At 43.7% G+C, this 72089-nt stretch overlaps 1 protein-coding gene across 2 annotated transcripts; it reads left to right on the plus strand.

The window, feature by feature from the left end:
• The first annotated feature begins 916 nt into the window (after positions 1-916).
• RNF125 (ring finger protein 125) lies at positions 917-53312 on the plus strand. Of its 2 annotated transcripts, XM_082259141.1 has the most exons (7): positions 917-935; positions 1004-1143; positions 35455-35608; positions 40490-40584; positions 43371-43470; positions 51897-52001; positions 52993-53312. In XM_082259141.1, the coding sequence occupies exons 2-7, from the start codon at positions 1016-1018 to the stop codon at positions 53077-53079; spliced, it is 669 nt and encodes a 222-aa protein (XP_082115267.1). In that variant the 5' UTR covers positions 917-935; positions 1004-1015; the 3' UTR covers positions 53080-53312. The 2 variants fall into 2 exon arrangements, with proteins under 2 accessions (XP_082115267.1, XP_082115266.1); XM_082259140.1 differs by lacking the exon at positions 917-935 and having other exon boundaries at positions 1002-1143.
• The last annotated feature ends 18777 nt before the right edge of the window (positions 53313-72089 follow it).

A 72089-nucleotide genomic window follows, 5' to 3' on the forward strand; every position in this document is an offset into this window, starting at 1 on the left:
TGAAGGGTGCCATCCTCTGGGGGTGAGGTGAAGGGTGCCATCCTATGGGAGTTGAAGGGGGGGGTTGGGGTGTAGGGTGCCATCCTCTGGGGGTGAGGTGAAGGGTGCCATCCTATGGGAGTTGAAGGGGGGGTTGGGGTGGAGGGTGCCATCCTCTGGGGTGGGGGGTAAGGTGAAGGGTGCCATCCTCTGGGGGTGAGGTGAAGGGTGCCATCCTATGGGAGTTGAAGGGGGGGGGGTTGGGGTGTAGGGTGCCATCCTCTGGGGGTGAGGTGAAGGGTGCCATCCTATGGGAGTTGAAGGGGGGGTTGGGGTGGAGGGTGCCATCCTCTGGGGTGGGGGGTAAGGTGAAGGGTGCCATCCTCTGGGGGTGAGGTGAAGGGTGCCATCCTATGGGAGTTGAAGGGGGGGTTGGGGTGGAGGGTGCCATCCTCTGGGGGTGAGGTGAAGGGTGCCATCCTATGGGAGTTGAAGGGGGGGGTTGGGGTGTAGGGTGCCATCCTCTGGGTGTGAGGTGAAGGATGCCATCCTATGGGAGTTGAAGGGGGGGTTGGGGTGGAGGGTGCCATCCTCTGGGGGTGAGGTGAAGGGTGCCATCCTATGGGAGTTGAAGGGGGGGGTTGGGGTGGAGGGTGCCATCCTCTGGGGGTGAGGTGGATGGTGCCGTACTCTGGGGCTGGAGTGTGCCATTCTCCGGGGGGTGGAGTGTGCCATTCTCCGGGGGGTGGCACCGTCCCGGCTCCTCGTTGTGTTTACTCTGCACTCCGCTGGCACAGAGCACATGCTGCTTCCCAACAATAGCGGCCGCCTCTGATTGGTCCGCTGCGAACTGTAACCCGATCTACTGCCTACAGGCCCTTCACATGTACACTGAGCAGCGATCACAAAGACTCTCCGGACACTTTCCCTGACACTTTCCGTACACTTCTCTCCGTACAATTCTCTCCATACACTTCTCTCTCTCCGTACACTTCTCTCTGTACACTGTCCGTACACTGTCCGAACACCCTCCACCATGGGATCCGTGCTGAGCAGCGAAGGAAGCCGAGAGCACAAAGCCCCGGCTATAGAAGACCCCAACTATGACTGTGCCGTGTGCCTTGAGGTCCTGAACCGGCCGATGAGGACTCGCTGTGGCCATGTGTAAGTGACCTGGGTGGGTGATCGCCCCCCCAAATGGAGTTCTGTGTCCCCTCAAGTCACTGGGACAAGTCGTGTGTTCTCTCCCAGTTTACATCCCCTTCCCTGCCCCTGATGTACTGGTCAGACTGGTGATGAGGAATGTCTTTGTGTGTGATCCCCCATCCTCACCAGCTGGCCTCTTTGTTGTGTGCAGTAGATGGGGGACACCCTCCACACATCTGACCTACATTCCCTGCACACAGGAGGTCCCTTCTTTCTTCTGAGGTCCCAGCAGAACACAATCCAACTGACACCCTTCACATGTCATCAGAATTCAAACTGATTACATCTGTATATATAATACTATATAATATATATATATTGTCATCTTGTTTGATAGCCTTCCATCCCTACTGCTACCTGTCACCTGTCACTTGTGTCCTTTTGTATCCTCAGATAAGGATCTGCAGCTCTCCTCCTGCTATGTGTGGAGCTAGCAGTACTTTGGCTACAAAGGAGGTCAGAGGCAACATTTTCAGGATAAGCCTTTCCTCTGGATGAAAACATTTTCACATTAGTAATATTTTATACACAGTAGTACATGCAACAGGTAGTTATGGTAAACTGAAAAGTTCTGATTTGGTAAAGTACATTTGTAGCAAGTTCTACACCGGCTTTATTTTATGCTGTGTGTGTATTATTGGGGAGATACAATAGAGGAAGTTAAAGGAAATTTCCTAAAGTAATGGGAAAGTCCCCTCTAAGGCCTGTTTTACATGAGCACCACTTGATGGGATGAAGAGCAGGACAGAAGCTTTCCAGAGCCATGTTAGATCGATGGACAACAGCCAGATGTCAGTGGATTTCATTAGTTTACATCAGATCCGACACATTTAGATCCAAAAATACAGAAAAGAACCCAGAACTTTTTCTTTTTTTTTTTTGGATATGTAGATAGACTCAGAGGTAATCAGATTTTCCTTCCAGCCGCACATAGATTAATAGTGATTTTCAATTTACACCGAATTGTGATCATGCTCGATCAAACTGAATCGGTTGGCCAGGACAGAATATTATCAATTGTTTTGTATCAATCTGAAGCACTGAGATACTTTTGTTTATGAATCCAAACATTTCAGTAAAAATATCTGAACAGAACTGGACTTTACTGGTACCAGAAAGGAACGATCGCATAGATTTCTACATCAAATCTTTAAAGTTTATGTGTTAATAGTACGACCCTCCTGATGTACTTTTTGATTGTTTACTAATATGGCCAATTGCACAGGATGTTGGAATCAATGTTTTTACTTGTTTTTTTTAATGTTTTCGAATAAAATACAATTTTTTATACAATCTATGCAATCGTTCCTTTCAGGTACCAGTAAAGTCCAATTGTCTTCAGATCTTTTTACTATATTGTCTCAATGGATGTGGTACCATCCCAAACAGCCGTTTACATTTCTCTTTATGCAAACATAATTCAATCAATGAGATTGTGGGATTGCACGGTGGAAACAGAAGTGCAATCAATAACTTGCAATCTAACATATGATCTTTTCTTACCTATCAATTAAAATCCATTTACCCATGTGTGATATATCAGTCCAAAAGATTGTTGACTATAGATATAGATTCCTATTGGAAGTGACTGTTTAGAAAAAAAAATGATCATTTATCAAAGTATGAACGACCACAAAAGCATGAGACTTTGATCAGGTCCTCTTGAAAAACTGACAGGTGGTTCAGATCAATCTGCCTGTGTAAAAGGAGCCTTATGCCCCATACACACGCTCAGATAATCGGACGACTTATCGTTCGCATTTTGTTGCATAATACTAACATCAAATTCAACAATGCGTACAAACGGTAGGATGGGACAGTAGACCAGATTACCTTACCTTCTTAATATTATATTACTTAACTAAAATAAGACACCATACCATCTGATTTGGGTAAAAATTGAAAAGGTCGCGGCCGTTTGTTGAATCCATAATGTATAAATACTGAAAACAAACAAACCTGATCACCACGATCCAGGCTGTAATAAAGAGATACACTTAACAAAATGTATCCATTGTTTTACTTAAATCACCAAACAAAAATTAAGGCCCCGTTCACATAGGGGCAACGCTACTTCGCACCGCGACCTCGGAGCGGCCGCAACGGACTTCATAACATTGAAGTCTATGGCGGTCGCCTCCTGGTCGCCCCAAAGAAACTCCGGACTCTTTTTCTAAGTCGGAGCGACTTGTGTCGCTCCTATTAGAACGGGTCCGCAGCTTCCCTATGGGAGGCGACCTGTGAGGCGACCAGGTCGCCTCACAGGTCGCCTTAGTGTGAACGGGGACTAAAAACGTCCCCCTTTGCAATAAGCAAAGGTGACCTACGAATAATAAACTTTTGGCCGCGACAGCCAAGGGAGGGGGTGGGGGGGGGCTGGTGAAAGAAATGAAAATCTTCTTTGTTCTTCCTGAGGTGGTCTGAAGAATTAGGCGGCAGTGAAGCCCCTTATAAAGCCCTAGAGCGGCAGTTTAGGCGGTAAATTTGAGCGGGAAGCGGGGTTCAGAGCCCAAATCTCCCCAGATACAAGGGGGATTTGGGCGGGAAGCGCATAGGGAAGACAAAATCTCCCCAGATACCCGAATTTGAGCGGGAAAAGGGGGGAAGCCTCAGGCAGCCAGGTCAAAAGTTCACTGACCTCGCTACCTCAGAGTCCCCTATACCTATCTACCTGATAACTAGGGCATAATACACCTAAACTGCCCAGTCACTATCCCATGAGGAAAATAGGGCATATTCATTCCTCTTTTCCTTTCATTTTTGTCGTATAATTCGGGAAAAGCTTCCTGGTTGCTTAGCTATGTATCAGATGGTGCAAAACAAAAAACAATGGCAGCCAGGCTTTTTCCGTGCTATTTTAGTGTTTCTGATCATGCGCGGTCTTTGTCGATCGATTTTTAGTGGACGCATAGTGTACTGATTAAACGATTGTCGTTCGCTAGGCTATCGTACGACAGAAGTTTTCCTGTTTGTCCCTTCGGATTTTGTTGGACCAACTGTCGTGATCTGCTGTCGAAAGCTGTGTACTAACGATCAGATTATCGTGCGATCAGGTCGAAATCGAGTTTTATCGTACGATTATCGGAGTGTGTGTACGGGGCATTAGGCCCCTTTCACACACGGAGTCCATCAGGCGGGGACTCTGTTTTTCTCAGTGGGGGATCGATCCGCCGATCCCCCTCTGAGCAGGCGGATGACAGCTGTGTCTCCGCTCTGTGTGCGGAGACACAACTGTCAGGTCCCCATGCATCTCTATGGGGGAATCGGATGGGAACGGACTGTCTGTTCGTTCTCATCCGATCCGCCAGACGGATGGAAAATAGGGTTTCCATCCATCCGGTTGTGACGGATCGGATCGAATGTCAGCGGACATGTCTCCGCTGACATCCGATGCCCCATAGAGATGCATAAGGCGTCCGTACAGGCCGCCAAAAAAAATGACAGGCGGATCTGAACGGACTCCCTGTGTGAAAGGGGCCTTAGATAGTTGTCCCAGAGACAAGTGTCCCTATTGGAAGATTTCCTCCTTCCTCTTGTTGCAGGGACAACCTTTAATGCTGGCCATACACTAGCTGAAAAACTGTTTAAACTCGTTTTCGAATAACAAACACTGGGCCATGTTAAAACGATTTTGCCATCATGTAATGACCAAATTTTGATTGATAAATCCTTCAATGGACATAAATGAATCAGTTTTTTGTTCGTTTTTTTCACATCTACGTAGTGCAAACAGTTTGGGCAAGAAACACATTAACCTTTCAATTCATTGTTCGTTTGGCAGAATTTTCCAAACTGTTCCTTTGATTTTTCAGCTCTGAAAAGTTAAAACTGGTTTTCTATTTGTGCCCATTAACTGGAGGAAAAATGAACAAACGGTCTAAATGACAGATTGTCGATTGATTTTTCGGCAAGTGTATGGCCAGCATAAGGCTTTGTTCACATAGGGCCTACTTAAGTGCACACCTGTTATTAACTTCCAGCCTGCCCGCTGCATACTTAACTTCCAGCCTGCCCGCTGCATACTTAGGTCGGTACTTTGACCGCGATTCCTAACCAGTGCAAGTTGCGGGACACCTGAGCGATTCCCATGACTTGCAATGGCACCCCAAACACAGGACACCTGATGCCCAAAAAAAGCTCTTGCACTTCTTTTGGGCGTCTGGCGTCCTGCAATTCTGTTTGCACAATTTTTCCTGCGATTCGTCGGGCGACAATCGTGTCAAAATCGTGCAGCGTTTGGGGTGCCATTGCAATTAACAGGAATCACTCGGGCGTCCGCAACTTGCAATGGTTCGGAATCGTGGGCAGAATCGTGGCAATTCTGCCCGCGATCCGAAACACCTATATGTGAGCGGAGCCTAAGTACTGGTGTTATGGCAGCAGATAGCTGCCATAACCCCGGTATTTGTATACACGACCGGCAGTCCTCTTTCACATAAAAGTGGTCCCAGTGGCTGATTCGCAGCGGGATTAATTTTATGGGCGGCGGGAGAGGTGCCACCCCCTCCCGCCGTTTCCCAGTCATTTTTCCCGCTTATCGGGGCAGTCGGTAGCAGGGAAAACAATCCGGTCTGTTTCAGTCCGAGGCAGGAATTTGAGTGAGGGCAAGATGGCCCCCACTCGACTCTATGGCCTTGGAGGACCGGAGCGAAGTCATACGTCGCTTCCACCCAACGGCCTTAAAGGGCCCATTTTTTGGGCATGCCCAGAAGCTGTTTAGCAGGGAATGACGCACCTGCACCGGAACTGACGAGTGCAGGTGCATTGATTCCTGGGAGCGATGACGTTCAGCTCCCAGGAATCAATGCAAGCAGGAAGTGACGGCGCGGGCCGCAGCCGCAGAGAGAGGAAGTGGAAGAAAGGTAAGTATATTTTCTTCAATATCAAGGTAAGTAATTAAAAAAAAAATCGGGACTATCCATTTGTTTTTTAGGTGACACTGAGCAAGCAGATGGCCCAAAGTGGATTTTGAGGCCGGAACTCCGCTTTAAGCCTTATGCACACAGGGCATCTCTCTTAGAGGCCTTTCCTCCTGGCAGCAGCATTTTGGCAGAAAGAAACGACAGACACTTGAAAACGCTTTAAAAACGGCTGTAAACCGCTGCATGTTTTATTTTTTTTTCTTACCCGTAAGACAAATGCATAATGTGCTAGTATGCATTGCATATTAGCACATTACTGTATGTGAAACTTACCTGAAAACGTCTTCCAGCGATGACAGCTTTCATCTTCACCCATCTTGCTTTCGGGTTTGCCAACTCTGGCTCTGTGATTGGCTGAAGCCGTGATAACATCTCTCCCGCACAGGAGTGCAGGAGCCACCAGTCACGGCACAGGGCTCTGAAGGAACGCCATGAGTGGCCGTAAATATCCCCTGAACGGTGCACGTTTAGGAGATAATTGCACTATCTATAGGTAAGCCTTATTATAGGGCCTTACCTACAGGTCAAATTTAAAGATGGAAGTTTATTTCCTCTTTAAATAAAAATTATTTCAGGACAATAAAATAAATGAATGCTCAGGCACTTGAAGCATCTAGTTTCAATGTGCGTTTACATACGTCAAGCATTTTTTCTCCCAAAACTCTTCTGCTCCTGGACACGCCAGCAAAGTGTGTTTTCTGCATCTAAATGCCTCTGTCTGCATTGACACATAGGCTAACATAGCGGGGTGTTTAGAAGCTGATAAAAAAAATGGCAGACACCCCAGTTTCCAGTGTGCATGACGCCTAATATAGTTTGTACTAATGGAGATTTCTATCAGATTATCCTTACAAGCACACATTCTTTGTTAGTTTATGTACAGTAACTATCTGTGTCCTCAGCTAGCAGGCTGCCCTCCACACAGTGTTAGGCCCCGCAGGGCTCCTCCATCTGATGGGCCCCTGTCTGTATTTGCGGTCACTGAAACAAATGAGGTTTATGAAAAGCGAAGTAAGCTCTCTGATGGGACAGCTGCTGTGTCCATCCTGTTGACATATTTCACAGGTATCATGTTGCAGATGATTTGTGTGAATTTCCTTTCAGCTTGCTCTAAATGAGACGGCTGTTAAAGCAAGGAAATGACATCAGATGAAGAAAAACATGGCCGGTTTCCTGAAGTAAAACAATGGGAGTGGGAGAACAGCGTGACTAAGGGTGATGCCATAGAAATGAATATGAATATTGTGTTATGGGAGGACTGTAACACAAAGAGCCCAGCCACATGGTGCTTTGTTTATTCACATTCATTGCAAAGCGTATGCGTCAGGCCTGCAGCTTGGCCTGGGAGATGGCTGACAAGATCACTGCGTGGTTTGTCTGCTAACAGTATGGAGGGGTAGAGCAGATTGCATGGAGAAATTCCTGTAAACATGACATGACAGGCTTCTGTCTGCCTGTGTTCGGCTGGCAATAGTTGTCTTTGTGTTACAGTGCTAACAGTCATTGCAGGGGAAAATGAGCAGAGAGGTTAGTTCATCAGAGCTGATAAACAATGTAGGCTATGTGGGACTTTAAGTGAGACCCCAGCAGGTATGCCCAGCGTCTCCATCCCTGTATCAGAAAAAACGAAAGTTGAAGGATTAAGAGAGGTGCATGGAAGCCAGCCAGCCCCCAGTCTGATGTACTCACCCTCCAGTCTGCCACCAACCAAGTAGACCTGTCTCATGATATAAAGAACAGGGGTTTAGTTGACACGCATTTTCAAAGGCATGTGTAAGCTGCAGGGCCACTACACGGCACCCTGTTTTACCTGCAGTCCTAACACTTTCTAATTTGAGTGTCTCCACAATGGATGGATGGGGAAGAGGTGGAAGGGAGACAGCCCAAACCTCCCCCAACCCACCCCCATCCATGACTGGTCTACTATATCAAAACTCAAATAGCGAAGTTGTAGCGATGGTACAAACTGGAAAGGACCAGCTGAGAAGCATTACACCTCCATCCCCTTGGTGGATACAGTATAAAACACAGATTGGGACTTTATATGAGGCATTGGCCTGTAAAGCACAGTGCCTCCATCCCTAATTTCATAAAATATTTGGGACTTTACATGAGACAAGCAGGTCATGCTATTGGTCTCCATCCCTGTATATGAAAAAACTGAGGTCAAATCAGACTGCATCCACCAAAAACGCACGAAAATCGCACGGTGGGACTTTAATCATCAGAGCTGAGCCTACTGATTTTTAGACTAATGGTGGTCATACATGGTTGGAAAATCGTTTGAAAAAGCATTTGATACACTCGATCCTTCAACGTCGAAATGTTAGTGGGCTCATTTTGGTTCTCAAAATGCAAAATTTTATGGCAAAGGGTTCAGACTCTTTGGCCATTTGATTGGCTTGGCCACAATGATATCAATCCGGCGTATATGCACGGAAGACACATTGCCTCTGCACGGAGAAGTTCCATTAACATATGCTGAGCTGCATATGTGCGGCTCAGAGTACACAAATGTTGACAGGCAGGGGGAAGGGTTTGACAGAAGATGGCAATAGGATCTCTTCTGTCATAAAAATCCTACCTGTCAGTCTTTTTTAGGTTCCAGTTTAGGACAGCTTGCTCTAAAGGCCAGTCAGGTCATGCCTTCAGGAAGAGAAGTCATCCCAAGCTTATGGGCAGTTTAAAGTATACCAAAGTATCAGGTTCACCCAAAGTGGATGTCCCCACCCTTCATTAAAAAATGCCAATGCAATGCAAAAGTATCTACTGATGACGTTTACACTTTATCTCTAGTGTAATGTTGCATGCGCAAGATGAGGTGCACAAACTCTGCCTCGGGCTGGGTTCACACTAGCTGCTGTGGCGGCTCACAGCAGGAGGTCTGGTGCATCCCTGTTCTCTGTTTCAGATGCAAATCAGGTCTGAATTTTTGCCTGAATTCGGTCCTGAAACAGAGCGGACCGCGGCTGCCCCTGAGCTGTGTGAATTGGCTCCATTGAGTCACATTCTCCTGTCATGTGATGTTGATGGGGAGAAACCTGCATCCAATTCGCATATGTGTGAACGCATCCTCATACTGTTACCACAATACACTTACATTTTAAAATAAGTAAAACCCTGGGATCTCACAGTTTAAAGTGAAAATAAACTCTCTTTGTTGATTTCTACCTATAGGTAAGCCTATATTAAGGCTTACTTATACCTATAGGTACAGTAAATATCTCCTAAATGTTCACCGTTTTGGGGCATTTTCCCTTCAGTTTTGTCTTCAGCAAGTGAAATGCATGCTTAATCGGATTCAGCTCAGGTGATTGACTTGGCCATTGCATAACATTCCCCTTCTTTCCCTTAAAAAAACTCTTTGGTTGCTTTTGCAGTATGCTTCGGGTCATTGTCCATCTGCACTGTGAAGCGCAGTCCAATGAGTTCTGAAGCATTTGGCTGAATATGAGTAGATAATATTGCCCGAAACACTTCAGAATTCATCCTGCTGCTTTTGTCAGCAGTCACATCATCAATAAATACAAGAGAACCAGTTCCATTGGCAGCCATACATGCCCACGTCATGACACTACCACCACCATGCTTCACTGATGAGGTGGTATGCTTTGGATCATGAGCAGTTCCTTTCCTTCTCCATACTCTTCTCTTTCCATCACTCTGGTACAAGTTGATCTTGGTCTCATCTGTCCATAGGATGTTGTTCCAGAACTGTGAAGGCTTTTTTAGATGTTGTTTGGCAAACTCTAATCTGGCCTTCCTGTTTTTGAGGCTCACCAATGGTTTACATCTTGTGGTTAACCCTCTGTATTCACTCTTGAAGTCTTCTCTTGATTGTTGACTTTGACACACATACACCTACCTCCTGGAGAGTGTTCTTGATCTGGCCAACTGTTGTGAAGGGTGTTTTTTTCACCAGGGAAAGAATTCTTCAGTCATCCACCACAGTTGTTTTCCGTGGTCTTCCGGGACTTATGGTGTTGCTGAGCTCACCGGTGTGTTCTTTCTTTTTAAGGATGTTCCAAACAGTTGATTTGGCCACACCTAATGTTTTTGCTATTTTTCTGATGGGTCTGTTTTGTTGTTTCAGCCTAATGATGGCTTGCTTCACTGATAGTGACAGCTCTTTAGATCTCATATTGAGAGTTGACAGCAACAGATTCCAAATGCAAATAGCACACTTGAAATGAACTCTGGACCTTTTATCTGCTCCTTGAAAATGGGATAATGAGGGAATAACACACACCTGGCCATGGATCACCTGAGCAGCCATTTGTCCCATTACTTTTGGTCCCTTAAAAAGTGGGAGGCACATATACGAACTGTTGTAATTCCTACACTGTTCACCTGATTTGGATGTAAATACCCTCAAATTAAAGCTGAAAGTCAGCAGTTAAAGCACATCTTGTTTGTTTCATTTCAAATCCATTGTGGCGGTGTATAGAGCCAAAAATATTAGAATTGTGTCGATGTCCCAATATTTATGGACCTGACTGTAGGTGTGCACAGCCAATTGTATTAGGGTGTGCATCTCAAAGCTCAAGCACAAATGTCTGTGTGCATGTGTATATATATATACTGAAGGTGTCAGTAGAAGAGTGGACCGTGTCAGTAGGGTGGATATTGGTGTCAGTAGGGCAGTGGATGGTGTCATTAGGGTGGAGATTGGTGTCAGTAGGGCGGTGGATGGTGTCAGTAGGGTGGAGATTGGTGTCAGTAGGGCAGTGGACGGTGTCAGTAGGGTGGAGATTGGTGTCATTAGGGTGAGGATTGGTGTCAGTAGGTTGGAGATTGGTGTCAGTAGGGCAGTGGACGGTGTCAGTAGGGTGTAGATTGGTGTCAGTAGGGCAGTGGACGGTGTCAGTAGGGTGGAGATTGGTGTCATTAGGTTAGTGGATGGTGTCATTAGGGTGGAGATTGGTGTCAGTAGGGCGGTGGATGGTGTCAATAGGGTGGAGATTGGTGTCAGTAGGGTAGAGATTGGTGTCAGTAGGGCAGTGGATGGTGTCAGTAGGGTGGAGATTGGTGTCAGTAGGGCAGTGGACGGTGTCAGTAGGGTGGAGATTGGTGTCAGTAGGGCAGTGGACAGTGTCAGTAGGGTGGAGATTGGTGTCAGTAGGGCAGTGGACGGTGTCAGAAGGGTGGAGATTGGTGTCAATAGGGCAGTGGACGGTGTCATTCGGGTGAGGATTGGTGTCAGTAGGGTAGAAATTGGTGTCAGTAGGGCAGTGGACAGTGTCATTAGGGTGGAGATTGGTGTCAGTAGGGTGGAGATTGGTGTCAGTAGGGCAGTGGACGGTGTCATTAGGGTGAAGATTGGTGTCGTTAGGGTGGAGATTGGTGTCAGTAGGGCAGTAGACGGTGTCATTAGGGTAAAGTTTGGTGTCAGTAGGGTGGAGGTCTGTGTGCATGTGTATATATATACTGAAGGTGTCAGTAGAGCAGTGGACCGTGTCAGTAGGGTGGATATTGGTGTCAGTAGGGCAGTGGATGGTGTCATTAGGGTGGAGATTGGTGTCAGTAGGGCGGTGGATGGTGTCAGTAGGGTGGAGATTGGTGTCAGTAGGGCAGTGGACGGTGTCAGTAGGGTGGAGATTGGTGTCATTAGGGTGAGGATTGGTGTCAGTAGGTTGGAGATTGGTGTCAGTAGGGCAGTGGACGGTGTCAGTAGGGTGTAGATTGGTGTCAGTAGGGCAGTGGACGGTGTCAGTAGGGTGGAGATTGGTGTCATTAGGTTAGTGGATGGTGTCATTAGGGTGGAGATTGGTGTCATTAGGGCGGTGGATGGTGTCAATAGGGTGGAGATTGGTGTCAGTAGGGTGGAGATTGGTGTCAGTAGGGCAGTGGACGGTGTCAGTAGGGTGGAGATTGGTGTCAGTAGGGCAGTGGACGGTGTCAGTAGGGTGGAGATTGGTGTCAGTAGGGCAGTGGACAGTGTCAGTAGGGTGGAGATTGGTGTCAGTAGGGCAGTGGACGGTGTCAGTAGGGTGGAGATTGGTGCCAATAGGGCAGTGGACGGTGTCATTCGGGTGAGGATTGGTGTCAGTAGGGTAGAAATTGGTGTCAGTAGGGCAGTGGACAGTGTCATTAGAGTGGAGATTGGTGTCAGTAGGGTGGAGATTGGTGTCAGTAGGGTAGTGGATGGTGTCAGTAGGGTGAAGATTGGTGTCAGTAGGGCAGTGGACGGTGTCATTAGGGTGAAGATTGGTGTCGTTAGGGTAGAGATTGGTGTCAGTAGGGCAGTAGACGGTGTCATTAGGGTAAAGTTTGGTGTCAGTTGGGTGGAGATTGGTGTCAGTAGGGCAGTGGACGGTGTCAGTAGGGCAGTGGACGGTGTCAGTGGGGTGGAGATTGGTGTCAGTAGGGCAGTAGACGGTGTCAGTAGGGTGAAGATTGGTGTCATTAGGGTGGAGATTGGTGTCAGTAGGGCAGTGGATGGTGTCAGTAGGGTGGAGATTGGTGTCAGTAGGGTAGTGGATGGTGTCAGTAGGGCAGTGGACAGTATCATTAGGGTGAAGTTTGGTGTCATTAGGGTGGAGATTGGTGTCAGTAGGGCAGTAGACGGTGTCATTAGGGTGAAGACTGGTGTCATTAGGGTGGAGATTGGTGTCAGTAGGGTGGAGATTGGTGTCAGTAGGGTAGTGGACGGTGTCATTAGGGTGAAGATTGGTGTCATTAGGGTGGAGATTGGTGTCAGTAGGGCAGTAGACGGTGTCATTAGGGTGAAGATTGGTGTCAGTATGGAAGCGGACGGTGTCAGTAGGGTGGAGATTGGTGTCAGTAGGGCAGTGGACGGTTTCAGTAGGGTGGAGATTGGTGTCAGTAGGGCAGTAGACGGTGTCATTAGGGTGAAGATTGGTGTCAGTAGGGCAGTGGACGGTGTCAGTAGGGTGGAGATTGGTGTCAGTAGGGCAGTAGACGGTGTCATTAGGGTGAAGATTGGTGTCAGTAGGGCAGTGGACGGTGTCAGTAGGGTGGAGATTGGTGTCAGTAGGGCAGTGGACGGTGTCATTAGGGTTTGGTGTCAGTAGGGTGGAGATTGGTGTCAGTAGGGCAGTGGACGGTGTCAGTAGGGTGGAGATTGGTGTCAGTAGGGTAGTGGACGGTGTCATTAGGGTATGGTGTCAGTAGGGTGGAGATTGGTGTCAGTAGGGCAGTGGATGGTTTCAGTAGGGTGGGGATTGGAGTCAATAGGGCAGTGGACTGTGTCAGTAGTATTTACTTGTATTATTTATTTTATTTCATTTCTTTTTTATAATTTTATTATGTTTTACAAATTTTTTAGGAGCCCCATTAGGGGGCTATGGTGAAATATCAGGGGTTTAAACAGGGACAATCTGTGCCGCACAGGGTGATTAGGGTGTGCCCACACCCTGTGCGCATGCCTATGCTATCAGTTTAAGAATAAGATCTTCCTGGAAGGTACAGGTGACGTAACCTTCCCAGGGGCTAAGTCACCGGTACATAAAATGAAATCGGAATGGGGATCACACAAAGGTAAGTAAAAGCAAAAACCTTTTTTTTTTATCTTTTTTGTTTTAGGAACTGACATGTACAAAGGACATGCCTCTGTGTGGATTGGAGATAACTTTTTTTTAGTCCTGGAGCTGCCATATCTGAGTAGCCCCAGACAGAATATCCTCATTCATATCTCCTTCACAGCCTCTGGAGTCTATTGAGACTTCACAAACACAGACCAGCATGCAGCAGGACAGAAGACATGGCGGATCACATGACATGAGCTTTGGGTTACTTCATCAGTGCTGTGACCTTTTCCTGTATCGATGTTACAGTGTATCATTGCTAGCTGCAAGGACAACAGGATGTGTGCCCAGTGGTTGACAGAAGTGAAACACTGTATAAACAACCTCAAAACAGATACTTAGGAGTAAAATACAAATCTCTAGATATAAAATTAACCCTTACCAATCTTCACAGTCCTTTTGAAATTGTTTTTTTTTTTTTTATTGCCAAGACTACCCTGTTAGTCTTGGCAATAATTAATAATCTAGTAGGGTGTAAAACCTTTCAACTATCATTGGCACACGTTTAGCTCGACATGCAGTTTTTTTTTTTTTCATTTAGGCTGCAAGCTAATCAACAATAATCTACCAGACTCCATCATCTATGCTTTAATCTCCTGCTGCAACTATAGTATTCTGACAGCTGGCACCAGTGGCTGTCAGAGTACCCAAACAACAGCTGCATCTGATTGGCTATAGCTGCTATAGGCCAATTTTCTATCCGCCTCCTTTGATATTTCAGTTGATGAATATCGGGCAGGGATGTGGTGACAGGGTCACCTAGGAGCAAATTAGCCTGGGTCATCAGGAACCAGCCAAAATTTGCATAGTGTGCGGCCAGCTTTAGTTTAGTTGCAGAATGTTCACAGGTATATGGTGATAGTTGCCAAAATGTGCCATAATTTACCATCATATTAGATTCAAATCCCAACCACAACACTACCTGCCTGAAGTTTGCATGTTCTCCCTGTGCCTGTGTGGGTTTCCTCCGGGTACTCCAGTTTCCTCCCATACTGGTAGAATAAATGGCTTCTGTCTAAATCATGGGTGTCCAACCTTTTGGCTTCTCTGGGCCACATTGAGTGTAGAGAAATGTTCTCGGGCCGCATATAAAATATATACTATAGTTAAGGTATATAAGTAATAAAATGCCCCTGTGCCCTTCCCAAGCCTCCCCCGCACTAATTTAACACAACTAGAGGATGATGAAATGAAATAGAATCAGTATACAGAGGTGTACTCCTTCTGAGAGCTCAGCTATTAAAGGAACACTCTAACCTCCATGACCACTTCATTGATTTGAAGGTGGTGGTAGGAGTCATATGCTACGATATTTGCAGTTATGTGCTAGGGGTGCGCCCCCAGCACATATGACTTAGGCAGCCAGAAAATGTCATGTCCTTATTCATACATATAAGAACAAGGACATGACATATTGTGACAAAACACTAGTAGTTATTAAAAAACATATTGCAACAATTTACACACGCTAATGCACAGACCTTTTCTACTTATTTTGCAGACTGCTGGCGGTTATTGCTGGGGGGTAATGCTGGTCATGCGGGTACTGCTGGTCATGACGTTGGGTACTGCTGAAGGAAGCAGTGGCTGCAGAAGAGGGCAGAGCCGCTGCTTCCTGTATGGTTCCTGTCACAGGCGGACTGCATTTCATATCACTCCACCTGTGACAGAGCCGGAACTATACAGGAAGCAGCGATTCTGTCACTGACTGCAGACATCCTAAGTCTCCCACGGCAGCTGGCAGATCGCACGGCACTTGCAGCCTAGTGCGTGCCCATCCAATGCAGCCTAAACAGTGCCCATCCAATGCAGCTTCACCAGTGTGTGCTCATCCAATGCAGCCTGATCAGTGCCCATCCAATGCAGCCTCACCAGTGCATGTCCATCCAATGCAGCCTGACCAGTGCCCATCCAATGCAGCCTCACCAGTGCATGCCCATCCAATGCAGCCTCACCAGTGCGTGCTCATCGAATGCAGCCTGATCAGTGCCCATCCAATGCAGCCTCCCCAGTGCATGTCCATCCAATGCAGCCTGATCAGTGCCCATCCAATGCAGCCTCACCAGTGCCCATCCAATGCAGCCTCACTAGTGCATGCCCATCCAATGCAGCTTCCCCAGTGCGTGCCCATCCAATGCAGCCTGATTAGTGCCCATCCAATGCAGCCTCACAAGTGCATGCCTATCCAATGCAGCCTCACCAAAGCATGCCCATCCAATGCAGCCGGATCAGTGTCCATCCAATGTAGCCTCACCAGTGCATGCCCATCCAATAAAGCCTCACCAGTGCGCGCCCATCCAATGCAGTCTGCAATGAAGAGAGAGGAGAGCCGCTGGATTACAAAATGGGTATCTCCCGCTTACCCGGCGACCGCTGTCATGCGAAGTCCTGCATCCTGGACCAGCTCCTATGATAGATGTCACCAATGTGCTGTCTATCATAGGGGCCAATCCAGGAGGCGGAGCTTCGTATGAAAGCGGCCGCCGGGTAAGCAGGACATCCCCGCTCTGTTTGTAATCCGGGCGTCACTCACCCCCCCTCCTCCCCTCCCCTCCCCTCCGAGGCAGCCTCTGCCTACAGTTAGTTGGAAGCCACTGTGGCCGTGCTCCCAACTCGACTTCCTTCCTACCCAGCAACAAAAAAGTAGAAAAATATCAGGGGCAGTGGGCCGCATTGCCTGCATTTCCGGGCCGCAGGTTGGACATGCCTGGTCTAAATTGTCCCTAGTATGTGTATGTATGAATGTGAGTTAGGGACATTAGGTTGTAAGCTCCTTGAGGGCAGGGACTGATGCGAGTGTACAATATATATATATATATATATATATATATATATATATATATGTGTGTGTGTGAAGAGCTGTGTAAATTGACAGCGCTATATAACGACCTCTAATTATTAAATAATGATAATATAATAAAAAGTCTAGTTTTACCAAGCTCTGAACACTTGGATCAGATCCAGTGCCTGGGATCTGACCCAAAAACGTACTGGACCCCAAAGAAGTGAAAACAAATAAAACATGCAGAAAAGCATCCGAAACGGATCTGGAGTGCGTTTTTGTGGTGTGAACCAGCCCTTACAGATTGTCCAAAGTTAATCTTTTTGTGTACAGCCTTTAACATCGGACATGGAAGGAGCTTCTCAAAGCTTGCAGTGAAAAACAGAGGTGTGAATACAAATAAGGGCTTGTCACCACATACAGAACTTTGTATCTGTTTATCTGTTACCAACACTGAAGGGGATCTGCAAACATTGGCTCATGGTATTAGAGAGGTTTATTCCAATTTGAACATTATGTTTGGAACATTCAGAAACAATTTGTTCTTTCAGTATGTGCATAATCTGATTATTCCGTTAAAAAATAAGTAATGTAATATGCCTAAATCTATGTGAATGGAAGCAGGCAGCCATAGGGAGTAGGCCAGCCATTAACTATGTATCAAAGTCAGCATTTGGATATCACAACACACCAGGTTGTGGGGGACGCCTGAGGGGGTCTGCTTTGGATTACTGATAATACTTCCAAGAGTTTTCAGTTGGGAACGTAACTAATCAAAACAAGCCTCAACCTCAAAAAACATCCAGCTAGGTTAAAGTGTAACTCCAGCCAAAACATCTGTCAGGCTTCCCATTAGTTAGAACAGACTTTCACTGCAGAGGAATTTATCTGCACAGTCCCAAGCCATGTTTATATTCTCTCTGGATTCCAATATAACACAAATCTTGTACCCAGAATTATAAAATGATGGCTGTCTTCAGCTCTGGCCTGGACCATGTACCTGGGACAGTCGTTACTCTGCTATGGCTGGGCCTACCACTCATGTGGCTGTTTTACAGAAAGCCAATTACTGTAGAGAGCATACACACTGCTTGACCCTATGCAGGGTGCAGAACTGAGAACTTGGTTCATCTACATGTGAGGTCTGTAGTAACATTGGGAAATTTCTTGAGGCTCAAGTTGGGGGTCTAAATGAAAAGCTATTCTTAAGGGCCATACACACGGGCCAAATATCGGGCAGCATTGGCCGGTTCAGTAGACACCAGCCGACATTCAGCCCATTTGTTTGGTAGCCATTCGGGGGGGCATCTGTCGAAGGGGCATGGCTAAAAAAGGTCTGCCAATCAGCACCCGATCAGCGCTCTAAGCCGATGGCTGACCGGAGTGTTCTGGGGGGGGGCACAATTGCTCAGCAGAGATCGCTGTTCTAACATTGGATCTTTAGTACAGCGGCTCTTCAGTTTTTTGTTTTTTAACTGTTAGTGTATACCAGGCTTTAAATTGGTGTCTGACCAGTTTGACCCCATGTGTGTTGAATAGTTGAATATTTGTTGTAGGAATGTTAAATGATTTACTTCTTTGGGACAAGAACTGTTACAAATCTTTATATGTACAATAGACAATGCTGCAAAATACGTTGGCACTATAAATTCAGGAAACAAAAATAGATAGGAGCAAGTAAGGACATTTAGGCTGGATACACACTATACAGTTTTCTTTAGATTTTTTCCTTTACATTTACCAAAGCCATATAATATGAGGTTAAACCTAATCACTTTCAATTTGTATGCAATCAGACAGGCACTTGTATAGTGTGCATCCAGATTTACATACCCACGGCCATACCACCAAATTCAGGAGGCAGCCTTAGGTGGCACACAGTAAAGGGCAGCACTGGGGCTGGAGTGTCCATACCAGACAGACACTCTGTCCTCAGTGCGTGCATGTTTAGCTCTGTGTACGTTCAGCCCCTGGGTGGGGAATTGGTTGTTTTGGTGCAGACGGCTGTGTGGCCCAGCCGTCCGCATCCTTGCGACCAATGACAATGTGCAGTCCCTGCAAATCAGCTTCCTTTTGTAGTTTGGATACAGGTGACCCCTGCTGCAGGATATCCTTTGTTGCTAGGATGCAGGTGGCCCCTTCTGCACAGGGTCTCTTGTTTTTAAGTCACCAATGGACCCTGCTGCACAATGTCATTATTAATATACAGTATTTATATAGCGCCAATTGTTTATGCAGTGCTTTACAATGATGAGGGGGGGGGGGCAGTAGAATTACAATACAGTTCAATACAGAAGGTGTAGGAGAGCCCTGCTCTTCAAGCTTACAATCTAATGGGTCATTGGTTGTTATAGTGCAGGTAGCTGCCGGTTTTATAGCAAACAATGCTGCCGACTTCTCTGGAAAAATTGTACCCTCAGGTGCCATTAGCCCATGGTGCCCCCCTGTGCACACCATAGTTTAGGGATGTAACGATATTGCCGCTATCGCGGTATGGCGGTGGTTAACATGGCCCGATATCGTCCTGGTGGGTGCACGGTTGCAGGCGGCAGAGCGGCCGCTAGAAGAAAAAAAAAATAATTGCCACACACAGACACAGTAAATGTTGCGGCTGGGACTCGTCTCGGAGTATTCATTGACTGGTCTGGCCGCCGTCTCTGTGTCTCGTCGGCTCCTATCTGTCACGGTCACTCACCTCTATGCTGCACTGCTACTGGCCGAGCCGAGGCGAGCTGCTGCCAGTTGGTTTGGAGCAGTGTGGGTGGGCGGGCTTGTGGGGCGGAGGCGGAGCCAGCACACGATAGCGGCGGACTCGGCGGAGCAGCTTCCAGGGCAGGCAGGCACCAGGAAACAGCCCCACTACACTAAGGCAAGAGCAAGACACCGGGCCGCCGGTGAGTGTAATGTCACGTGTAAAGTGAGCTTGTGCAACATTTTAGGAGGAAGTGGCTGTTTATTTCAGCAATATGGTGCTGTGTATGGACCCATAATGGACTAGCAAGGTAAAATGAACTCACAACTGCAGAACTTTATGTAGAAAGAATGTGCTTTCATATGAATCAGCCTTGCACAATATTTTCTTTGTGATTAGACTTGTTTAATGGCAGTTTAAAAAGGCTGATGCAAACGATAATTAGTAAATGTAACAATTAGGCTTTTAATTTCATTACTAGAATCCCTTTTTTGCATTAAATTTAGCTATTTAACAATACCGTGAGCTTTCCCACAATATCGCAATAAATATCGTACCGTGAGGTCAATATCGAAATTGTATCGTACCGTGAGATTTTGATATCGTTACATCCCTACCATAGTTAGGTTGGTTATGGACAAACAACTTACTCATCAGTAATGGCAAGTGATATAAAAATTTCACAACGAAATGATGGGTCCTTTGTCCATAGAGAAAATGGATCAGTCATTTACTTGTCTTAGACATTTCCCAGCATGTTGAAAAATATTGGCATGATCACAAGTACTTTGATGAGCATTAGCCCCCGTTCACACTAAGGCGACCTGGTCGCCTCACAGGTCGCCTCCCATAGGGAAGCTGCGGACCCGTTCTAATAGGAGCGACACAAGTCGCTCCGACTTAGAAAAAGGGTCCGGAGCTTCTTTGGGGCGACCAGGAGGCGACCGCCATAGACTTCAATGTTATGAAGTCCGTGGCGGCCGCTCCGAGGTCGCTGCGCGCTGCTCGCACCGCGACCTCCGAAGTAGCGTCGCCCCTATGTGAACGGGGGCTTAAAGTTTGCTTCCACTTAGTCACAGAGTACTACAGGTCCAGTTTTCACAAATGATCACATTGTGTGCAAATGCTAGGATTCATTAGGCGTGCATGGAGAGTGGCAGCAAAGTCTTCTGACTTGGATTATTGTAGAATCTTTGTACCTATGGGAGATGATATGAAATTACAGAATAAAATGATACCCAATGTATATATACAGGTATATAAAACGTTTTAATTTTCTTCCCCATATATACTGTAATAATCTCAAAAGACAAGTGTCAACGTTCAGTGCATAGTAGGTAATGTTTAGGGTTTTTGGGTTCAAAACCATAAAATGTTGAACACCAGGCAAGGATTAAGTAAAAGCTCAAGAGGCAATAAACACAGATTACCTGGATTTGAAAGGTACATATTTGTGTCAATGTGATCTACTCCTCCCTCGCTTTCGCAGAAAAGTGCATTATACTTTGACAAAGTTCATTAAGATTAATGAAATGTAGTTATACCTGAAAAATACAGGTAAAAGCTTTAGTCTTTCAATGAAGGGCTCAAGCTGGTCACACACTGTTTTTTTTTGCAGGATGAAGGAAAAAAGAAACAAATAAATTCCTCCAGCCATGCTATGCAGTGCAGATGAACAAATATCACAGTTTCGGCTGTTGCATTTTTGACAGCTGGCCCTGAAAATATTCGTACTGCCGCTGCATCTGATCTGAAAAACAGATGCAGCTGCAGTACGTTTGTTTCTGATCTGATCTGAAACATTTCTTTCAGAGTCCTTCGAAAAACGTTGATCGAACAACCGACATTTGTCAAACAGAGCAAGGCCACTTACTGAGGAAATTTGCTAACTGTATGGTCAAACTTAAATGTGGGGCCAGTGCCTCAGTTTAATTTTGTGATCCTTCCAGATAGGAAGATGTAAGGTTTAGGAAAGGACAGGTCAAGTCAGGTCTGCTTGAACAATGATCCTTCCCTTTGTCAGATCGTGTCACTAGTGATGAGGCGTTCAGCCATTTTACTAAGCCCCCATTCACACCTGAGTGACGTATTACATATTTCCTGATGCAGGAGAACACTTAGCATATAGATTCCCATTATATTTAATGAAGCCTGTTCACACTGTGACAGGATGAGACGCTGTCACGGTAAAAATAGCAGCTTAAAGGACACAGAATGTGCACATTGGCTCCATGCAGGATTACAGAGTGTAGCTGTGGAGTGGAGAAAACTGCTTTTGTAGCTTTCTCCAGCTTTTGGTATAACTGGATGGGGCTCTGTAGTTGGGAGATTCCACAGTGTTTTGGGTGGGATGGAATCTCCAACCCTGTGCCTGGGTTTTGTGGAGGACCAGCTCAGGTGTACACAGCCCTTATAATGAAGGTTTAGGAAGACCTCAGGGCTCCCAGTTGTAGACTGCTTCATCCAACAGACAGGAGTTCTGTTTATGGGGAGTCAGGACTCCAATCCTCTCTATGAGTCAGAGACTGTAGGTGGGAGCCAGAGCACATGTGTGTCTGAAGAGACAGGAGATGGCCTGAGGAGTAAGGCCACAGTGAAGCTGTCAGCTTCAGAGAATTCATGTTCTGGAGACCAGAATAAAGAGCAGAGGTACTGCTAATGAAAAGCTGTGTGAGAGCTTAAGAGCCAGATGGGCTAGCATTTTCTGTTTGTCATATATTGACTGGAAAAGAATCCCTGCGTGGGAAACCTATGTTATGAACTTTTTATTTTGTCTTTTAATGAAAATGGGCTACCAGGAACTTAAAAATATAGTTTCTGACTACAGTGAATCACTTGAAGAACGTATCTGCCATAGAGGCTATTTGATGATTGATCGTCTCTCTGATCCTCCTCTTACTTTACTGTATCCAAAAAATAACCTAATATTTACAGAGCCAGGGGGCAGGCTGCACATGCTCAGTTTGGTGTGTATTGCTACAGTGTGTGTGTTTTTTTTTTTTTTTCCTTGGGAGAGTGCATGTGATCAGCACAGGGCCAATCAGCACTGTCCCAGACATGTCCAAACAGAGAATCAGGGGAGAATGGAACTCCTTCTACAAGCTTTACTAGGAACTGATACAAGTCACAAGGCTGCTATATACTGCTGATGAGAAAAGGTATTTATAATTTTATATTTACTAAATTACTAGATATCGCAAGTCTCCCGCGACTTGCGTGAGTCTGTCGCCTTTGGCTGGCGGCTCACGGACACCAGCAAGTGCCATGCAATCTCCCGGCTGCCGCGTGAGACTTAGGATGTCTGCAGTCAGTGACAGAACCGCTGCTTCCTGTATAGTTCCGTCTCTGTCACAGAGTGCCCCTTTTAATGAAATGAGTTTCCCACCTCCCTGAAATGAGTTTTTGCAGGTTGGGATGCCTGAAATAATTACATTTCCATGTTCTGTGTACTGTGGGAGACCGGATATAGTGAATGCAGGGTTCTGGGTTTAGTAACACTTTAACTACATGCTGCTGCTTGATGTGCAAAAATGTACACAAGCTTTTTTTGGACAGAATTAAAGTGTAGATCCACCCTTGTACTAAAATCCCTGCATCTATAGACATCCATGATCTAACACTAACCTATCTAACCCTGTAAAGAAGAATTTAGTATACATACCTTTTTTACCTGCAGAGGACACAGCTGACAACAGGTGTGAAATGAATGGGAAATGACGTAACCCAAAGACATACTGTGGGGCTTCCGTTGTCAGATTTGTCCTCTGCAAACACCTCCACAGTGAAGCCATAGCTGACAGTTCAGATCGGCTTAAAAAAAGGTATATATACTGATTTCTCCTTTACAGGGCTAGATAGGTTAGTGTTAGATTAGATCGTCGATGTCTGTAGATGCAGGGATTTTAGTGTTAGGGTGGACTTCTACTTTAAATTTGATTTTGGCCCATAGACTTTAGTTGGAGAACCCAATAATTCACAAAGCAAGTGTTTTATTATGCCTTTTTCATGTTTTTTCGCCTAACAATTAGGCTCCTCCTCCCAGCAACCCCAGGCCTGTGAACAAAATGGTGGATTCAGAAGTGTCCATGCCTAAAGCGTTTAATAGCATGAAGTACGGTATTTCAAAATCTTCATAGAACAGGGATAGATTGGGGCCTGCTCACAGTCCAGCATGTTCCCTGAGCCATAGCAGATTCATTTGTGATCCCATTTTTGAAGTAAGTGATGCTCCAGATCAGGAGTGTTTATTGCTCTTATCAAACTGTCTATGACCAGCTGTACCGAAATTTGGATGTGTAGATCGTGGCTTAGGTCCAGCTGCTGGATTTCAGGAAGTCAATCTTAGTTTTTCAGTTCAGTAATATAATTTTGGATTATTAATTAATCCTAATTTACTTGCTGACCTCTCATTGTTACTGACAGGTTGAACTTTGATTTGTTTTTGCTGCAGTTTCCTTGTTTAATAACATGATGCTTTCAGGCATGGAGTAGTGTATGCGTTACATTAGTATTAGCCTATCGTGAATTAGAAGTTAATAGACTTAAAGCGGAACTACACTGCATCTGGGCACAACAAAACAGAAACACTATTTAATATGTTTAATTTTCAAAGCAAACTCACCCATCCATGTCTCCATGCTTTATTTTGCGGAGAAATCACTTTGAAAAACAACTTTGAATTGACACCCCCAGCGTATCGCATATGGCAGTGTGAACTGCCTGTGCTGCGGATGCGATGCATGAACATAAGTGGTGTATTTAGGTTTTGTGCTGCCCTAGGCCTGACTAAACTTGTGCACCCGCTAATTTAAATATGACCCACCCCTTCCTGTAAAGGCCACACCCCTTCCTGTTTCTGACCCCTTCTGTCATCTGTAAACCATAGACCACAACCATAGTGTATCAGTGCCCATCAGCGTAGCCTCATCAGTTCCCATAAGTTCAGCCTCATCAGTGCCGCCTCATTACTGTCCATCAGTGCAGCCTCATCAGTGCAGCATATCAGTGCAGCCTCATCAGTGCAGCATATCAGTGTAGCCTCATCAGTGGCCATCAGTACAGCCCCATTAGTGGCCACCAGTGCAGCCTAGCAGTGCCCATTAGTGCAGCCTAAGATATTTGGACTTGTGTTTGCTGCCACTGATTGTAATCATAGGAATATTTCACTTATTTGTATAAATACTAGGACGTCCATAGTCATTATACAAATAAGTGAAATAATCAGTGGCAGCAAACACAAGTCCAAATATCTTATAAGATTGAAGTAATCTTACTAATCCAGTGACATACTGCGATAGGACATATGAGGTGAGCCATCATATACAATTAAAAGTCTTAATTGTATATGATGCAATTCAATATCCTTGCTCAAGGACAAGGATGTTTAAAGAAATGAAATAATATTATTGACATGATGCCTGCCACAACTGGGGGCAGAGGAGGGTAGGCGGTAGGACTGAACGATAGTCGATATGATATCGACTATCGTTCTGTGGCCGTAGGCGATATTCATATCGCAGAGGTCACGATATTTGCATAGGCAGGGGGAGGGACTCGGAGGAGGACAGGAGGACTCGCAGACTTCCGTGTTAGGCAGGGACTCGGAGGAGAACTCACACATCCAATCCACTGCAGGCTGCAGCCCGCCCCACACGTTCAGTGAGTCTCACTTTCCGCCCTAGTTTTTTCAATGGCACATTCAGGCAACCAATCACGCCGTGAGCAGCTGCACAGCTAACCAATCACGCGTGCCTGCACACCTGATTGGTTTTCTGTGCCGCTACTCACGGCGTGATTGGCTCCCTGAATGTGCCATTGAGAAAACTAGGGCGGAGAGTGAGACTCACTGAACGTGTGGGGCGGGCTGCAGCCTGCACGAGTGAGTAATGTAATGTATGCGGCTGTGCTCCTTTCTAATCCACCGCTCCAGCCTCCTACCACCACTGCCAGTAGCAGTATATATGTGAAATACAATAATCTATATTGACATGGTGTGTATACAAAAAGGGAAAAGTAGATGTATGTATGTATATGTAGAGGAAAATAAATTATTAATAATTCAGAGGTGATTTATATATTAATAATTTATTTTCCTCTACATATACATACATACATCTACTTTTCCCTTTTTGTATACACACCATGTCAATATAGATTATTTATTGTATTTCACATATATACTGGCAGCACCAATCACTTCCTCTTCCTTTTTATAATCTATTATATAACCCCTTCCAGGGTTATATTCTGAAGTGGGCTGCAGCCAACCTCCTTTATATTTCTCCATATAAAGGACGGGTCCCACAATATCGCAATATATATCGTTGGAAAAAAAATATCGCAATATATTTTTTTTCCAATATCGTGCAGGCCTAGTAGGCGGAGCATTAGGCTGCAGTGCCACACTTTGCACTACACTAAAAGTGTAGTGCAAGCCGGCGGGGACCCTTTTCATGCAGGAGCAGGGAGGAGGCTGTTTTTTTTTTTTTTTTGTGCGAGGTGCAGCTTTTTTGCTGCCCCCCTGCAAAGTGCCGCCCTAGGCCTGGGCCTTGTTGGCCTAGGCCAAGATACAGCACTGGGGAACATGCTGTATATTCCCAGCGTTCCCGCATCGCATAAATGTGAACCGGCACTGACTTGTGTACCAAATTCTGATTGTTTTAAAATGCGTCAGTTTTACGTTGTGGAGCATTGAATGCGCCAAATTCAAAATAAACCACAGACAGTTTGTATCTTTATGAAAGTGGAGCTAATGAAGACCAACTCTCTATTGGCATACAGAGAGAAACTGGTGCAGACAGATTTTGCTAAATTGTCTGGCACCCAATCTAAAAGTGGCGCAGCGTGAGTCACATTCAAGTACAAGTTCTAGACAGGTACATGAATTTGGAGCATGCTGCACCACTTTTAGAACACATGAGAGAAACTTTGGCAAAATCTGTCTGCACCAATCTTTATGAATTCCAGGGTCTGTGATTTACAGGTCAGGCTAGTATGAACAGAGCCCTAATATTACTTCTGGAAGGGCACCACATATATAGCATAGCTGCTGATGTATGAAATGGTGAAAACTTTCTCCGTACAAACCTAAAGTTTTTTCCTCCTTTAAAACAGTAACTGGTCAGTTCTGCTGCGATATGGTTTTGACCATTCTAGATGTGAAATTAGTAAAGAAACAATGGAGCAGAAAGCAGTGCAGTGGAAAATAAAGGTTTAAAATAGCAACCAGCCAGACAATGACAGCTGAAATCTGGTTGCTGTGGTAAAGTGGCCACTCTCGTTTGTTGTAGATTTTAAAGGCGAGTGTCAGTATCTTGACCCGTGTGATTTATTTCTTTGTGTATTTCTGGTTTCACAGGTTATGCAGATTAAAGGAGTAATAGGGTAATGGACAAAAACTGGGAGTAGTAGTAGTAGTAGCAGTAGCAGTGGTACTCTTAAAGATCCTATGCTACCAATTAAAAAAAGTTGAAGGTACTATGGGGAAGAATTACTAAAACTAGTGCACATACTGTATAATGCGATGCAAGCTGTGCATAGTAACCAATCAGCTTCTAACTTTAGCTTGTTCAATTAGGCTTTGACTATAAAACCTGGAAGCTGATTGGTTACTATGCTGTTGCTGTAAAAATGTTACTGTAAAAATGACACTGGCAGGAAAGGGGTTACCTTTATTAGCGATCCAGGGGTTAAGTATATCCCTAGGGGCGTGCTTCTAACTGTCAAGGGGTGTGGCTTTTGATGTAACCACAGAGACATACGATCCTACATAGCAGGATCGTATGATCTCTGCTGTTACACCAGGGAGAATGACAGGCGGTTTTGTTTACATCAGCCGCCTGCCTTTCTGTAACGCTCCTGCGTTTTTATAGTAAGCTGGATTTGCAGCTGCAGAATCTCCACTCAGTAGTCATGTAGAGATGTGTTGAATTACCAGATCCAACTCTCCAGACTCATCACTGTGGACCCGCCTGCTTCAGCATACAGATATACACACACTCAATAAGATGTTCCTGGAGTGATAGGATGTATATGACAGTATAGAGGTGATGTGCTGAAGGGACAGGGGTGAGCAGTGATAGCAATGATAAGCACTTGATAGTAATGTTCAGGAGAGTAATAGACGGTAATAGGTAGGATGCAGATAGGTTAGTAATCATGTATGGTAATAGGTGGTAAGGACAGCAGATGATATACAGGAGAGACTAACCCAGTGCAAGGATAGATGGTAGTAGACTCAAGAACTAGCAATCTATGTAACAGTGCAGATGATAGAATTAGTAATGCATAGATAGTAACAGTCCTTAATGTGCAGAAGTAGATAGTGTAAGGTTGTTATGGAGGAATCCCCTGTGGGGTACTTATCACTAGTAAGGTTAGTAAGTAGAGTGGTCCGGTAGTGAGGGAGTGATCCGGTAGCGAGATACGGGATCAGTATCGAGGTTCCGGTCTGTTCCAGGTAAAGAGAATAGCTGGAGGCTCCGGCAGCATAAGACAAGGCTTGTAAGCATGCGGTTTGAACGAACAACCTGAGAGAGAAAGCCGGCGATTGAAATAGCCGCTCAGAGCGGCGCTCAGTGATGATGTCATACGGCTTAAAGGTATATGCGTTCCATCTAACTAAAAAGGTGGGACGCAATATGAAAAGGAAAATGGGCAATAAGGGTACCAAAGGTACCAGAATCTTACACTTTCTCCCTCTCGAGCGGGAGATTGCGAGTGATTGGCGGATATCGGAGCCGCCGGTCACTTGCGCGTGGATGCCCGTGAACGAGCGGGATTGGGAGCGCGCCTCCGGTGGCGCACGCTCACCCCCTACAGGCTCCTGGGCGAGCGACGTAGTACTACGTCGCATTGCCCAGGAGGGTCTGACTGTTGCAGTAAATGTACTTGCGGCGGTCGGCAAGTGGTTAAAGAGGAAGTAAACTCTTCCTTTTTTTTCTCTTTGTTTTTCCCTTGTAAAGTAAATGCATACTAGCACATTATGTGACACCTGCAATGAAGCCCGTGATGTCCCCACTGCCGACCGCATCCTTCTTCGCCCGTCTTCCTTCTGGGTCTGCGGACTCCGGCTGTATTACTGGCCGCAGGGAGCCGCAGGTCATGGCACAGGGCTCTGAAGGAATGGCACAGGCGGCCGTTTCGTCAGAGCGCATGCGCCGATGACGTCATCGGCTGCATGAAATGTAAATATCTCCTAAACAGCGCAAGTCTAGGAGATATTTACAGTACCTATAGATAAGCCTTATTATCGGCTTACCTATAGGCAAAATAATGTTTAATTATTTTTCAATGTGCAATTGAACTTGCTAAGTAATTTGACTTTTTTAGGGTGGGTCAATTCTCTAACACAGCCCCACTCTCTCCTTGCACACCCCTCCTAATCAGAGAGTGTCTAATTATTGTCTTTGCTGGCCCAACTACTCTGCCCCTCCCTTCCCTTCCCTACAAAACCTTTTCTGTAACCACCAGGGGAGGTGAGAAGGGGAATTCTATAGAGCAGGGATATGCAAACTATGGCCCTCCAGCTGTTGCAGAACTACAAGTCCCATGAGGCATAGGAAGACTCTGACAGCCACAAGCATGACACCCAGAGGCAGAGGCATGATGGGACTTGTAGTTTTGCAACAGCTGGAGGGCCACTGTTTGCATATCCCTGCTACAGAGTATCACTTAAGTGACAGCTCTGAGTCTGCTGACATCACATCCAAGATGGCGGTGCCCAGCAGAGGTCTCAAGGCTTTAAAATGTTTAAAAAGGAAGGAAAAAAAATACCTAGAATACAGTATGTTTAATGCACATATAATCTTAGGGGAAGATTGTTGTTTAATGGTCTATCAACAGGGTTTCTTTAACCCCTTGCCGCCATTCAATAGCCCTCTAAGAAGCTCTTGGCGCTTGGTGGCAGGGGCCAGATTCCCGATCTTCTGACTTCTGTGATTAGCGGTCACGGGTCACATGATCAGCAGCTACCCTCTGACCCAGAACATCGTGGTCACTGTACTTGGAGCATGCAGTGACCGGACTCTCAGTACAGAAGAGAGGTTCCCCATGGATGCATAAGTGTGGTGGTTCAGCATTAAGGCCTGTTAAGTAAAATCAGAACAAAAAAGTCCAAGTATCTTTCCCTTCTGCCCTAATACTGATACTAGAGGTTGGAAGCCCATAGCATTGTTGTTATGAACTTTGTATTTATTCCCTGTCAATTCTGGCATGTTCCCAGAATGATATCATCCTATTCCTGTATGTCCGTTGGCTTTTTAAGGGCAAATAGGAGAGAACAAAAACATTCTTGTAATTTCAGTGGCCTATCCTGCCCAATGTAGGGATCTTTCATAAGATTGGTCAAATTGTAGGACCACAATTCCAGCTAGAAAATCTGCTCATGGACAAAATAAACTACTAGCAATGTTTGGCCTAAACTCTAAGAAATAAAGTGAAGTGGATGACAATGCAAACAACATGCTGGATGAGAGTGTTGTGCTTGGAAATATTTACCAGGCAGTTGTGAAGCAGAGGTTAGAAATGGCCCGTCGTTTCCCAGACCCCTGAGTCTGAGATGCTGCATTTTTCTGTACATACTATTCGTGTGTGCAGACTTGTATAACATTGGAACCTGACCGCTTTTGTTTTTTATATACTAAAGCATGCGTGTATGTATGGAAGGTTATAATTCGGTTTATCTATGAGATCTAGGTACATTGAACTTCCATTTCCAATGACTGGGATAGGAATGTATCTAACCAACATAAAGACATAACATATGACAATAATTCATAAATAAAATTGAGATCAGGAATGAGCTAACGTAGGCTAATGAACAGAATAATGTAATATTCAGGATCTGATCAGTCCAGCACAGCCAGTGCACCCTTATAAAGAGCCAGAATACAATTAACATTAAATTATAACTGAAGACAACGCTTCAGTTTTAAACAGCCATAAACGGAGCAAATTTCTTTCACGGGTGGCAGGAAAGAAATTTGCTTGGTTCCCCATCAGCACAGAGAGTGTTGACAACTAGAAACCCTCCCACGGAGCTATTGTCTGCTCCTTGGAGGGTGAGCTGTCCCTAATGGGAGAAGACCAGGATTATTGCTAGCGGCTATACCAGCTGCTAGCAATATTCGCATGTAAAGTCTGTCAGGCTGGTTGTACCCAAGTTGATCAATAGATTAGGTACATTCAGCCTGCCCATACATAGATCCAATCAGGAACAGTCTATGGCCAGCCTAATTGAGGGTTCTTTTTGCCACCCATGTCCCATTAAGGAGTTTTATCTTCATTTCCTGCCCCATAGCCAAAATACGAACCAGGCGAGGGAATCTTTTGTTGCCAACCAAACTAGTGTCCCCATTGGAACAGTTCTTCTCTACTCCTGTTCTGATGACAGCCCAAAATTTGGGGGTTTTTTTTCACTCTCACTGTCAGTGAAAATGGTAAACATTATAGAAAGAGCGGGTAAATCTTCCTAATGGGGACACAGACAGCAATAAAAGCCTGATAGGTGTACTAATTATTTTCCACTATATCCAAAACAAAACAAAAAAATGTTGCCTTTAGTTATACTTTATGCTCACCCTTCCATATATGCAGTGGCAGGATGGGTGGACCATAATGCAGAGCCAATGCACATATGTGTTCATGGGTGATTAAATCACGATCAAGTTTTTTCACCCTTTAAGGCCCCTTGCACACTGCAGCTTAAAAATGCTCATTACAGCTTTTTTTTTTTATGAGCTAAAATAGAGCCCATTCATTCTATTGTGCCTTTGCACACAGGCGCGTAAATGAGCGCCGCATATTCTTCAGTAAGAACAAAATTAAAAAATCTGCATTTTTGGACAGTAATTTACGCCTAATGCGTGCATTTGCGCGCAAATACGATCAAATGAACGCACACGATCATACTGTTGATCTGAAAAAAAAATTGCATATTCAGAGGCGCGAATTTACGCAAATTTACGCAAACGCATATGCGTGAAAATACACGCAAATGCGCGCTTTTCAATAAGACAAAAATTACGGCTGAAATAGGAGATGCTCAAACAGGAGTATCGTGTGCAAGAGGCCTTACTCTCCTGATCATCAGTGTCACTGAGAATGAAAGTGAAAATCCAAAATGTTGAGTGACCACCAGAACAGAAATAGCTGGGAAATCTTCAGATTGTCCCTGTCAGAGCTGTCTAAGAGGGGATTTACTTCCATTGGAAAGATATCCTCTCACTTCCTGTTGAGTCTACAGGATAGGAAGTGAGAGGATATCTCCCTATTGAAACATACTGTACTGTAGATGGCAAAAAGAAAAAACCCTCCCCTATACTGTCCAAAAAATTGTAAAAGGTATCTTAATAAATGGACACTTTATTAGAGGAAACTTTAATACCTTACAACTATTAGTCTGCTTTATTGAAAAATACAAGGTGCTCCCTTTTAGTAGTAAGCAGCGGGAATCCTTCAGAATTGATAAGATCATAAAAGGCACTTTTTCATTTCCCACATGCTGTGTATGTTCATTGGATAGTAAAAGTGTAACTTGTGTCTGATAAAGGAACCATTGGAGTCTGATCATCTCAGGGTATACAGTTGGTAATGTATGTACTTAGCTTTCAGGCCAACATATATCTCTAAAGACATTTATATCCAATAATCATAGTGATATGTTAAGCATATGTGATATACGGGTCGGCTGAGGCTGTGAACTGTATATATCCAATAATCATAGCGATATGTTAAGCATATGTGATATACGGGTCGGCTGAGGCTGTGAACTGTATATATCCAATAATCATAGCGATATGTTAAGCATATGTGATATACGGGTCGGCTGAGGCTGTGAACTGTAAAACTAGGTCAGCAGTACTCTCGTGTAATTATTAACTTTTTTCAGAACATTAGGTAAAGCTAATATGGCAGTACAATGGGCAACAGCTGTAGAGTGTCCCTATCTTTTCTATAAAATGACCAATAGGGCATTGTAAGAAAAATAGAATTATCTACCAGCTGTGTGAACAAGATATGGTTTGTAAGCACTTGTGTCTAAAGCCTGGTACACACTAGCAGTTTTTTTTTTTTTTCATTCAACCTAGCGGGCTAAAGAGCTTGAGGAGAGCCGCTGTACAAATAATCTAATGTTAGTACTGCGATCCCCTGCTAAGCTATTGTGTTCTGACAGGGGGAAGCCCCCCCCATGCCACAACACACCAGTCAGTGCTCTCATTGGCTGGATGCTGATTGCGGACCTTTTTTGGCCAGGCCTTTTCGTCAGGAGGCTGCTGTCGGACCAGACATTTGGCCAGCTTCTGTTGGACCGGTTGCCATACACAGGGGTCAAATGTCGGCCAATTTACCACCCCGATATTTGGCCGGTGTGTATGGGGCTTAAGTATTTGTCCTGCTGCCTGTTAATTACTTTCGGACCGCCCACTGTGTATTTACATCAGTATTTTGATGTTATATACCAGGGTTATGACAGCATCTAGCTGCCATAACCCCGGTATTTTTTTACACAGCTGGCATTCCGGAATCTGATTAAAGTGGTTCCTGGCAGCAGATTCGCCATGGGATCACTTTTATGAGCAGCGGGAGAGGTGCCCCCCTCCTCCCACCGCTTCCTGGTCATTTTCCCTGCTTACTGGAGCCATCGGTAGCAGCAAAAAATTGATTATTGGATATATACAGTTCACAGCCTCAGCCGACCCGTATATCACATATGCTTAACATATCACTATGATTATTGGATATAAATCTCCAAGGTATTGTAAGTATAAAAATCCCAAAGGTAATTAAGTGTACCGTAATCTATGAAAGCCCTGGCTGTTTGTGAACTTTTCATCTGCATGTATTCTTTTATAAATCTCTAAGGTATTGCAAGTACTAACTTAAATATTACCGGTTGATGTATCATCTTTCAAGGCGCTGGCTTTGTGGGAATCCTGTACCGGTATACCGTATGTACCGTAGCTTCGGCTACATACAGTATACTGCTCTGAGCCAATCACTGTGAGCAATGTATTCTATTATTGAATGCAAAGCCTGCTTGGATTGGCGGAGTGAGAGAGGGGGATTATGTTACTCTCTCTGACTCTGCCAATCTGAGCTGGCTTTGCATTCAATAATAGAATACATCGCTTACAGTGTTTGGCTCAGCGCGGTATACTATGTAGCCGAAGCTATGGTATAGTATACGGGTACAGGATTCCCGCACAGCCAGCGGGAGAAGATTATACATCTACTAATACTTTTACTTACAATACCTTGGAGAGGTATAAGAGAAGACATTTACGTATAAGACGACCCCCCCCCCCATTTTTGGGGGATTTTTTGAGCTTCAAAAGTCTTATACGCTGGAAAATACAGTAGCTTCTGTGTTCCTCACTTATAGCAGCCTCTTTTCCCATAAGGCAAGCAGGCTCAGTTGCCTCCAGGACTTAAACACAATGCTATAGTGCCTGGTCACCAGTCCAGGGCAGGCGTAGACTAAGCAAAGCATACAGGTACTTGAGGTTGGCAGACAGGCAGAGTGGTTCAATGACAGTGTGTAAGGGTCCAATCCATAGTCAAAAGGCAGGCAAAGTTTAGCAGCAGCAATATTTGATATCCGATTCAAGGTCATAAATGGGATAACACAAACAGCAGAGCAAGACAGAAAGACAGAGAGCTTGAGCCAGTATTACACATGCTATCATAAGCATGAGACTGCAGACTTGGCTGGCCTAGATCAGGTTTGGTCTCCACCGAGAGACTGGCTACATCAAGCACCTTGCAGGTAGACAGACAGACAGGGAGAATGTATCACAGCCAAAACAAGGATGCTGTATGATGGAGCAGGATTGCTACACCCTCCTGACCCCCTGGGCAGGGGAGCCATGAGGGGGAAAGGAAACACTTCTCTCTGACTTGATTCTTATTAAATAGTTGCCCCCTTGAACCAAAGATTCATTAGTCTTGCAGATTTAGGACACTGGGCCTCTCTTGCTTAATGCTCCCTTCCCCTGGCTCACTCACCCAAAGTTACTGCAAATGATTCCCATTCCTATACATGATGGCTACTAATGTCTCAAAATGTAGCTACCTATGTTTATTCCTATAGTTTTTAATATATGTAAAAGCCTAAAAAAGACTATATTAAAACCACTTTAGCTCCGGATGATTTATTCACCAATGGGTCGGGCCGCGGCATCTCTTATAACAAACATGCATACGATCCCCATGCCCCACACTGCACTGACCCAACAATGGGACAATCCTATTCCCTTCCCTTGCAGCCCTCTAGCCCTTTCCATGTGTTTTTTAGAGCCATTTTAGTGCTCAAAAGTTCGGGTCACCATTGACTTCAATGGGGTTCGGGATCAGGGTAAAGTTCGGGTCACGAACCCGGACTTTTTTTTCAAGTTCGGCCAAACCCGCCCAACTCGGACATCCAGGTGTTCGCTCAACTCTAGAAATGACGTGAACATGAGGATCAAAAGAACGTGGTGTCCACTGGTGTACAGGTTACTATAGCAACCTGGATGGGAACTTCAGCTGATGCCACCATAGCTATGGAAACGCGTCAGAAGGAAGTGCTGTGCGGTGGCATTGCTGCACAGGGGTGAGATCGGGAGGTGCATGCTGGGGAGCCAGCTGCACCGAATCCCGGAAATGGATACAAGAGGGCTTCAGATACCCACAGTAGAGATGAACCCTGCCTGCTTCCTAGATCCAGGTAGTTTTATTCATGACATGTCCATTTTGCAATGGGGCACTGCGTTATTTTAACTGACAATTGCATAGTCAAATGAAAATAAAATTGATGTCCTTTTTTCCCCACGAATAGAGCTTTCTTTTGGTGGTATTTGATCACCTCTGCGTTTTTTACTTTTTGCGCTATAAACACAAAAAAGAATGTTCACTACTGTATGTGCCTAAAATGTGCTTGGTTACTGTAGGGAAAGTGCTTGTACTATGGAAAGGCAGAGATTCATATTCCTGCTTTGCAGAAACACAGGATCAATGCCTTCCCTACTGACAGAACGGCAGTGTGCCTTGCTTACACAGGCAGACTGCTGTTCTGCTTGTCGGGATTGGCGGGTCCTGGGATTGGACATGGTAGTTGGTCGCTGGCGGCACGCGTGCACACCCCAGACCCAAAAGTGCAAGATCACGTACTAGGTACGTAATCCTGCGCAGGAGAGCCACCTTGTGGCCGTATATTTACAGTATACGGTCAACAAGTGGTTAACAAACTACTGCTAACATTATATTCTCCAGAACTACTGAAAGACTGACAGGTGTGTTCATTTAGGATCTGCAAAAAATACACTTTTTTTCTTTCCTGTCTTGTAGGTTTTGTCATACCTGTATTAAAGCTAGTCTGAGGAATAATGCGTATGCCTGTCCATATTGCCGCACTCACTTGTCATCTGAAGGAACACTTGCCGTGGACATCATAAAGAAGATGAAGACTGTTTTCCAGAATTGTGAGGAATGTGAGGAAAAGGTAAAATAAAATCATTCAACAGAGTATAGCACATAAAAAGTTGGAAAAGGTAACCTTAGGAAATTGATTTTGTAAGAAAAAGAGATATGAAATATTAGAAATGTTTACCCATTTCCCCACTATTGTTTTCATTATCTATCAAAACAGTTGTGAATGTGGAAGCTGTTTTTAGACAGGTAACAAGTACAGTCAGGTCCATAAATATTGGGACATCAACACAATTCTAATATTTTTGGATCTATACACCACCACAATGCATTTGAAATGAAACAAACAAGATGTGCTATAACTGCTGACTTTCAGCTTTCATTTGAGGGTATTTACATCCAAATCAGGTGAACGGTGTAGGAATTACAACAGTTTGTATATGTGCCTCCCACTTTTTAAGAGACCCAAAGTAATGGGACAGATTAACAATCATGAATCAAGCTTTCACTTTTTAATACTTGGTTGCAAATCCTTTGCAGTCAAATACAGCCTGAAGTCTGGAATGCATAGACATTACCAGACGCTGGGTTTCATCCCTGGTGATGCTCTGCCAGGCCTCTAGTGCAACTGTCTCCAGTTCCTGCTTGTTCTTGGGGCATTTTCCCTTCAGTTTTGTCTTCAGCAAGTGAAATGCAGGCTCAATCGGATTCAGGTCAGGTGATTGACTTGGCCATTGCATAACATTCCACTTCTTTCCCTTAAAATAATCTTTGGTTGCTTTTGCAGTATGCTTCGGGTCATTGTCCATCTGCATTGTGAAGCGCAGTCCAATGAGTTCTGAAGCATTTGGCTGAATATGAGCAGATAATATTGCCCGAAACACTTCAGAATTCATCCTGCTGCTTTTGTCAGCAGTCACATCATCAATAAATACAAGAGAACCAGTTCCATTGGCAGCCATACATGCCCACGCCATGACACTACCACCACCATGCTTCACTGATGAGGTGGTATGCTTTGGATCATGAGCAGTTCCTTTCCTTCTCCATACTCTTCTCTTCCCATCACTCTGGTACAAGTTGATCTTGGTCTCATCTCTCCATAGGATGTTGTTCCAGAACTGTGAAGGCTTTTTTAGATGTTGTTTGGCAAACTCTAATCTGGCCTTCCTGTTCTTGAGGCTCACCAATGGTTTACATGTTGTGGTGAACCCTCTGTATTCACTGGTAAAGTCTTCTCTTGATTGTTGACTTTGACACACATACACCTACCTCCTGGAGAGTGTTCTTGATCTGGCCAACAGTTGTGAAGGGTGTTTTCTTCACCAGGGAAAGAATTCTTCGGTTATCCACCACAGTTGTTTTCCGTGGTCTTCCGGGTCTTTTGGTGTTGCTGAGCTTACCAATGCATTCTTTCTTTTTAAGGATGTCCCAAACAATTGATTTGGCCACACCTAATGTTTTTGCTATCTCTCTAATGGGTTTGTTTTGTTTTTTTCAGCCTAATGATGGCTTGCTTCACTGATAGTGACGGCTCTTTGGATCTCATATTGAGAGTTGACAGCAACATATTCCAAATGCAAATAGCACAGTTCAAATGAACTCTGGACCTTTTATCTGCTCCTTGTAAATGGAATAATGAGGGAAAAACACACACCTGGCCATGGAACAGCTGAGCAGCCAATTGTCCCATTACTTTTTGTCCCTTAAAAAGTGGGAGGCACATATACAAACTGTTGTAATTCCTACACCTTTCACCTGATTTGGATGTAAATATCCTCAAGTTAAAGCACATCTTGTTTGTTTCATTTCAAATCCATTGTGGTGGTGTATAGAGCCAAAAAGATTAGAATTGTGTCGATGTTCCAATATTTATGGACCTGACTGTAAGTCACATGCGTAGCCAGTGTAAAGGAACATACGCCCTCTTCGCGATGTAGTCTATTTTGGACCCTTGGATGCATACTAGTCCGGGCCGTGGTATTATACTGTATTTCTACTTTTGCAGGCAAATTGGGATAACACACTTTATATTTATTACATGCCCCCATTCGCATAGCATAACTTTAAAAAAATAATTTTAAAACTGCAGCCTACCTTTTTGTAAATGGTCTATTCTCCACCCTCTAGCAAGAAAAAATCCTACATAGTTCTCTTTGTTTATGAAAGGGATGGCATCTGTGTTTGCCATAATTAACCCTGTCTGTACTGTGCAGGCAGATCCTCATTGTCAATTGTAATTAAAAGTTAAGTAAAGGTTTGGAGGCTGGGCTTCTTGCATTGTAATGAGGACAGATTTATGACAGACTCACTCCAACATTGTTCAAAAAGCCTTGTAGTCAGCAACACCTTTTCCCATGAAACATCTAACACGTACCAAACATATAGTAGGGTTTCCTTAAAGTGGTTCCAAAGGCTGAAGGTTTTTACCTTCATGCTTTCTTTGCATGAAGATAAAAAACCTTCAGTATGCAGCCCCCCTAATACTTACCTGAGCCCAGTCGCGATCCAGCGATGTGCATGAGAGTAGCTGTTCTACCGGATCTCTGCCTCCTAATTGACTGAGAGACAGCAGCGGCAGCCATTGGCTCCTGCTCCTGTCAATCACAGCTCACAGCCAGGGAGTGGGGGGCAGGGCAAAGCCCTGTTCCGTGTGTCTTACTGACACAGAATAGGGCTTGGGAGTGAGTATGCACGAGTTGCTTGCTATGGGGGCACTCGGAGAAGAGGAGGGGCCAAGAGTGTCAGCAGGGGACCCAAGAAGAGGAGCATCGTGGCTGCTCTGTGCAAAACCATTGCACATATCAGGTGAGTATTTATATGTTTGTTATTTTAAAAAAATATCTTTAATATCACTTTAAACTTGACTGCAAATCTGTAAATACGTTTCAAAGTGGTTGTAAAGGTTTTTTACTTTAATGCATTGTATGAATGTGTCCCCCCTCACCCTCTTATACTTGAGCCTGATCCCGATCCAGTGCTGTGCATGAGAGCGACTCTCCCTATCTGCCATGGGCTCCCGCTGCTGTCAATCAAGTTCTGTGACGAGGGAGCAGGGGGCATCAATGGGTGCAGATAAGGTGGCTCGGGGAGCGAACCCGCAGGTAATGCCCCCATAGGAAGCCGCTTCCTATGGGGGCACTCGCTGAAGAGGAGGACCCCAGAGTGCTGGCAGGGGACCTCAGAAGAGGAGGATCAGGGCTGCTCTGTGCAATACCAATACACAGTGCAGGTAAGTATAGCATGTTTTTTTATTTTAAAGGAAAATAAATTAGCCTTTAATGTTACTTTAAAGCTGGACTCCAGACAGACAATGATATACACAGTTAAACTAGATATATATACCTGGCTCCCCACTGTGTTGCGGCATGGTCTTGCCCCTTCAGCTCCCGGATGAGACATTGATACCCCCTCCTTTGGCAGTGCATACCAGTTTGATTCAGTTAGATGTAAGTGTGGTATCCCTATTTGGGTTACACATTTGTTGAATCTTTATATTTTCTGTCCAACTTAACGCATAGCAGACATTTACATTTAATTTGTTCATTTTTAGACAGAATCACCTATATACTCCTGATGAGTGGGCGTAGGGACCCACGAAACGCGTAGAGTTTTTTATACCAATTATTTATTGTCATGCAATATCTATGTTGATATGCTGTCACTATGTCTAAAGTGCTGCAATGCTGCTATTTTTCTACTATGTTAAACATGTTTTATATGCTTGCAATTATGCCTGTGGTTATGTACATACATTTATGCCTACATTTATCATATATTTTTATCTGATAATAAAATTTACTTTTTGACCTTCTATGACTATTGTATTCAACCTCATTCAAAATCCCGTTAGGGCCACCTCTCTGTTGTTTTCGCATATTTTAGGGTTGGAGGTGTTTACAATTGCGAGTGCTAGACCATTCCTTTTTACTAAACTAGATATAAGGGAGCTGTTTTACCTGCCAAAGGTGTTGTATTTTTATCCATCTACTGAGACTTACACAGTCCCATCACATAGCACAGTCAGGCAGATGACACTCCTTTTCTGTTACTGTAATAGACTGTAGAAATGATATGGTCCCCCCACCCGGCACTAGCCTGCCAACAGAACAGTGTAGACTGATCAGCTCATTTCTTTTTATTCTGCTCTCTCCTCATATCGGCATGTTCTATGCTAGTGGAATTTTATGCACCCCCCCTGTTTGACTCCCAGTCTTGCCCCTACATCTTTCAGTCTGAGTACTAATTGTATAAGACATTTCAAAAGGTAGATACCATGTCCAATTTGGGTACTTGCAATGGTTGCATAAAAAATATGGTATACTTATCTTATTCTTTACTCCCGTGGGCTTCCTCCATTCTGCAAGACCTGTCCCCCAAAACCACTTCACTTCGCTGCCTAACCAGTCACAGCTTTCTGACGTGACGTCATTCCATACAATGCTGCACCAGCAGTCCTGCATTGTACATGAGGTCATCAAGGGCTTGGCTCATCTCTGGATGTTGGACAGGAGAAGAATGCACTTACTGCTGGGAGAATGAGTAATAAGTTAAGTATTTTAACTTATTCCCCATTCCTTAGGCAAAATGAGCAGTGAACCCTTGCAGTGCAGAGGGTGACCCAATGCAAGGGTAACGTTTTTTTTTTAACAAGACAAGAGAACATATGTTTTAAAAACACATATTTGTTGTTTCTCTCTTTTCGAAGGAAATGATTGTACATTTTCACTGTTCTCTTCTGGCACAGAAAATAGCTATGTTGACATTTTCTGATTAAACATGACTAATACAGAAATAAAAGGAAAATTGACAAAACCAAACAGCTTGCTTTACATAATTCTGTCATGTCAATATCTTTTTCTTCTCCTTTTATCCAAAACAAGAAACCGTTGCACTGTGAAATACTGTATGCTTTGTTTTTTGTTCTTATCTAGTTATATATTTTTATTTTTAGATTTGCCTGAGTGAAATGAGAGCACACATGAATATGTGTCAGCAATACATTACAAAATACGGCCCTCTGGAAGAGCTGGGGAAAGCACCATGCAGGTTTGTCACTTCAGTGCTTATGATTGTCAGCGATGCCCATATTCACATTCCTTTAACCTCTTGCTGTCCATGTAATGTGCATCAGCAAAGAGGGTGGGCTTTAATACCCATGCTAGTGAAAACATGATAAGAGAGGTGCCAACCTTAAATAAACATAAAAGCGCGAAAACCTTAATGTGAAATATGAAGCAGCTGTCCCTTTAAAGAGTAACTCCACTTTCGTAGCAAATAATGAAAAAATAATATAGCATATACAATTGCGACACAAGTCATATCATCATCATCACAAGCTGATCATACTAACTTAGTCACCATGAGATTCGTTTTTGGTATTATGCAAAAAAACTGGTTGATCCTACTGTTGTCTATTCTAGTGATCGACCGATATCAGTTTTACGTTACCAATATTTTGGCCAATGCATATCGGTATGGGCCGATATTTTCGTTATTTTTTTTTTATTTGACAGGTACACTTGTGGAGGGATCTGGGGGTCTAAAAGACCCCAAACCCCTCCTCTGCACTTAAAAGCATTCAAAACGCCAAGTTTGGCTGTTTTGAATGCTGTCATTTTTTTAAATCTGGCGCAAGACAGTACCCGGAAGTGATGTCACTCATGACATCACTTCCGGGTTTTTGCATGGAGACCCGAACAGTGCCGATTGCGGCTTTGATTGGGTCGACGGCAGCCTTGCAGGCTGGTTGCCCGGGTCTCCCGGTGGGACGGGGACCCGGGCGAGCCGCATAAGGTGGCAGGAGGGGGGGGGGGCGACGTCCCCTCCCACTCCTTGTAATGACAGCCGAGCGGCTTCTCAGCCACATCGGTTGTCATTACAAAACAGCCGACTGTCGGCTATGGACACCGGTACCGAGGGGATGCCTCTAGCTGCAGGCATCACTCCGGTACAAGCACTTTCCCGAAATATTGGCAATATTGGTCACCTTGTTGGCCGATTCCGATATATCGGGGAAAGTGCATCTCGGCCCTCGATATATCAGCTTTGCCGATAATCGGTCGATCTCTAATCTATTCTCCCTCCTTCTGTCCATATCTCCAATGCAGTTGTGGATTCTGCAGAGCAGTGTTGGCAGTTTCTGCACATGCTCAGCGTTCAGTGAGTTTCTATGCTAAACATTTCATTCCTATCACATCTAAACAGCCAGTGTGACTATAGAGTCACATGTGGGTGTATACACAGCGGTAAATGACAGCCAACGCCCTCCCTCCTTCTCCACTAACCAGCTAAACACTAGGGGGGCGGGATATTACATGTAGACTGTACTTAGAGATGCAAAACAACCTGTTACTGGCAGAAATCTGCCCACACCATGTTATTGTTAAAAAATAATAAAGATTTGATTTCAAATGTATATTTTCGTGACAATTTAAAACAGTTTATTGATATTATTATTTATTTTTAATCTTTATTCCAAAAGCTGATTTTTTTTTTAAATTTTGAACATGTGACCAGCAGCAGAGGACTAGAGGCTCCTCCTGCTTATGTTTCCCTGCAGACAGGCTGGGAAAGATCTGGGACATGTGACAGCTGTATATCGATTAGGAAAAAGGTACTTAGATGGTTGTTTTTTTTTTTTAAATAAAATAATTACAGTGTCATCACCCATATACAGAAATAACAGGGACAATATAAATTAAACAGTGTGTGTTTTGGATAACCTTAAGCACGTAAAAAAGTTTCCATATGTATTTCATTTGTGCAATAAATTTTCTGCCTGAAGTAAAACTATGCATAACTGTCACTTGCAGCATATAATATATATTTGTTCCAAATAAGCTTTTAAATAAAACTGTTACATGAATAATAAGAAAAAATAAGCAGAATAATTCTTAAAACAGTCTAACAAATAAAATACAAATACATCCCCTCACACAATGCAGCAATAGAAAAATAGTTTGGAACTTCCAATCATGCAGAACAGATTTTCAGTTTGAGAATGCATTCCTAGAATTCCAGAATGATTTAAATATTGCTAGCTAGAAAGGGTTAATTGAGGGTATAGGTTAACTAAGTGACATAAAGAATATATATTACCAGGCACCATAGTGGGCAGGAATGAATTTCTGTGTCTCAGCCAGCAGAGTATAACCTCGGTCTTTCTATGGTGAAGTACTGACACAAATGAAATAAGCAATATTATGTTAGTCGGCTCTCCTACAATGCATACACTGGGGTGCATAGATCAACATGGCTCCTGTTGCAAAATGCCACTCACTAAAAGAAAGCTCCAGGACTCTATAATTCCTGAAGGATCTCAAAGAATTTTAATGCTCAGGGGTCACAACCCTTTGATATTGTTTCTGTGACTTGCACACTTGGAGAAACACACTAGCTCTCAGGATACAGAGATGTGCAGTAGGAAGTCATGTTGTTCATGCTACTTAGACACACGTTGATTGATTATACTGAGCATGGTTGGAATCTGGCAAAATCAAAAGGGCCCAACTGCAGGAATTATAATAAGAAGGCACAGTATATAGCTGCCTGAAGATGAATGGCCCTCCTATTCCTTCTGTATTGAACTGTATTGTAATTGTACTGTCCCCCTTTATATTGTAAAGCGCTATGTAAACTGTTGGCGCTATATAAATTCTGTATAATAAGAAAAATTTTGTTTTTATTAACAAAGCTAGAATTTCACTTTAACAGTGTGGTACTTGGCCAGTTAAAGCACAATTCTGTACTATTACAGTGTTTGCATTGTATTATCTCAATGTCCGTACTAGTTTTCTATCTTTTCTCTTCTAACGATCTCTGTTTCTTTTCAGAGTGGCAACTTATACATGTCCGTATTGCCCAGTGGAGGTAGATGAAGATGGTCTAGTGCAGCACTGTTTGACCTTCCACAATACAGAGGAAAGGCTGGTGGTAAGGAGTTTCCTAGCACTATACAAAGTCCTAGATCAGGGGTCTCCAAACTTTCTAAACAAAGAGCCAGTTTACTGTCCTCCAGATTTTAGGAGGGCCGGACTGTGGCCATTGGTAGTAAAAAAGGTCCCGATGTCTGTGGGGAAAAATAATGCCCCATCTTTGGTGTTGGTGGGAGGAATTGCACCCCTTTGTTGGTATCATTGGAAGAAAATGTGCCCCATCATTTCGAGAAATTGTGCCCCATCATTGGTGTCACTGGATGTAATTGCGTCTAGGGATGTACCGAACGGTTCGCCGGCGAACGGTTCCCGGCGAACTTCGCATGTTCGCGTTCGCCGTTGCGGGCGAACATATGCGATGTTCGGTCCGCCTCCTATACATCATCATTGAGGCAAACTTTGACCCTGAATCTCACAGTCAGCAGACACATTCCAGGCCAATCAGCATACCTCCCTCCCACCTCCTATAAATAAGCAAGGGCAGCATCCATCTTAGATCATTTCTGTGTTACTGAGAGCAGGGAAAGTGCTGCTGTGCTGCTGTTATAGCTAGGGACAGTTAGTCAGTGTTCCCGGTCTTGTTAGCCAGTGTTCTTGGTACACTCCTGCTGTAAGGACAGCACCCCAAAAAGCCCTTCCTAGGGCTGGTATTTGAGGTTTTTTTTGGATATATATATATATATCTATTGTCCCCAAAAGCCCTTTTGAGGGCTGGTATTTGTTTCATTTTTTTTTGTTCTGTGATATATATATATATATATATCTATTGTCCCCAAAAGCCCTTTTGAGGGCTGGTATTTGTGTAATTTTTTTTGTTCCGTGATATATATATATATATATCTATTGTCCCCAAAAGCCCTTTTGAGGGCTGGTATTTGAGTATTTTATATATGTATATATATATATATATATATATATATATATATATATATATATATATATATATATCTATTGTGCACTGCAGTTACCTGCCCGCTGTGTGTGAGAGGCCACAGACCCACCACAGACTGTACTGTGTGCACACCACACTCATTTCGGGTGGCACAGGCACAGTACCTTGCATTTTAAAAAATATTTTTTCTTTTCCTCTGTCATAATTGCAGTGAGTGCTGTGTCAGGTCCACAGAGTGTACTGTACCCACTGCAGTGCACTGCCCACCACTGATATATATATACGGTGGCACAGCATCTTGTTGCAAATTGAAAAAAAAAAATATTTTTTATTATTGCAGTTGCCTGGGCTGCCAGTGACTGTCAGGTCCACAGAGTGTACTGTGCCCACTGCAGTGCCACTGCGTGCCCACCCACCACTGATATATATACGGTGGCACAGCAGCTTGCAAATTAAAAATATATATATTTTTTTATAATTGCAGTTGCCTGGGTGCCAGTGACTGTCAGGTCCACAGAGTGTACTGTGCCCACTGCAGTGCCACTGCCCACCCACCACTGATATATACGGTGGCAGGCATGACTTTTTTTGGATTAGTGTGTGGGGGGGTCTAAAAAGCGTACCTGTGAAGTTTCAGCTCTGTAGCATGTACAGAACCAGAAAAAAAGATCATATAGGTGTAAAAGGGGTTCCCACCATTCCTGCTCTAACCCTTAAAGCCCAGTTCCTGTCCCATTTTGGTCGGTTCTGGTCTGTTTGCGGTTGTTTGAGGTGCGTTAAACAGGGAGTTTGGTCTGTCACTGTGAAGCGGGCGTAACCCTTACACTACCTGATCGATACAACATCATACCTGATCGTATACACACACTGGATGTTTTAAAGCACGTTATTCCAAACAATTTAGGAATGTTAGGTGATTTATGCCCTTTATGGAATAAAACCCGACTCTGCGTCAACTACGTAATTTTCCATGGGAGTTTTGCCATGGATCCCCCTCCGGCATGCCACAGTCCAGGTGTTTGTCCCCTTGAAACAACTTTTCCATTACTGTGGCCAGAAAGAGTCCCTGTGGGTTTTAAAATTCGCCTCCCTATTAAAGTCTATGGCGGTTCGCAATGTTCGCCGGTTCGCGAACATTCGCCGATGTTCGCGTTCGCCGTTCGCGAACGGCGAATTTTATGTTCGCGACATCACTAATTGTGTCCCATTGTTGGTATCATTGGGAGATATAGTGCCCCATCATTAGTGTCACTGGGGGGATTTTCTGCCCCTTCATTGTTGTCAGTGAAGGGAATTATGCCCCATTATTGGTATTGGTTGATAAAACTGCACCTCAAGGGCCAGATAAAAGCAAGCAAAGGGCCGCATCTGGCCCCCAGGCTGAAGTTTGATGTCCACTCCTCTCCGATATGTCATAGATGAGCAGGATTGAACAAAAAAATGCTCAGCCTTGTTCTGCCCTATGTAAGTGGGTCTGTAACCTCTTATGGTGTTGTATAAGTCCATGGGGAAGACATTTTTTAAACTGTAATGCTCTGGATTGTTTATGTGCTGCCCTTCTGAAGCATGGAAAAATAGTTTAATTTAGGTATTAAATATTTTAAAACCATATTCTACTTTAATATTTCTTATAAACTGAATGCATAACTGTCATAGTCATTGTTTCTTTTACGATTTAATTAAACCTGTATTTCTAAGTAAAAATAAAGGGTTAGATCACCTTTCCTGCACTTTCCCCACACAATTCTCTATGCATTCCAGGATCCTCGGCAGAATACATACCACTGCTCAGTCGGTAAAAATGATGCTCCTTTTCCTCTCCATATGTATAGGCCATGCACAGTCTGTCAGCAAATATTCCTTGATGTTTTTCCTTAATAGCGGGACAGGCTGGACGTTAGGCCTCATTCACACTGGATGTTTTTACAGCTGCTGTTTTTGGCTTCAGCCGTTTTTCTGCAGCCAGTAAACTTCCCAGCATGTTATCCTGTGTGTCTATGCACACATAGGCTGTTATCAGCATTTTTTGACAGGGGCGTTTTCTGGCTGGAAAATAAATTCCAGAACTAGTAGGTTTGAAGAGTTTTTCAGCTGTAAAAATGCTCAAACTCTGAAAAATTTGGCTTTTCTGCATTTCTGAGCGTTTTTAAACCATAAGCTTTTGTGGGAGTATTGTTTTGCTAAAAAATGCCAATGCTATGCAAAAACACAGTAAAACTTGCAATTTTAAAGCACCATTCAGCTCAAGCCTCTGGTTGTTTTTATAATGTCCAGTGTGCATGAGGTCTAAAAGTGTGCCCCCAGCGTCCACTCTGGCTGGTTCAAACTGTACATATACACAGGACACTCTTCCCCCCTCGAACGAAGCAGTGGCTGAGACTTTTCTCTGACTTTCCTGATTGACATACTTGTTTTTAGTCAGTGACACAGAAAGTATTAAAGACCCGAGGAAGGTCATGATAATTGCTAGACAATCACTGTCCTCCATCACAGTTCCCTAGCTTTACACATGACATAATCTTATAAAAGATTTCCTTATCCTTGAATATTACACTCAACTCATTTTGCTTTTCCAAATAGTTTCTCTGGCAAATGGAAAATCACAAAATAGATACACTGTATTTTATAGTGAATAATAATCATAAAGACTCACACAGTTCTGCCACATAGAATGTCTAACCATAACAAGTGAATAATTATCATTATTCAATGGCTTTTTTTTTTTTTTAGGTTACAGTAAATGACTCAGACTAAAGCTAAGAGACACATTTTTTTTTTTATTAATGTTAATACATTGTTTATGACAAAATCTAGGCTGTGTGGCAGCTTCAATACACTGGATCTTTTTTTTGTGTCCTGATAATGAGCTTTATTTCACAGCAGTTTTAATGTTTTTTACATTAGTATGAGTACAATTAGGACAAAGAGTAGCTTTGTTCAGCATATAGTAAAGTAATAGTACATTAACATTCTGAGTAGATTAGGAGGACATTGAGCAGTCATCATGTAAATGAATAGATTGAGTCTTAAGCCCCGTACACACGCACGGATTGTTGGCCGTAAATTGTCGGCCAACGTCCGATCGGCAGATTGTAGGCTTGTTAGTATGATGCTTCCAACAACCAACTGCAAATTTTCGGCCGAAAAAAATCTGTTGTGCAGGCTATAAAATTTTTGTTGGCCAACAACAGAGCGGCCGATTGTTCCTCAGTCAGTACATTTCGGCAGACAAAAATCAGATGGGCAAGACTGGGCATGCTCAGAGAAGAAAAAACACACGGAAAGTAAACCAGCACATGACATCACTTCTGAAGTTGGTTTCCGTCGGCCAACAAAAGTCCAGTGCAAGTCAAAAGCACATTTCACCAACACAACAACACTGGACAAAAGACAGCCGATCGGTCGGCCAACAATCGGTGCGTGTGTACGAGGCTTAACTATAGGTTTAGTAGTTCACAAATCTAATGGCGGAAACACATAGGTTGAAATTTGGTCAGTTCAGCGGGGACCGGACATATTTAAATCGATGAATAGGCAGGCTAGGTGTACAGAAGTTGATCTACTGGCTGTATAGCTAGGGGAATCAGATCTTTTATTTTTTCTTTTGTTCATCCCACTGGTTGAACAGGGAAATATTACTAATGTTTGGCCAGTTTAGGTATAAACAGGATGTTCCAGTATATTTCAGTCTGTATGTGGACAACCTAATTAGTGTGCTAAAAGTACAATATGTCTTGCCTTTCAAGAGCCAGAGAGAAATATTGCTGCACTGATTATCAGCTTTCACTGATTGTTAACAGCATTCTGTAAATGTAAGGCTGGCCATAGAGGAATGTTGTTTTTTTTTTTTTTTTTAAATAAACCAGCAGGCTAATCCGAAAAACAAAACAAAAAACAACGTATTCTGATCAATAGATCTTGAGCAGGAACAGTCATAGATGGAATGAATTTTGGCCAGTTCTTTCTGAACTGGCTGTTTTTCGATTCATCTATGGGCAGCCTAATTGATTTGATTTTTTAAAATGTACCCAACACAAATGTAATGTAATTTTAGGCTTACCAATTATTTCTGTAATGGCTGCAGTGATTTTTTTTCAGGTTTGATTTTCGTTTATTTTCACGTGGTGATACTGCCAAATTCACACTTCCCATCCGAGGGCAACAGTGCTCACTCAGTGTACAGTATCTATTGGAGGAGCAAAGGTTACATAGTAGGTGAGGTTGAATAAAGACAATAGTCTATCCACTTCAAAATCCAGTTCAACCTGTGTAGGTGTGTGTGGCCGTAATCATCTCTCATACCCCTGAATGTTCTGATCCTTGAGATGTACGTCCAAGAGTCTTTTGAAAGCCACCATACTTCCCGCAGAAACCACCTCTTGTGGTAGAGAATTCCACAATCTTGTAGCCCTAACAGTAAAGAACCCCCTGCGTTGCCTGAGGTTAAAACGCTTCTCCTCTAATTGCGTTGTATGCCCTCGAGTTCTCATGCAATCCTTTCGACTGAATAGCTTTTTTTCTATGCTAAAATCACCATTGAGGTATTTATAAATTGCTATCATGTCCCCTCTCAGGCGTCTCTTCTCCAGGGATAATAAATCAAGCAATTACAGACGCTCTTCATAATTAAGGTCCTCCAATCCCCTAATTAGTTTAGTTGCCCTTCTCTGGACTCTCTCCAGCTCCAACACATCCCTCCTGAGGACTGGTGACCAGAACTGGACAGAATACTCCAGATGTGGTCAGACCAGAGTTTTATAAAGTGGAAGGATTATAGTCTTATCTCTGGAATAAATCCCCTTCGTTATGCATGCTAATATTCTGCCAGCTTTGTAAGGTGTAACATGGGAGGTGTTCTTTAGTCTTTACATACTTTCTGATACATTGTTTAGGGAAAGAATGCACAGTACCTAGAGCGCCAATGGATTTCTGGCAGGATCAGTAGGTATTTTTTGCAGAAATCAAACAGATATTAAAAAAAAAAATTTAATGGTATATTTATAAGAAAAGAGGGACTAAATAAGTACAAGGTTTGGGTATACATATCCTTTAAAAAAAGTTCCAGCCCAGCAGCACATCTTATGTCAAAAACTGATAATGTATAGAGAAGGCACTTAACCACTTCTGGACTGGAAGGTTTTAACCCCTTAAAGATCAGGCCATTTTTTGCTATATGGCACTGCATTATTTTAACTGACAATTGCGCAGTCGTATGACACTGTACACAAATATAATGTATGTCCTTTTTTCCCCCACAAATAGAGCTTTATTTTGGCTTTATTTGTTCACCTCTGCGGTTTTTATTTTTTGCTCTATAAACAAAAAAATAGTGAAAATTTTGAAAGAAAAAAAAAAAAACAAAACATTTTTTACTTTCTGCTATAAAACACAGCCAAAAAAAAAATGTATAAAATCCAATCTTTTCATTCATTTAGTCCAATTTGTATTCTGCTGCATATTTTTGTTAAAAAAAATCCCAATAAGTGTATATTGGTTGGTTTACGCAAAAGTTACAGCATCTACAAACGATGCAGGCGATATCTTCACTGCATTTTTATTTGTTTATTTATGTAGTATAGTAATGGCGGCGATCAGTGATTTTTAGCGGAACTGCGTCATTGCAAACAGGCTACAGGAACAGGCAAATCAGACGCCTGACACTTTTTGGGGACCAGTGACATTACAGTGATCAGACCTAAAATAAATGCACTGTCACTGCACTAATGACACCAGCAGGGATGGGGGTTAATATCATGGGCGATCAAAGGGTTAAGTGTGCCCCTAGGGGGTGCTTGCTAACTGATGGGGAGGGGGGGTTACTCTGACTGGGGGAAGACAGATATCGGTGTTCCTGCTTAGCAGGAACACAAGATCTTTGTCCCCCCCCCATCAGAACAGCGATCTACCTTGTTTACAGATCGTTGTTCTGCCTCTCCTGGGGATGATCGCGGGTGGCCGGTGGACATCAGGTCCAATGGATCTGTTGATTGACATCCCTGCTAGATAATCACAGGACAGGATGGAGCCTCCGGTGGCACGATGGCGTCATCTAGTGGCTATTAAACAAAACGACGTACATGTATGGCATTTCGTTCAATTGCGCCACTTTGCCGCAGTATATACACGGTGGCTGGTTGGCAAGTGGTTAATCAGTGCCTAAATGGAAACCATTCCTTTGAAGAAGATGGAAGCCGTCATTGCTGATTTGTCTGGCTGTCCTGTTGACCCTGGTGCTTTAAAAGTTTGAGTCATCAACCCAGAACAAGTATGCAGATGAATATTTCAGTCTGAATCTCCTGATCTGCATACTTGTTCTGGGTCATTGAGAAGTACAACTCACTGAAGAATGGGGTCAGTTTAACCACTTGCCGATCGCCGCACGACTATTTACTGCGGCAGTCAGCCCCTACTGGGCAAAACGACGTAGGGCTACGTTGCTCGCCCACGAGCCCCTAGGGGGAGAGCGCGCACCGCCGGAGGCGCGCTCCCGCCCCCGCTCATTCACTTACATCCCCACGTGAGTGACCGGCGGCTCTGATGTCCGCCGGCCACTCACGATCTCCCGATGGAGAGGGATGTAAACAAAGCCACCTGTCATTCTCCCTGGTGTAACTGCAGAGATCATACAATCCTGCTAAGTAGGATCGTATGTCTCTGTGGTTACATCACAAGCCACGCCCCCCCACAGTTAGAATCACGCCCCTAGGGATACATTTAACCCCTTGATCACCAATAAAGTTAATCCCTTCCCTGCCAGTGTAATTTTGACAGTAACAGTGCATATGTATAGCACTGATTACTGTAGTAATGTCACTAGTACCCCCAAAAGTGTCAAAAATGTCAGTCAAGGGTCCGATCTGTCCGCCGCAATGTCGCAGTCCCGTAAAAAAAAAACGCAGATCGCCGCCATTTCTAGTAAAAAAAAAAAAACCACAATAAAAATGACATAAATCTTTCCCGTAGTTAGTATACGCAATAACTTTTGCGCAAACCAATCAAAATATGTTTATTGCGATTTTTTTCACCAAACATATGTAGCAGAAATTGGCCTAAAATGTTAAAAAATTTTGATTTTTACATTTTTTTGGGGAATTTCATATAAAAAATGTGAAAAATAATGTTATTTTTTCAAAATTGTCGCTCTTTTTTGTTTATAGCACAAAAAGTAAAAATCGCACAGGTGATCAAATACCACCAAAAGAAAGCCCTGTTTGTGGGGAAAAAGGATGTCAATTTCATTTGGGTACAGCGTCGCACGACTGCGCAATTGTCCATTAAAGTCACGCAGTGCCGAATCGCAAAATAGGCCCTGGTCTTTGAGCAGCCAAATCCTCCGGGGCTTAAGTGGTTAATAGCAACTAATATCCAGCTAATTAGCATCTTCAGAAAGAAGTCAGCAATGTCTTAATGTTTTTCTCCTGAAAGGTTTGCTTTAAAGCAGTCACAGAAGGTAAAGGTACTTTGTAACCTGCACCAAAAAACTTGGGGTCATGCATACAATTGTAATTTTACTGTCATTTGTTTTCTCCTAGGTGTGTCCAATTTGTCATTTGGTGCCAGGAGGGGACCCCAGCTATGATTCAAGTTTTCTAAAGCATCTTTATGCCAGACATTCAATGTACTTTGAAAATTACATAGTGAGTGTCAAATGACTTTTTAATGTATTTTTCATTAAATAAATGATAATGTTACTATGAAATGTTGATATAGAATATTCCAGCAGACCGCTCTGTATACCACTAGACTCTCTGGTTGCTGTATTTGCTTAAATAAAAAAAACAGGGATTGTTTTACATCAGTCAGACAACTCACTTAGATCAAATGTGGTTTAAGAGCCGGTCCACACTAGCGCGACTTGTCAGGCGACTTGTCAGCCTGACAAGTCGCGCTCCCTCGCGGTCCATTGACCTAATGGTCTAATAGGAGCGACACAAGTCGCTCCGACTTAGAAAAAGGTTCCTGTACTACTTCGGGGCGACCTCGGAGCGATTTGCATAGACTTCCATTATGTGAAGTCCCTGCAAGTCGTTTCGAAGTCGTGGTGCATGGTAATGCACAAGTCGCCCCCGAAGTAGTAAGGAGTCGTGTCGCCTCAGTGTGAACCGACTCTTAATGATCATATGAATATCCCATAAACATACAAAAATGGGTCAGCATAGACGCTCTAGGTCTAGGCCCAAAAGCTGACTATATGTATAGACCCACGCGGATAGAGTAAGGGAGGGTTACAACCCCTGTCAGTTTTTTTTTTTTGCCATCTGTGTGGCCAAAGGGGAGATTTACCTTCACTTCCTGTTGCATAGCCAAAACATGAAGTGAGAGGAACTACCTAAATCATTTTAAAATACCTTGTGGGAACCCTAGGTCACCAGAACTAGTGTCTCCATTGGAAGATTTCCCCTCTATTACTTTTCTTGGGGCAACTCAAAATTTGGGATTTTCTTTTCTTCATTAAAGAGGAAAAATGGAGAGGGTCCCTAAAAAGGGAAACTAATTAAAACAAATGAAACTGACATTTAAAATGTATCCTCAACTAATTTATATAATGTAATTTGAAAGATTTGTTACATTGTATGGGTCTGTATTATTGTTCTGTATTCTCACTGGATATTTTATTTTTTATCATAGGATATTAACATAGTGGAAGAGGCTCTTATTGAAAGAGTAATAGATCTCTCTCTGATACACTACATGAGGCACTCCAACAGATCCTAACCACCATCAAGACAGAGGCAAGATCATCGGTGAGGTGCTTTAAAAGATCTGGCACTATGATTTTGGGGGTTTACAAATGAAGACACAATAGCTTTCTTTTCCAGCAACCTGTCATGGTTGAAGAACACAACATAGATCAACTGGTAGTTGTGTGTTATAAAAGAGGTCAGATTTTGTTATGATCAGAACTGAAAGGCTTTTTTTAGCTGAATCTTTAACGTTCGAAAATGTTTCTTTAGAACAGAAGTAGGCCAACTCTATATCTGCTGCTAAGGAACCTAAAGCATGTATTAACTGGTATTTCATGCTTGGTCCTCTACAACAGTGTTCGGTTTGTCCTACCTTTGCTTTGGAGACTTAAGACATATTTTCTGCAGCAGCTACATACACAACAAGCAAGTGACCTGAAACATTTGCATCATAAATGTGTAGACTACTGTCACTTACAACGCCAATGATTCTCAACACTTATGCCAGAACATATTTGTGTCCAACCACTAACCTGAGTGTCAGAAGAAAATACGAGTACAGTACACTTATAAATAGCTTAAAAGAAACAATAGAATAGTATATAAACGTAAAACTACATGCAAGAGCACCAAATCTTCCATATTTGACTCCTATTTATTTATGATCACTATTTATTGTAATTAATTTCCCTAAAACAGAGTCACATAGTTGTGCCCCCACATTAAAATGTTGGGAAGCCATGCCCTAGCTCTAGTATAATGGGATAAACAGCCAAGTAGGGGAAGATGTTATGGGGCTGGAGGTAAGGCCAGTCAGGGAAGGGAATTCATACTATGACTCATGGAGTGTAATTGACAAAGGAAAGACAAAATGTTTAGAAGAGTATAAAATGTTGAATAAAATTCATGGTAAAACTATTATTGCCCGCTAATGTTGGCTCCAGACCTTAGAGGACAGTGGATGTGTAGGCACAATCAGTCTGCTGGAAGCTCCCTAAATGTGCATTTTTATGGTATAGAGGTAGGATGGGAATGTCCTCCTGATACTCTTTACACCTGCCTATTAAGGAAGTAGCAATCATTCTAGCTAGATGGATCACTAAGATGCGTTTTCCGCTGCCCATGGACAGGTGGCACATACCGTAGCTAACAGGTTGGATTGAGGACTACAGGAAGTAGTATTATTTTAGTTTAACATAATATTCCATTTCGCTAATGACTCCCTTGTTTAAGTTTATCTCTGTTGTCTCTGTTTTTTATTATAGTTGATACTTGCTATGAGTAAAATTCCCTTGCATTATGCCTTGTAAATATTTTATTAAATTTATTTAGAAACTTTCTATTTTGTGACCATATCTGTGCCATTATTCAAACTTCCTACTGAAATTATATAAGGAAGTTATAAGCAAATCTCTGAAAGGTAAAGAATCTGTACATGCACATAACCTAGCTTGGAGGCATTGATCAACCAGCCAATCAGGAGGTTTATACGTGGCATTCCAGTCAAACCCTAACTAAGCCTAAATCTTCTCCCACCCCCATTCTAAGACTATTCTATCTATCCTCTAAAAGAAAAGAAGTCTATACTTACCTATTCTGAAGTCGCTCTGGTCCAGTCACATGACCGTCTTCCAACGCTGGCTTCAGTGAAGAGGAGAAGCAGCAGCGACAGCTGTTGTCCTTAACACTGAAACTGGTGTTGGAAGACGGTCATGTGACTGGACTGGAGTGACTTCAGAATAGGTAAATATAGACATCTTTTCTTTTACAGCGTAGATAGAATAGTCTTAAATTGGGGTGGGAGTGTGGGGTGGGAATTGGTTTGGGCTTAGTTAAGGTATCACTGCAATGCCACTTTATTTTTTCTAAAAGTGAAATGGGAGAATGACAGCTGAAAATTGGTGGGTTGCTGGGGCTTTGTTTCTGTTGAATACACTCTTATTTAAAAAAACTCTTTGTATTCAAAGAATATAGTACTGTGTTAGTCATCTAATAATTCAAAAAGTTTGGAGGTTAAGTGATAGCGTTAAGGAGCTTACTTAAGTTTTCAAACATGGAAGCTTTAATAACCCAACTTACAGTTAAAATACCAATAAAGGGTATTCTTTAAAGTTTTCTGACTTTTCGTACAAAAAATATTCCCAGATTCACAGATTTGTGAAAAATATAAGTATGTGTATATATATATATATATATATATATATATATATATATATATATACAGTATATATATATATATTAGAACATTTATTAGAACAGTGTTTCTCAACCGTCTTTCAGTCAAGACATCCTTTAGAATTGTGCATAATCCTAGGGAACACCAGTCTGCACCAGGAGGTGCATCCAGGTGCACATGCTTTTTTGCACATTCCGCACGTTCTATTGTTTAATAGGTTGCTGTGTGCAACTAAAACACGCAACAGACGTGACAGCATGATTTTTAAAAGTCATTCTGCACTAAAATGCATGGTACTGCAGTACCATTTGATTTAGCTGGTGCAAAGGCACACATACTTGCTAGGTGTGTGAGGGTGCCATTAGGATGAATGGCACCTGCGCACATCAGCAAAAGGCAGCACATTTTTGTGTAGTGCAGGAAAACTTTTGCCCTGAAATCTCCTCTTCTAACAAAATTTCTCCCCCAATCCCCCCTCCTAGCATGTGTTGTTATATGTAAGTGCATCCTATATTTGTTACCCAGAATCTTTTTTTTCTGCAGTAAATGTTTTGGATTGTTAGATCCGTTTTAAAACAGTTAACAGTGTTTAAGGGCTCGTTCAACATCAGCAGCTGCATGACTGCTAGTATGCATTAGGAGAACCAGTGCCGATGCTCCAGTCTTGGTGCATCACACTGTTTCCTATTGAAAGTGACAATGCTTTCAGGTTTAATGGCTGCAGCGCTATATAATGCAGGGGATTGCATCACCCAATGCTGCACTGAAAAAAAAGTACTTCATGGCATATATTTTTCAGCACATACCACTGCAGCACTGTAGTGTGAGCTGTCCTCACAGGGAGCAAGACTTTTTGCCTTGTTTTGAGACTTCACTAGGCAATGCTGCTTAATGCAGTTGATTTGAACAAACCCTACACCTTAACAGTGGATGTTGAGTCCATTCAATTAATAAATGATTTTGTTCCCTTGTTTATGGAATCTTGAGGTTAATATTGCTGCAAGAAACTCTTTAATGCAATTACGTGAATTGCAGTATGTCTATAGCTGCTTTCAAGGTTTATTTTTCCTTTATTTTTTATTCCTGTAAGAAGAAAATATTGATGAACATATTAGTAAATGCTGTAGAATTTCTAAATCATCTTATTTGGCATATATTGCCAGCAAGTGCCATGTGTACTACATTGGTGGATATAACTCCTGAAGTTAACGAACCTAACGGTGCCCAAAAGCATTAAACGATCCTCACCTGAATCTGCTGTTATGATGGTGGGCATGGACACCCCTTTGTACAGCTGAGAACACAGTGGTGGGATCTAGAGTCTCCATCCCTGTGCTGTTTCTGAAAATTGCGTACCATCTGGAAAAAGCTAAGGGGTCTTTGAAGTAGAGTGAGAACTCAGGTTACAAACTGGAAGCTTGCCTCTTGGTAGTTATGGCATCCTATGCCATATGTGGGTTCCAATGCCATAACTAATGTTTTGTAGTGATAATGCTGGTACCAAGGGAGCCAAGATATATGGCCATGTGTTATACAAGAGTTCATGTCTGTGGAAGAAAAGAAAGGATTGTTTGGTGGTTGGATTATGCAGGCAGGTCCAAGCACCATGCAATCTCTGTGGCAAGTGTATGAGATACAATTATCCCAATTTTATATCTCAGGCTGTTATGCAAAAGCAAAATCCGGGCGATTTATGTGAATTAACATGTCTCTAGATTGTGCAAGCTGTTGTAAAATATCTGTAGCCTCACCGATAGATACAACTAGAATGCTCTAGTTTTCCCATACCCACAATTTATTAAAGCTGAACTCCAGGTAAACCGCTAGATCTAAGGCTGAAATACATATGAGAGCTGCTTTACCTGCCAAAGGATTTGAAATTTCTGTCCAGCCAGTTCTGGGATTTACATAGCTCTGCCCCACAGTGCAGCCCTGTCTGGCCGGGGAGGGGACCTGAACTTTCTCAGCTGCAGTTTTACTTTCACATAAATGTCCCCACCTTTTGACTGGACAGTGAAAGGAGAAGCAGAACACTGATGAGTTCATTTCTCTGTCATTCTCACTTCTCCTGTCAATATGCTTATTGCACTGCTGCACACCTCCTTAGCTCTTTGTGGTGCTTCTCCATCTCTCAGCTCTGCTGTACAGGGACTGCAAGAGGCTGATACCAAGTCATAATTGTGTACTTGCTTGCATTTAAAATACATGTAATGATGTATTAATGCATATGGAGCTATAATAATTTGTGCCTTAAAATATGGCTGGAGTTAAGCTTTGATATGATAATGACTACTGTGTACATGATAGATATGTATGAGGTGTAAAAACCTAAGAGCAAAGTTTATGAAAATGTAAATATATATTAGTAATGTTGTCTACCAGGCAATCACCTTGCCGTGCCCAGAATTAATAAGTAAGTATAACAAGTGTGCCTTTGTATAATCATATCCTTGTTTTAGTGTGAAATGTCACTTAAATAAAGTAGTAAAAAGTTAAAACTGAAACCTTTTTTGATCAGTGCTTGGTATGATCAGCTACTCCGAGTATGCTAGGGAATGGTTTTTAAAAAGTGGAGAAAAGGGGGCATGCTGCTCAAAGAAATTTGGTTATTATTATAGCAATTTCAATCTCTTTCAATTGTTTAATCTTCCACCAACAATTATTGCTGAAACTGAAATGAAATGCCACCATCCATTTGGCACTTTCTTTAATTAAAATGTGTCTGAAGTGGTTGCAGTTGCCTTCACATTGCAATGTGTTTGGCCACCTTTAGGGTTAGACAAGATATATGGGTATACCACCACTTGTTTTATTATAATAACACTTTTTTTGTTATGTACACCTTTTAATGGGGCAGTTTTGCTAAAGGAAAATAGACTGTACATTATGTAAGTGCAGTTGCTCTAGAGGTTTGTAAAAAAAAGGGGAAGCTTCACTTTTTCGAAGAATGTCCAATCCCATGCAAGGCAAATCATTTTTTTTAAAAACGACATTTTTGCTTGCCCATTATAAGGTGATGGAAATCAGCAGAGGTTCCCCTCATTTACTAAGCTTTGGAGCAACTGCACTTGCGATGTGCATCTGCACTTACAAAGTGCAAAGTCTATTTGCCTTTAGTAAATCCACTTATTGTTTTAGGACCCTTTCTCACTTATGCGCTTTTGCTGCGGTACAAAAGTGGATAAAAAATGATTTGCCTTTAAAGACTTTGAGATTTTTCACATCACTGTGCTGCGGTTTAAAAAGTCCTGCATGCTGCATCTTTGGGGCGCTTTTAGGAAGCACACCAAAGAAGCACTTTCCATTGAAGTCAATGGGAACTGTAACAAAAATGCACCAAAAACGCACCCGCTTCCTAACAACCAGTGAATAGCTGATTGATAAGGAGCCGACACATGCATGTTTGTAGCATGGCGTGATGGGCTTTCAATGGTTACACAGGTTACGAGGGAGGAGGCAGAAAATTGCTTCTGAGCTGCCTGTCAATGCCTCTGAATAGTGGGCCACCACAGATGAGGATTGGCAACGACAGCCACACCTTTAAATGAGTCCTTAAAGCTGCACAGAGGGTACCCTGTTCCCTACATGGTGCAAAGGTTTATTTAGCGTAGCTAATCTGGTTATATGCAAAAAATTAAAGCCCCGTACACACGCACCGATTGTTGGCCGACCGATCGGCCGTCTTTTGTCCAGTGTTGTTGTGTTGGTTGAAAAGTGCTCTAGACTGCACACAAATTTTGTCGGCCAACAACAACCAACTGCAGAAGTGATGTCATGTTCTGGTCTACTTTTCGTGTGTTTTTTCTTCACTGAGCATGCCCAGTCTTGATCATCACATTTTTGTCGGCCGAAATCTGTACTGACTGACGAACAATCGGCCGTTCTGTTGTTGGCCAACAAAAATTTTATAGCCTGCACACCAGATTTTGTTCGGCCGAAAAGTCGCAGTCGGTTGTCGGAAGCATCATACTAACAAGCCAACAATCGGCCGATCGGACGTTGGCCGAAAATTTACGGCCAACAATCGGTGCGTGTGTACGGGCCTTAAAAGACAACACTTGAATTGGTTTTTAAAAGCAACGCCCTTTCTTTGACTACCATTTTTTTTTGTCTGCCCCAATTTATATTAGTATCAAGTCAGACTTAGTTTTTATAAAAGCTGGTTATGCCAAGCATTTATTTCTATGATACAGTGGTAGGCTCTCTGGCAGTGCATGCTGGGACATGTCACATGGTTCCATATTATCTGGAGAGCCACTCATATGTAAGTTTACTTCTGTATTAATCAGACATATGCATGCCACTAATGTATGGTTCACTTAGTGCAATGTAGATATGTAAATTAGCAATTAAGCTTTGTAAATGAAACAGATGTTGGTAATAAACTTTTTTTGTGGTTTGTTAAAAAGATATTCTAATGTAACTTCTGATTTTTAAATATTCTTGTTACTATATAACTTGTATTATATTTTCTATTTCTTATTTTTAGACCTAATTTTGAAATTTCACATAATAAAGTTGTTTTCAGAAATAGTTTTATGTCGTTTATGTTTTCTTTACTTGAAAGTTGGTCTCGCCTTTAACTCTGCTAAACTGTAAATGACAGTTGTTCTCAAAGCACTTTTCATCATAAACAAGTGCCATGTAGTTTTCTACAATTCATTTATTTTATTACAGGTACTTATATAGCACCCCCAACTTTTACACAGGGCTTAACACATATATTTTACATTCACATCAGTCCCTGCCCTCAAGGAGCTTACGATCTAAGGTCCCTAAAGCCTGGTACATACCACTAGATGAGCAAAAAAACCCCAAAAAACTCAGCTGCGGTCGGAGCTGCTATACTAATGATTTAATTTTAGTACAGCAATCTCCCCTGCTATTCTTTTGTGTTCCACCAGAACACTCTGGTCAGCGCTCTCAGCCATTGGCTGAGATTGCTGATCAGGCGCCGATCGGCTGCAAGTTGTCTAGCATGCTTGTCTGCCAGAAGCCAGCCAAACAGCCTGCTTCTGTCGGATTGGCTGCCTTACACATGGGCTGAATGTCGGTCGTTTTTTATTGAACTGGCCGATGTCGCTCAACATTCAGCCCGTGTGTACGGGGTTTAACTTGCATTCATAAATAGACATACTAGAGCCAATTTAGATGGGAGCCAATTAACCAACAAATCAACTTTTTTCAATGTTTGCTGCATGGTGTCTTACAGGCTGAGTTTCTTTATGGTGACAATGGGCAACTTGTCTCCGCAGAAAGCACTGAAGTGACTGCCGCTGGTTTCCTCCATGCATGTAACAAGGTGACAACACCAGACGGCAGTTGGGAGAGAGAGACAGTGGGTTGTCACCCTATAAATGGAGGTGCTTGAACTAGGATATGGTAGGGTCATCAATTTGAGAGCTGTACATTTAAAAAAAAAAAAAAAATTAAAATGTATTTTTAAATTACATTTAGCACATTAAAAATTATATAACTTTTTGTGATTAAATTGGTAATAAACCCAAAACCAAAAATGTAAAATATTGGAGCTTATAAATCATTAGAAGTGGTGACTTCATCAGTTTTCTTTTCATAGGCTTTTATTCCTCTCTGTTTTTAACTGGTGATCTGGCCAGTAACACACCTCCTGAATTACTGAAAAAAAAACTCTTGAGGAAGGAGCATAGGAGGCAAAGCAGACAGCAGCATTATTAGTCTGGGTGGATGGTAGTGTTAAATGTATAAGCAGTTGTAAATACAGTAACAAATTGAAGTCAAACTCAAACTAACACTTTAGCCAGTTACAGCAAACAGTTTTTCTCTTTCGTTCATTGATGGACACAGCTCCAGGTCTTCATAACCATTGGGTTATATTGCCCCCTACAGGAGTAGAACACTAGGCAGAAAAAGAATCTGGCAACACCTATGGGCAGTCCCAGGGGGGTATACTTCCTCTCCCTGCTATAGTTACTCAGTTTTTTTCTGCCTAGTCAGGAGTCAGGACCTAATTCCTTGCTGGGATCTCTGGCCCTGGCAAATTTTTTTAAATTTTAGAATTTTTTCTCCTGTTTTTTTCCTGCGAGATCTACAATCAACTGCTGGACTGGGCGACGGGCTGGATAATCTAGATCCAGTGCTCACCCCAGTCTGGCCAGCGAGCGCGCAGACCTCAGCTTCGTGCTAGGTTGGCCGCAACATAGCCCCACTGGATGGGGGCTGGCCTGCGAGTTAAATGCCTCGCGATGTCGCAAATGACTGGGTCTCGGCCCAAGTCGCAACGTTCCTCCTTGCTAATAGCCCCCCCATTTCGGTGGCGAGGGGTTCTGTCTGGAGCGGTGCCTGTCTGGTTCCTGGTATGGTGAGTAGCTGTCCCCCCTCTCCCCCTGGAGGGTTTTGGGGTGGACCCCTCCTTGGGACAGTAAGACTCCCGGGTTCCCCTTCTTCCCATCAGGCACCCCCTTTCATCTGTCCCCCCACCCCCCCTCCACTTATGCTGGGGCTGTGGGGGTGGTCTGGTCCCCCTCCTGGAGTGGGGGCAGGGCGCTGTGCTGGCGATGGGGGCCCAGGGGTGCGAGCTGGCGACCGGACGATCGGCTGTGCGGGGAAGGGGTGGTACCTGGTGGGGGCTCCTGCCAGGGCCCCCTGTCCTGAGGCCTAGGGATCCCTCCTGGGTCCCTTGGAGCCTCATGGTACCATGCAGGGCCACCATTTTGCTGTAGCCTGTGTGTTTCGATGCACGGTGGCCATGTTTGTGTAGTCCGGTGGCCATTTTGTGGTGGTTTGCTATTGAAAATAGTGGTGGTCATTACAGTGGAGCCCTGTGAGTGGCGATTTCAGTGTTGGGAGCCCCTCCTCATTTCCTGGTGCTGACTCCTGGATCCTTTCACTTCCTGATCACTGCAAGTGGAGTGCACACTATCCTGGCGGGGGCAGGTGCCTGTTTCTGCTGGGTGGTGAGTCTGGTGGGGTTCTCTCCCTCTCTGCTGAGGATCGCTTAGTGCTTGTGCCTGGCGACCGAGTGGTGCTCTCAGCGCAGTGGGGCTTGTCCCTTTGCAGTGTTTTCCACTTTTTGTGGGTTCCCCTGGTGACTCATGGAGTCTTTGGAGCACATCTCCTGACCTGACCCCCTCTCTGAGGCTGCGGGGCCCTCCGGGTCCCAACCATCTATCGATGCACTGAAGCCGGTCCTGGAGTCCTTTGTGTCCTGGGTGGAGGTGGTTTTAAGGCGATGGGCTAGCAAAAAGCGCCCCCTGCCTCATCTGTATCATCAGATCCTGAATCTGATTTGGCCGCCCCGAACGTGGGTCACCCTGCTGGGTATGCGACCACACGCCTGAGATCCTCAGATAGTGAGGATGATTCCTCCACATCTGCAACTGCCCACGAAAAGGCGCTGGTGGAAGCACTGATTGTATCTGTGCGAAAGACCTTGAAGATGGAGGACGCAGCTGCAGCTGTGATGGAGACACAGGTTCCTTTTGGCACTCACAAGCCATCCAAAGCGGCAAAAAGGGGTTCCCTGACTGACAGGAAGGTGGAGGCTGAGCCCCACAATAAGAACACTCTGGCTGGTTCGGCACTGAGCCCGGTATTCACCATTGCCCTGATGTCGCAAACTCTGACCGAGTGGGCTAAGCTTTTACGCTGTGACCTGGATGGAGAACAGCTCCCCCTGCCTTTGCTGAGCTGGTGAACCAGCTTGTCCAGGGGCTACAGTTTATCTGTGATGCCTCTATGGATGTGGCTCCCCTAGTGACTTGGCTCTCTGTTTTGGCAGTGGTCCTTCGGCATGTCTATTGGCTTAAATTCTGGTCTACAGATCAGACTTCTAAAAGTGACTGATCTCCCCTTTTAAGGGGATCGCCTTTTTGGGGCTACCCTGGATAACATCATTGAAGGTCTCACAGGGGGAAAGAGTACTTTTCTTCCAAAGGCTCCTAAAGGGCAAGATTCCTCGTCATAAACGTGGGCCCTCCTCGGCTCATGAGAAGTTTTTTCGTCCCTCAGGGTCGACTGACAAGGGCTTGAAGCCTTTCAGGGCCTCTTCTGGAGGATCCAAATGAACCTGGTCTGGCAAGCCGAGAGCGGCTTCTGCAGACCCGTGGATAAGGCTACTTTCATTTGAATGAACACATTGAGGGAGATTTACTAAAATTGGTGCACACAGAATCTGGTGCAGCTGTGCATAGTAACCAATCAGCTTCCAACTTCAGCTTGTTTAATTAGGCTTTGCAAATAAGACCTAGAAGCTGATTGGTTACTATGCACAGCTGCACCAGATTCTGTGTGCACCAGCTTTAGTAAATCTCCCCCATTGTGTTGCCTTCCCTGTGTCCCAGCCCGAAACACCGAAGGAAATTGCATTGCATGCCTTGGATGTGGTCCGGGCAGTTAGGGTGTACCTGGCAGCTACAAAGTCTTTTAGGTAGTCAGACTCACTTTGTGCTCACTGACGGGCCTCGGAAAGGGTTGTTGACCGTTTCCAGATGGATCAGACAGGCGGTGGTTCAGGCCGATTCCATCAAGGGTCAGGTTCTCCCTTTCCCTGTCAAGGCGCACTCGGGTGCGCAGTGCCTCCTGGGCCTTCCGTCATCAGGCGTCCGTGACACAGGTTTGCAATGCAGCCATCTGGTCGTCGGTGCACAATTTCACAAAGTTCTATTAAGTGGATGTGTTGGCCTCTGCGGATGCTTCTTTTGGCCGCAAGGTTTTGCTGGCTGTTGTTTAGAGGACTTGATCCTCTTTAAGGGTGTATTGTTTGTTATTTTCAGGTGGGCTCCAGTTGTTTTAGTTGAGCTTCTGTTGCCCGGTTGGCTACTATTTAGCCTGGGGAATTTTTTTGCTGTTCCCACCCCTCATGTTTAACACTGCTTTGAGACGTCCCAATGGTAATGAAGATCAGAAGCTGTGTCCATCAATGAACGAAAGAGAAAATGGGATTTTTGACTTTCTGTAAAATCCATTTCTCTGATGTTCATTGATGGACAGAGCACCCACCGCTCTGTGAAGTTGTAATTCTTCTGACACTGCTTGTAACAAAACTGAGTACCTATATCAGGGAGAGGGAGTATACCCCCTGGGACTGCCCATAGGCGTAGCCAGATTCTTTTTTTGTCTAGTGTCCTACTCCTGTAGGGGGCAGTATAACTCAATGGTTATGAAGATCAGGAGCTGTGTTCGTCAATGAACATCAGAGAAATGGATTTTATGGTCAATCAAAAATCCCAATCTTTTGAGAAATTACAATCCTGCTAGGTTCACACCTATGCGTTTTTGTGGGCTGCGTTTTCAAAGGAATGGGTTGTCGTGCCTGCTTTTCCGCTTTTCAAAAACACGGCCGCAGGGAAATCGCATGGACTTTTTGACCATGTGATTTCACTGCAGTTTCCACACATGCAGTGTGATTTTGCATGCGTGGAGGTGCCGTTCAAAATGAATGGCAGCCTGGAGCGTTTTCTCAGATCAGTGCATTTTAACTGCGGATGCGAGAATCGCTGCAATTCCTGCACTCACAGCCACACGCAGAAGTGGGAACCAAGCCTTAGTACTGATTGACAACTATTCCAACACCACATCCCAAAGAAATCATTAATGCTAAGGATTGGACTTTTGAGATACATGTAAAACCTTTACACACTAATATCAATATAATAAAAGTGAATTTCTCTTTTGTTCATTGATGGACAGAGCTTTTCATATTCACAATCATAGGGTAATAGTGCCCCCTACAGGAGTAGTACACTAGGCAGAAAAAAAGACTTGCTGTGCCTATAGGCAGTCCTAGGTGGTGTACATCCCCCTCTCTGCTATAGGCCTTCAGTTTTTTTCTGCCTAATCAGGAACTAGTTGCCTGCCGGGATCTCTGGTCCTGGCATTTTTTTCTTTTTACATGGCGTTTTTTACCTGTGAGATCTACAATCAACTGCCGGACTGGGCGACAGGCTTTATATCTATATCCAATGGTCCTCCCAGTCTGGCCAGTAAGCACACGCAGACCAGAGCTCCATGCTGTGTCGGCCGTGACATAGCCCTAATGGACGGGCCTAGCCTGCGATTTAAACACCTTGCGAGGTCGCATACGCCTGGGTCTTGGCCCAAGTCACAGCGTTCCTCCTGGCTGACAGCCCCCCATTTGGATGGTGACAAGGTTCTGTCTAGAGTGGTGCCTGCCTGATTCCTAGTATGGTGATTAGCTGTCTTCCCTCTCCCCCTGGATGTTGTTTGGGGTGGACTCGGGTCCCTCCCTGGACCGATCTGACCTGCGGGTTCCCCTCCTTCCCCCCCATACCCCCCTTTTTTCTGTTGGTCCCTGTGGGCCATCTTGGTTCCTCCCCCCTCTAGGTTAGTGTGGTGGGTTGGCAAATAGTAGGAGATGGTGTGCTGCAGACTTGCATTCAGGTGCTGGACCTGATGTTATCTACCTTCAAGCGATTCCGTTTGCACAGTTCCATATGAAATCCCTTCAAAGGGAGATCCTGGTAAAAGGGGACAAGTGTCTGAGGGCTCTGGACAATCAGATTCTGCTGAGCTGGGAAACCAGGGGGTCCCTGGTCTGGTGGTCTTCTTTCTCCTCTTGTATTGGACAGTGGTCACCATGGATGTCAGTCTGTCTTGGTGCGGAGGTGTCCTGGAACTGAGCTCCGCTCAGGATTGTTGGACGCTTGAGGAGTCCAGTCTGCCAATCAATGTCTTGGAACTTCGGGAAATCAGGCTGTGCCTGGTTTACTGGATGGATCGACTCCAGGTACACATCCAGTCGGACAATGCCATGGCTTGTGGCTTATGTCAATCACTGGGGTGGAACAAAGAGTGTGTTGGCAGCCCTGGAAGTAGCCTGCATCCTCCAGTGGGCAAAACGCTTCATTTCAGGACTCTACGTCGCACACATTTCAGGAGTGGAAAACTGGCAGGCGGACTATCTCACCCAGCAGGCGTTGGACCAAGGAGATTGGTCCCCTTATCCCGACGTGTTTCATCAGATATATCCCCAGTAAGGCACCCTCAAGGTGGATCTGTTGGCGTCTCAGCTCAATTGAAAGGTACTGAGGTTTGTGGCAAGGTCACGAGATGCTCTGGCGGATGCCACAGACACTCTGGGGGCCCTGTGGGGCCAGTATCATCTGATGGACGCCTTCCCTCCTCTCAAGCTTCTGCAGTTGCTTTTGCGCAGGATCGAGTCTGAAGGGATTCCAGTAATTCTTCTGGCCCTGGACTGGCCTTGCCGGTCTTGGTACGCCGACCTTTTGCGATTGGTCACCGATGTCCTTAGTAGACTGCCTCTCAGGGGGATCTGCTATCCCAAGGGCCTATCCTCCATCCTGCTTTACAGCTGGCTTTGATGACCTGACTGCTGAAAGCCAGGTGCTGAAGGATAGAGGTTTGCCTGGGTCGATTATTCCGACACTGCTGAAGGCTAGGAAGTCTTCCTTTAGGAAGCTTTACCATCCTATGTGCAAACCACATTTTGTGGTGTGAGTCGATCGGCGTTCACTCTTTTTCGGTGGTTCAGATTTTGACCTTTCTTCAACGAGATATTGAGCAGAAATTGGCCTTGAGTGCCATCAAGGGCCAGGTGTCGGCCTTAGCGGTTTTTCAGAGACCTCTGGCCACGCACTCCTTGGTGCGTACTTTTATTCAAGGGGTTCGATATCTGACTCTACCAGTGCAGTCTCCTCTAACGCCATGGGATTTTAACTTGGTGCTTTAAGTTCTCCAGATTCCTCTGCTTACTCTGTCCCAGAAGGTGGCTTTTTTGGTGGTATCCCCTCTGCTTGAAGGGTGTCAGAGCTGGTGTCGTTATCTTGTCGTACCCCCTATCTGGTGGTTCACAAAGATAAGATGGTTCTTCGCCCACGTCCTTCGTTTCTTCCTAAGGTGGTCTCTGACTTCCATTTGAATGAAGACATTGTGTTGCCTTCCCTGTGTCCCGGGCTCAAACATCCTAAGGAATTTGCGTTTCATGCCCCAGATGTGGTTTGGGCGATTCGGGTGTATCTGGCAATCACTGAGTTTTTTTCGAAGGTCAGACTCACTGTTTGTGATCGGGGACGGGCCAAAAAAAAGGGCTGTCCACTTTTTCTGCGACCATTTCCAGATAGATCAGACAGACGGTGACTATTCCATCAAGGGTCAGGTTCCTCCTTTCCCTGTAACAGTGCACTCTACTCGGACGCTTAGTGCTTCTTGGGCCTTCCGTCATCAGGTGTTAGTGGCGCACGTTTACAAGGCGGCTACTTGGTCGTCCATGCACACGTTCACTAAATTCTACAAAGTGGATATGTTGGCATCTGCGGATTCTTCCTTTGGCTACAAGGTTTTGCAGGCTGCTGTTTAGAGGGTCTTTGCCCTCTTTTTGTGTGTATTGTTCAGGTTGGGCTCCAGTTGTTTTTTTTGAGTTCCTGTTTGCCTGGTTGGCTATTGTGTTTAGCTTTGGGATTCTTTGTTGTCCCAGCCTTCATGTTTGGCACTGCTTGGGGACATCCCTATGGTTCTGAATATGGAGAGCTGTGTCCGTCAATGAATGAAAGAGAAAATAGTATTTTTGTACATACAGTAAAATCCATCAGTTAATTGGCTGTGACAACAACCACCCCTCTATGGATTTTTGATACCTTGAACCCTGCTTGTTACTAAACTGAAGGCCTATAGCAAAGAGGGGGATATATACCACCTAGGACTGTCCATAGGTATAGCCAAGTCTTTTTCTGCCTAGTGTCCTACTCCTGTTGGGGGCAATTAAATCCTGTGGTTCTGAATATGGAGAGCTGTGTCCGTCAATGAACTCAGAGAAATAGATTTTATGGTAAGTACAAAAATCGTATTAATTTGTTTTATTTAGAATATCACAGTATAAAAACCTCATATAAAATCAGCTTTGTCAAAGCATATTGTACAGTACATCAATACAACATTACAGATGAATAACCTTTCCTAGCTGGCATCTCTGTTACAAAACCAGCTGTATAGTTTTGACATCATTGTCAAGAGATCTTCCAAAGTTCAGAGTGCAGTGGAAGGGGGAGCACTCTTTTGAGATTGTTTCGCATCCTTGCTTCCACAGGAGAGCAGTAAAAGTTAATCCGGGAAGAGACCAACCCAGCACCCCAAAAAGGAATGTGATGACACTCCCTGATATATTTAATAGAAGACTGTTGTCAGCATGTGTACCTGGAAACCACAATGAACGTTGGAAATATATGTGTGTGATTTTAGAAGACTCTCTTCTCTTTAGACCAAAGGTATTATTAACCCTGCAGCAAGGATATATTCATAAACCTATTGTGCTCTAAATCCAATACATCAAAAATGGTAATATTTTTGCACTGTGCGTAGGTAAAGACCTTCTAACAGCAGATGAATCATTGAGAATTGATAGATATGTGTACCCTCTTAGAAAATCTTTACCTAAACAGTATGTGCTTAAGCACAATTCAAAAATATTATTACATTTGATATAGTGGATTTATATTACAAGGGATTTACAAGAATACATCTTCACTGCAGGGGTTAATAATCTCTTTGATGTAAAGAGAAGAGAATATTTTCTGAGAATGGATGGACATCGAAATAGTTCACTGCCCGACACAGAAGGTGTGACCACACAGACATGAAATTATCACCGCACCAAGCCACTCTTCAAGATGTTCGACCCTGAAAATGGTACATGTGTGCTATATGGTTTTTGTGCGCTCCTTGCAAACAGTTGGCAACCCAGGCTTGGTTGAGTTGAAAATGGTTTGGAATGTTGCATCAGCGAAGAAGGAAGCTTGGAGTGTTCCAAAAGCTGCTGCACACCATCGGAATCCCAAAAGACTGTTGCCATCACTTTGTCTGCTTATGGAACAATTCGGGCCTTCTTCTTCCACTTTTTGAATTTTACAACCCTGTGGACTTAGGCCTCTTTCACACTTGTGCGACTTGTCCTGCGACTTGGGACTGCTAAGTCACATGACAAGTCGAACCCCATGATTTCCAATGAGTACAGTTCATATCTGTGTGACTTCAAGTCGCAGCAACTTTAAAGTAGTCCCTGCACTACTTTGGTCTGACTTTGATGCGACTTGAGGTCCATAGACCTCAGGATTACACAGGCATTTCTTCAAGTCGCGTCAAAGTCGCTCGACTTTCAGGTCGTACAAGTGTGAATGGGGCCTAAATCTTACATATTAGCTGTGTGTGGGTAGCTGTATCAAATGCATTTGCGAAATCAAAGTATTCTATATCCACAGCCACTGCTTTTGTCTAAGGTTTTGCTTACTTCCTCAAAGAAAAGAAATCAGATTTGTTTGTCAAGTTCTGTCTTTTGTGAATCCATTCAGACTATTACTTAGGGCTCTTTCACACGGCCGCTCCGCTTGTCCGCAAATCATCCTATTTTTTTGCGGATGATTTGCGGACATAATGTAAGTCAATGGCATTGCGGATGTCAGCGGAATACCATCCGCTGACATCCGATTTTCTTCCTTTCAGTTCTGTTCCGTTTTTTGGAACGGAACAGAACCCTATTTTTCCTCCGTGTAAAAAACGGAAAGGAAGGAAAATTGGATGTCAGCGGTGTCATCCGCTGACATCCGCAATGCCCATAGACTTACATTATGTCCGTATATCATCCGCAAACGGATGGAATGATATGCGGACACACGGAGCAGATGACACAAGTGTCATCCGCTCCGTGAAAAAAAAAAAAAAAGTCCCGTAGCGGATAAGAACAGCGGAGCGGCCGTGTGAAAGAGGCCTTAAAATATTTTTTTCTAGCAAAAACTCATCTATGTGATCTTTTTTAACTCTCCAATATCTTTTTGATTATAGTTGACTATAAAAGGTAAATTATAAATAAAGGCAAAACTTTTTTTAAGTTTTAGATAGAGTGGAGATAGATTAGAACACCTCTGAGTTTTTTGTTTTGTTTTTTTTTTTATGTCTGTGTCCCCATTAGGGATATTCACCCTCTCTATTTGTCCTGTTTAGCATTATTTTTGAAGTGAAAGTAAATGAAAATTCCTAATTTTGGGTTGTCCCCAGAAAAGTAATAGAGGGGATAGTCTTCCAATGGGCACACTAGTTCTGCTGACCTGGAGTGCCCACAGAATACCCTTCATTTGCAGGGATTTCCTCTTACTTCCTGTTTGGCTGTGGGACAGGAAGTGAAGGAAAATTCTGCAATGGGACAGGGGTTATTATAACCCTCATATTTTCTATTCAAAATGAAAAAAGTGTTACCTACTTTAAACGAACAGGTCTGTAGTTACTTGGTAAAGATCCCTTTAAAAATATAGGCACCACATTGGCCTAATGTCAATCCAGTAGTACTATGCCAGTCATTAAAGAGTCCCAAAAAATTAGAAAGAATGGCTTTGAAATAACAGAGCTTAACTCTTTTAGAACACGTGGGTGAAAGCCATCTGATCCGCGTATTTTATTCACAGTTATTCTGTCTAAATATTTCTGGACCTCATTATGGATTTGAGCTCCCCATGTCCATACTCCGTTGTATTCACAGAGCTGAAGAAGGTATTTAATACATTTGTTTTCTCCTTGTCCCCAGTCACTAACTGTAAATTATTTTGTAAAGGGCCTATGTGCTCAGACCTTACCTTTTTGCTGTTAATATATTTGAATGAACTATAAATCTATACATAAAACTATATATATTGTTAATGAACTATAAATCTTAATTGGCCTTCCTTGGTGCTTCGGAACTTTAGTGGCCTCTGTTTAATTCCCATAAACGTTTCACCAATTATCTTTTTATTGACCAATTATCTTTGGGTGTTAAAAAAGAACTAATTGCGAAAAATCTTTAAAGCGGTAGTAAACCATTGCATCGGGTCCCCCGCCTCTTTACCCAAAATGTGCTAGAATGCAGCACTTACTAGCGCATTATGACACACTTTCCTGCACATGGAACTTTCCAGCGCAGCACTGCTATGGCTCCCCCGGCGCTTCCATCTTCACCTGGTCTTCCTTTCTGGCTTGCAGGTGGGGCCCAAAGTAGATGGGGTAACATAGTGAGATACCATAGAGCTGTTAGGTAGTCCAAGACGAGGTGTTATAGAACATGGGATGAATAGCTGTAGTCGCCCTTTCTCCCCTGACCTCCTTCTGCAGGTCCTAAAGCAGGGTGCATAAGGTCTTGGAGGCCTGGACAAAGTCATCTGATGTGAGTAATCGTGATGCCTGGGAATGAGTGTGCTATCTGGGAGCGTGCCTGGCTGGGCAGAGCCATAGAGGGAAAAAGACTAGAGGAAAACAGTATACTGAAGAAATCACCTTTATCCCCCCTGACCTTTAAGTTGGATACACACTATACAACTTTTGTTGTTCAATTTTCTTTTGATTTATCTTCAACTATGTAGTGCAAGGGCCGCCCTGATTGCATACAAATTGAAAGTGTTTAGGTGTCACCTCATATTATATGGTTTTGGTAAATCTAAAGGAAAAAATCTAAAGACAATTGTATAGTGTGTATCCAGCTTTAGCTACTTGTCCTGTGACTTGGTGATGGAAGCTTAATGCTGTGGACTTAGTATACATACTGTAGGTAAGTGATCCCTACTCTATGAAGCTCATGAATCAATAAAATACTGCTTACAGCCACTGGAGGGCAGTGATTTACTATAGACGTCCTAATCCAGTTATTACTAGTTTTGAAAACAAATAAAAAAATCACAACCGGACCTTATTTTATTTTAACAATTGAGTTGAGCGCCTATGGTTGTTTTGTAGGCTTTTTTAAAAATGTTTGTACAGTAATTTTTGTGGATGTCTGAAACGGTTTCAACAGTGTATTTTTTTTACCAACAAAAAGCTAGTTAGTAGGGGAAAAAACACTTAAAACGGAGTTCTGGGCACAGAAGCCATTTTTCAATAAACATACCCCCGGG

Source organism: Pelophylax lessonae (genome assembly GCF_965119305.1).
Source record: "Pelophylax lessonae genome assembly, chromosome: 5".
Lineage (NCBI taxonomy): Eukaryota > Metazoa > Chordata > Amphibia > Anura > Ranidae > Pelophylax > Pelophylax lessonae.

Excerpts from the sequence above, each read along its gene's own strand:
- RNF125 (XM_082259141.1), top strand. The coding sequence starts at position 1,016 with ATGGGATCCGTGCTGAGCAGCGAAGGAAGCCGAGAGCACAAAGCCCCG. Across the intron at positions 1,144-35,454 it reads AGGACTCGCTGTGGCCATGT|GTTTTGTCATACCTGTATTA; the intron begins GTAAGTGACCTG and ends CCTGTCTTGTAG. Across the intron at positions 40,585-43,370 it reads CTGGGGAAAGCACCATGCAG|AGTGGCAACTTATACATGTC; the intron begins GTTTGTCACTTC and ends GTTTCTTTTCAG.